A 72,089-nucleotide genomic window follows, 5' to 3' on the forward strand; every position below is an offset into this window, starting at 1 on the left:
GTCAAATCAAATTTCTTTGTTTTTCAGAAATGTTCGAAATTTGTTGCTAAAAACGCCAGGGAACAGAGAAAATGTCTGGTCGCTCGCAATGAATATTTAACACACTAAAAGACGAGTAGTCTATATAGCGGGCGAGGGACTGTCTCAGCGCTCTGTGGCTAAGACCATAGTTAGTTACAGCGATCGGCCCAGAGCAGAGTGCCGAAAGATCGCGAGTTCGAATCTTGCCTAAACAGTGATTTTTTCAAATTTTCCTTTAATTAAAAAAAATTGTAATATCGCTTGCAGTCTGTGTGCTTAATACAAAATTCATTTACTTAGCTAATACAACACCTAAGTATGTCACACTCAAACACCTGCTAGGAAGCCCTGTTGAGGATTGTATAGGCCCCTGTACACAATGGGCCAGCGTGGACCAGTCTGGGGGACGCATTTATGCGTTAGAGGGAGCAAGAGATATTGCTATCTCATTCAACCGCATGGCTGCGTCCCTTGGACTGGCCGGCGCTGGCCCATTGTGTAAAGGGGCCTTATGATGTGGAGGCGACAGGTTTAATAAATACTAACGCTGACACATCACGGTACAGCGTTTGTTGCTGGTGAAGGGCTTAGATGGCCTGCTCTTTATCATTTGTCACCATGCCTATCACGTTCTAACAAGTATGTAAGTGCCAAAGTGACGCATGACATGACAGATGATAAAAACGTGACCATGATACCGCTGTAGGTTGTGCTTTATTTTGAAGTTAACAATTGCTGAAATTCGTTTTACTCACATTCAGTCCCTGTGAGCTAATAGCATGCGAGAACTTGCACAGACCGCAGCGAGATGTGTTCTAGTTAGTCTATTACGAAACCGCTTAGGTACATATAGGTAGTCCTAGTGCTTTGACAGTGGGGTGACGTAGATTTTTTACTAAAACAAGACTGTTTATCTAATGTAAATAACATCAAATAATATCAAGTATTGCGTCAAATGTCTTAAGTTATACAAATACAATAACTATCCAAAAGTCTTTACTTTGTAACAAAAATGAAGGTAAATTAAAATTAAGTCACACAGTGATTCTGTATATTAATGAATATTCTTCATTAATTTTTCTTTCTACTCGTATTAGAATCAATCGTTGGTAGAGCCCATGACACGACATACTGCTTCAAGTTTCATGAAATACTACCTTCATAACCGTGGTGTTTACTTGCCAAGACAAGAGCCTTAGGTACCTACTTTGTCAAGTAGAATCTATTTACGCCACATAATGTACGTAAGTACTACGTAAATTGAAGTTCTATTACAGTGGCAGGAGTAGGCACCGTTTTAATGTAACCTCTACTCACCGCTTATATCTTCTTTTCTCACCCATAACACTTACGTAAGTGAAGAATTTCTAAAATTTGGAAAATTTAACAAAATAGCAAGGGAAATTAAATTACATTTTTGAAATGGATAATTTCGTTACCCATACAAAATATTAAGGTGAAAAATTTTCACTTAGTAATTTTGAAATTTATTAAATAATCCCCAACAGCGTGGTCACCCATTAAAGTAGCACGCAGTATTAAGTTGGCGGCACGGTGCAGTTCTAGGACGAATTACTGCTAATGGCTCTTGGTTGCAAGCTCTTCATCTCAACTGTATCGAGTCTAAATAAATAATCGAGGGTTGAACACATTATACTGTGATTCATAAATAAATAAACAATCTGAAAATTAAAAGATCTATACAATATACACCGTGGGCTGGTAAAACCCAACAGATTTTAACCACGCGTTCCTGAGGTCATAAGGAGCAAAAAATGTTATATGAGTTTTAGTAAATTTTGCCAAAAAATTTTTTATGTAGTTATTTGTACATGCAAAAGTAAATGTTTCTGGCAAACTTGTTACTTTAAATGGATTTAAACTTCTTTTTTCGTAAGACCTAGTTTTTGCAAAGTGTTACTTGTCACTTTGACATTTATCAATAAGGATAGGTATTAGATTACGTGTCATCTTTCGACACTTACAAATGATTAACACTTCATATCAAATGGCGTTCTAAAATTTTTAATCATTTGTTGCGAAAGATGGCAGTAAATGGACTGACTACATAATTTCCTTTGACAATATTCCACTCTATTTCAAATTCTCTTTGATCGGGGCTCGTAAACACAGTTTTTTCATCTTGATTGCCCGACATAAGGACTAAAACTAAGTAAGTAAAGACTAGAAATAATCTGCATCAAACTATGTTCATTTACTTTAATGCGCGTCCTTTAACTAAAGTCCCTATGGATTCTGTTACGAACTATAACTTCAATATTGATTACTCTCATATAATGCTTGCTCAGGCGAAAGTCAATACCGTACCAGTCTCAAACGACACATTACACATATAATAATTGGCCAAGCACGAAGTCAAGACTACGGTGTTCAGAGCACCGTTCCCTTTCTCTATACGCCTTACTAACTCTATGTGCTCTATTGTGAAAAAAAAACACAACGACAGTGAAGAACGGAATTCTTAATTTGAATTTTTTCAGATAAACTGCAATAATAAATATGATTCTTACTGGGCACATTGAGATAGTCAATTGGTTGGAAAGCCCGTTCGAAATTTAGACTTATTTGCAATATAATAAGGTTGTATTTTGTAGATCTCTCTCATACTTATAGTCGGCTATTCAGAAAAAAAAATATCCCACAAAAATAAGCAAGCAGAATTAAACTTTGTATCAAAGACATAAGTCATAAATTTCAATGCCAAAGTTTTAACTAAGGATCTTTCTCGCTAAAACTACTTCCTAATATGAAATGACCAGTGTAAGCATCAGTTAGCTAGCCCTAAGCAACCAAAGATCAGGCTGCAGTTGAAAAACTAATAAAGATAAAGTTAAGCTGATAATTTTCCCGCCGTCTCCATGCTTCTTTAAGTTGGGTATTGACTGGTCAGCTGCCTGTTAGCTATAGTTTTCGCGAAAATCGCCAGGACAGAGGTGAAAATTTTTGTATGAAAACTTGCAACTTTAAATGCATTTTTTATCGAAACTATTGCACTCTAAAATGAAGTCAAAATCAGTCCATCGACTCAATTTTTTGCAAGCTTTCTAATGGTACCCCACACGATTCTTACAAATAAAAAAAAAAATCAAGCTACTCCTCTCAACCCCCTAAATTTCCCCCTAAAATCAGAAATAAGCAGTTTTGACTTATTCACAGTGTTAGTGATGGTACTTGCCATAACTATTCAAAATTTTAGGTACCTACATCAAACGGTCTTTGAGAAAAACGCATTTAACCGATTTGCAAGACCGAAGTGATCCCATAAGAGCACCGTGAACAAAGTTTTGTACGGTGCTCTAAAAATGACAGTAGGTAAACTACGCAGAACGGATACCCAGCGTTTGGTAGTAAATTCTGCTTATCAAAATATGATAGCTATTTCATGCAAGACAGCTCATAGTTTTATCTATATATTATTTTAATTACAATTAGTGGGTAGGTACTTTAGCATACAGCGGCTGGTGAGAATGGTGAGTAAAAGGTACGGTTGAAGGGTAAATTTATACTGTTTTGGTCCATATTAACTAAATACTTACATACAGTGGTGCCATTGTTAAGCTAAATGCTTAATATCTACGCTATAAATAACGTTATCTCAACTGGATCAGAGCGTGCGCTAACCTCTTCCAAGTTATCGTCACGCGCTGATAATACATTTTGCTCCGTTTTTTCGAATTACATTATTATTCTTATGAAATGATTGTTCCGGTTTTCAACAATGTGTTCACTGTTTTTAATGCGTTTACCTCGAACTGGCCCAATATTACAAAGTTCTACGTTACATTTTCAAGATAGTTGAAATTCGACTTAATGCCACTATGACAATGTTCTAATTTCAGTTCGATAAAAGTGAAACATAGAACCCTGTAATATTGAGCCAGCGAATTGTTTCATGCTGATTGTGACATTTCTTCTACCACATACGTCACTTTTGAGACTGACAGATCGATGTCAAATGGATGTGAGGATGTGATATGAGATGTAAGATCTAAGCATTGTTCAAATTGGACCGGTACCTAGTACTTTTACACGTTATTTATTATATATTAGAGTTATTAAAAAAAACTAGGAAATGCCAACCACGATTTTTTTATAGCCTATTCGTTACAAAACACATACATTATTCGTAGTATGTTTACTGTGTTTCCGCTACTAGTAACGATATTATGTAATAGTTTCACAGGATATTGAGCTTAAATTATTCAGTCATTCGCTCTCGCCAGCTAAAAGCTGGAGCAACTACCAAGCGTAACTTGTAAAAGGCAACTTTGCTGCGAAGTTTAGTAATAGACATAATAATATCGGAAATGTTGTTTAATACGGTTTCCAAAATTGTAACGACATTACACTGGAATATTCCCTCGGTATCTTTTCGCTTAGCTTACAATGAAAGGTTAGGTGCACTATTATTTGCAAAAAAATTAAGACAAACGGGATTCATGTAAATAAGCACAAAAAATAAGAATCAATCACAACCAACATGTACCAAGCAAGTGCCAAGTGCCAAGCAAGAGCAAGTGACCCCTGTTGTTTCTTAAAGATCGTTTGCGGAGTGAATTAGATAGCTATAAAATGGTGTGGGCCATACACATTGTATACAAAGCATACACTGAGAGAAAAATCATCACCAGGAATTAGAAAACAGTTCTGTACTGGGGAAAAAAATGAAGTTTAGTAATAATTATGGACGTTTCATTATTTCTGTAAAGTTTATTTATTTCTACAAACAGCTCAGTAATCTAATCTAATTTCAACAAACAGATAATAGAAATTGCAAGAACTAATAGAAATTGCAAAAGTCAATTTGTTCCTATTAGTTGACTCTCCTTGTCCCCGGATTAAGTTTATTTTTGTAATTCTAAGTGTGTTTTTGTTATCCTTTTCTCTCAGTGTACAATTGTACATGCTTAACTCGTGCGCGCCTTTCTTGTAGACAGCGTAAATTTAAGAAAATCAAAAGCTGATCATGAAAAGCTTTACAGGCAGGATATACCTCAGTTTTCAGCACTTGCGACTGTAACTGGCCATATGCCTATTACGTAATATTAAGCTCATTTATCAATATAAAACTTACATTTTAGCGGTGAAGGAAAGCTTCCGGGAGCTTCCGTGCCAGTCGTGTGTTTACGTTCTTGATTTTCATTAAATTTCTAAAAATGGTAACTCGAAGCACTTGATTTCATAGTCTAGTCTTTATCATATGTATCCACGATTAAATTAATTGCTAATTAACTTAGTAAAAACAAAATAATAACAAGATAAGGTTGTTTACATTGACTTTGACAGGTATAGGCGCGGTGACGTTCTGATATCGTTTTAAACCGCAAAATTCAAAAAGCGTGAGGTAGATAAAAGGATGAACAATGATTAAATAATTAACTTCTATTATATGTTTAATACATTATTATAAAAATAAACATGAGATACCTCAGTACGGACGCTATATTTGGAATCATAAAGGGAAAGATGTTAACTCAAACATACTTTTGGTTGCTTTAGTGTGCGTAGGTATCGTTGAAAAATAGCTTCATCAGCATTAATAGATTATGAACGTTAAAGTGTAGGACATAAGGCTTATGTAAACAAAATAGGATTTAAATATTTGAATTTCGAATACTGTCGCCAGTTTTATGATCGTATTGTTCGGGTATGGTTCCGTTGGGTTCGGCAGATTATGAGCCTTAATGAGTGGGACATATGACTTAGTAAACAAACAAGGATTTAAGATCTTTACTTCTAAGAGGATCATGTCGCTATTTTTATGACTGCATTACCATACCATTCTAATATTTTTAGCAATACCATTCATATTTTACCTTAGAACACGTTGAATATGCTGCGACAATAACTTAATAAAATATTCCTGAAAATTTTCTTTAATAACATAATAAAAAACATTCTCAGTAATAAAATCTCTATTTTAAGAACTAGGTAATAATAAAATAAAACAGAGTCCAAAATTTAGCTAGTACTCATTAAAGAATCTAGGTTTCCGCGGTTCACTTCGATGGGGTCCTAACTGCTAGCTAGACGATCACGACAAGGCCAAATTATAGGGGTTTATTATATGTATTTATAAAGTGGGGTTTATATATATAAGTGGGGAGGTTACACGACTCAAAGTAAGAAAAACGTGTACCCGGGTCGTTAACTTTTATTGTATTGCCTACAGAAGTGACCTTCTTCTGAAATGTGTTTGACCCGCGTGCAAAAACAATACAATGCTAGTATCAAGCATCCTTAAATTAAATCAGCATGCTCGATTGCCTAATGCCATTAAGCAAGGGGCCCACTGATTAACAGTCCACCGGACGCTATCGGCCTGTCAGTTAGAACAAAATTTTGACAGTTGAACAACTGACAGGCCGATACCGTCCGGCGGACTGTTAATCAGTGCGCCCCTTAACTTTACCTTTAGGTAAACCATATTAAAGAGAAGCACCCACGAGTCCAATAAATGCCGTACGTAGCCGGCAGCGAATTCTGTACCTACACATTGACACTGGGAATAATTGGGCGAACGTTAACTTGCATGTCGCGGTCGCACGGGTATTCCGTCGCGGCCAAAGCGGCTGTGACCAGCTTTTGAAACAATCACGGACATTTTGAAAACCATTTAACGTTTATCTTAGGTTTAATAACAATTATTGTTTTTTAAGCATTTTCACGTGATTTGCCTGTGAAGTAAATTCTTATTTTAAACGACCATAATAATCATGCTTAATACATATTAAAAATGATTACCTACTTAATGTATGTATGCATGTCACTTTATTGCACATAAATAGGTTTACATAAAACGGACAACGTATGGAGGTCCAAGGGGGAGGCCTATGTTCAGCAGTGGACGTCTTATGGCTGAGATGATAATGATAATGACGAAAACGGACAAAACAAAAATAAAAATGTTATGTACAAAGGCGAACTTATCCCTAAAAGGGATTACTTCCAGCTAACCTTTGAGAAAATGCGAAAGGATCAAACACTAACAGGTGAATGACAACTATATGATTCTTTAATCATATTTAGTCTTTAATGTGTATATATCAGGGTGCGTAGCCATAACTATCCAACGTGCAATCATTACCGCTCCGTAGCGAACGAAACGCAACTGTCACTGTTGTCGCATTAGTGTGGAAGAGTGAAAGAGAGTAATGACTACGATACGCTACTGAACGTTAACGATTGGCACGTTGGCTCCGCGCCCTGTACGACTACCACCAGTTTTGACATTGACATAACGCTCACGTTTACGTAACTTACTTTCTATGCATCTCGCTCGTACTGGCATATTAGTGCAAGCGAGATGTACAGAAAGTAAATTACGTAGACGTGAGCGTTACGTCAACGTCAAAACTGGTGGTAGCCGTACTGATCTTTACCAGTGACTCATATCTACCCCGAGCCCTGCTGCCCATGAGCCAACCTATTTGTCGCTTTTTGTGTGGTCTCATCTTGTAGGGGTGAATTACCGTTATCCGAAAATAAAATCAAATAAGTACCATTTTGTAAGCCAGGCGTCTGGATTTTCATCGCATAGCCCAATATTTAGTTCATCGCTTTCAACCAATACCTAAGCCTTTTACCTACATTGTAGATCGCATCAAGTAGGATCAATAGTCATTTCACCCTCGCAGAAGCATCCACTCGGCTCGCAAATGTAAGGGGTAGGTACTTAAACTCTGCATCCTTATTTCTATAGCACCTAACAAAGGTGTGCTACAATATATTTAGCTGCCTTGGCCGTCACTATTTATTTGCTGCTGACCTTACATTTCATTAATTTGTCGTAAGGGACCCCACGTGTTGGCTTCGGCTTGTAATACTTAGTAACAAAATAAATCTTGATCTCGAGATAAAATTGTAATGTGTACTGTCCCGAATTCCTAAAACATGGTTCACCTACTACTATCGGGATCACCTTAATTGGAGCTCAGCATCGGTAGGTAAATGGATATTACTACGAGATGTATGTGATCAAATTACCTGATTCCTGCGTTCGATAAGATACGATAGAACTCACTATAATATTGTACAAAATAATGTACCAATAAATGCATGATGATCGTGTGCCACTTACTTAATGTGTTAATTAAGGTAAGTAAGAAAACACAAATTTAAAAAGAGGTAGGTACCTACATAAGTACAGTCAGCTGCAGAGAAAAGGTACCCCCCATGCAAAAAAATAGTATTGCTGCCTTGCCTGTACCTAAATTAATATTTCAGGTTAGTTAAGAATACATCTGTTTTTTGAATGAATTAAGAATTAAAAAAATGTATTACGTATCACAGTCAGCTGCATAGAAAAGCAAAAGAAAGGGGCCCCCCCTGCATAAAAATTGTTGTATGCAAAGGTGCTAAGCCAATAGTATTTCATTTCTGACTATACCTACGTGAACTAAGGACATCTTTTTAGAATATACAGAACTTGTACAGAACTAACACTCCTTTTGCACGTCTTTGTGTCAGTTTTAAACACATTCCAAAGATGTCACTGTCAGCAGAAGAGCCTTACATTTACTGTTAGGAAAATTAATTTTTGTTGTGAGTAGTGAGAGCGATTCCTTTTTTAGAGCGAGTATTTTTTACTTACCTATATAAGTATGTACGTACTGACAAACTCAAAACTGCAATATGAATTTAAACATTCAAGTGACAGCGCCATCTATGATGACTTATGGAAAGTTTGACGTAGTAGAGCGTTCTAGGAGCGAGCTGCTTGTGTTGCGTGAGGAAGAGGTAGAGTACGCTCAACGAGTTCCGGAACGTTTCCCTAGAGGGCACTTTTCTTACAGTTAGGTATACATATTTATAAATAAATTTAAATTATAATGTTAGTTATAATTGATTATTAATCTCATAAGGCCGAGAATATAAAAAAAAACAACGGGTTGCACTCCGGGAGTGCCGACAGAAGTGAAAACTCAATAACTAGTCCAAAATGTTTGCAGCAATTGTATAATTGACCCATCCTCCTTTCTATTGAAAAACTTTAGTTCCGAAATTTCTGGCCAGTGAACTTAAATTTGTAGCGTTAATTGTTTTTAACCAATTCGAATAGAAATTGTAAAGTTACCTTGCAGACCTCGCATCTAAATATCATCATGATATTTTGAGTTTTATTCACCAGTACTAGAGTTCACTTTTATTAGCGATTTCATCAAGATGAGACTTTATTGAATTATTGAATTATATTGGAGTGATATAAAGTTAGAATGTAACTGTGAGATCCTCGGATTTCAGCCCGTACAAGATTAGAACATTGAGCTTTATTGCTTATAGTCCAGTTTTAAATAATTGACCTGATTATGATACATTATGACTAAAGTTCTTTGGTGAATAACATTGTCCGTCACACATGACATAAGTCACGCAAGCGCCCTGCGCCGCCTACATGAAACAGCAGGCTCAGGCATACATTTTCGCAGTGCGGTAGAAAGAGAGGAGAGACGCCTTACGCGTTACGCGTTACGCTGTCTCGAGTTCCCCACCCACTGTTCCCCACCTCAAAAAGTGCTTAGCGCTGCTAAGGAAGTTTTCACTTAAAAAACCTATTTTTAATTTGAACCTTGTTATATAAGTAAATTGGGGTGAATTTAGTTTGTTTAAAAAAGGAATGAAATAAAAGAAAGACTACTTCATTTTGATCCATGAAAGGCTCTAATTAGATTGCAACGAATATGTACATTGAGCCTTACGAGGTTAAAATGATATTATGATTTATTGTTATCTAAATGAATGATCATCATTAATAAGTGGGTAATAAGGTGCTTACTAATGACAGTAACGTAGGAACAGATTTTTTTTTTTAAAAGATAACAATTTTTGGCTCACTGAGCGAAAATGTAAATACTAAACTTAGGTTTATATTTAAATATTATACCTAATCGTGATATAGAATGGGTAGGTATTATAGGTACCGGAATGAAGCCGTGTGAAGCCAAAACGCAGTATTATTTTTATTCGACTTGTTTAGCTAAAATAAATGTGACATAGGTTAGACGTTTATGAAAAGGGGAAATATTCTGTTCGTACTTACAGAGTTAGATAAAAATGTTATCGTAATATTAGTTTCGAACTTCTTCCTTCCTGACTTTGAGCGAAGGTAGCGAAAAAAAATGTTAGGAAATTACGATATACGACCCGATTCGAACTTTAACTACGTCAAATATTACGTTTAGATACAATATGGATTAGATATGTCAGTGTCAAAAGTGACGTTTCTTTAAACAAAAACGTCACTTTTATCTAATCCATATCGTATCTAGACGTAATATTTGACGTACCTTAAAATTTGAATCGGGCCGTTAGTTACCTATACAGCATTCAATTTTAAAGAGAATATAGAAATAATAAAATTAGATAAATATTACGTTAAGTTGTTACTAAAAATTATTACTAAAATTTTATAGAAACCAACCATTCCCTGACGTTTCCTGCTTGCGGCATTTACCTATGCGCTGGATTATGGACTATGGCCAGCACAAAATGTAGGTACTTAACTAAATGATTATAATATAAAAAAAAAATCTCATTGTGTAAAAGTACTACATGGTGGTTACTGTATGTGTATTGTTTCGTTATTCATTATAAAATAATATATAATAACGTTTTTATAATAAACAACAAAACAACAGTCCAGTAAAAAAGCCAGCCTAATTTGATACCGCAACATACATTGACGTATATCTCAGGACGGGCCTTACGGTCACAAAAAATGGTACTAGTTCAGCGGTGTCACTCACGAATTCGGCCAACTGTGCAGTCTAACGCAATTAGTTGCGACCAATCGCGCGCGTGATACCTACTAACTCATCATAACCAATCGCCTTGAAGCGGTGTCACACCGCTGTATGGCCCCATTCATGCCCCATTCTTATTGTCCGTAAGGCCAGTCCTGAGATATACGTCAATGGCAACATATTATTTTTCATCGTCTTCTTATTTGAAAGCATTTATAGGAAGTCGAATTCGGTAGACATAAATAAAATAAAAGTATTACTACACAGACACTACGGATTAAGTTGAGTAAGAATCTTTCCGCTCCACTTCCTTCCAACGTGCATACGTAAACTACGTACCTACTGTACAGTCACCTGTACGGTTACCATCAGTTTGTCACTGACATAAACCCCGTCGAGAACGTAATTTACTTTCTATACATCTCGCTCGCACTCGCATATTAGTGCAAACGGGATGTATAGAAAGTAAATTACGTTCTCGACGGCGTTTATGTCAGTGACAAACTGATGGTAACCGTACTGCAATAATATGTTACACTTCGAAGGCCCCAAAAATATGTGACACGCTCCTATGGCTCTACAAATAAGGTCATGTCAGATATTTTTGCGACCTTCGTTATGTAATAATTATTGTAGGTGACTGTACGCTCAAATTATAGTCCAACTAACATCATAACATGTGCCCGAGACTTTGTCAGCTTAGAACAATGATGATGATGAGTAATATTAAACTATCCTGGAGCTATGAGGTGGATCTCAAATTATCTCCATAGTAAATTTCGTCTAAATCAGTACATTTATAGGTATAATATTCAATAGGTACAAGCTTCTGCCCGCGATTTGGTCTGCGTGAAATGATGATTTTGATTGATAAATCTACCCTTGATACTTTCACAGGATGATAACTCGCACTATCTCCATGCCTTCAATTTAAATTAGCGGTCAAAATGCGAAGAGGTAACAGATAGACAGACAGACTTTTGCTGTCTTATATTACTTTCGCAGTTATAATATTATAAGTAGGGATAACTCAAAGTATAAAACAAGTTTTGACGTTTATTATAATCTAAGGTATTGAGCAAAACTAATTACAAAAGTATTAAATTTCTTGCTTAGGTAAACTATTATTTTCTAGAATAACTATTTAGTAAAATAATGCTATGTAAGAGAAACGTGGGTAGCTTATTTTGCTCGGAGTAGGGCCCGTACATATTGTCATGCCGTTGACGGAAAAATGACGTCACGCTGCATAGATTATGATTCCAATTAGTCTTTTAATAACTGGAGTCGCCTTTAAGAGCTTAACCCTCTGCCGAAAACCTTGCATAATTGTGCAAACTGTTGTATGGACTGATGTTTATCTGACATGGCTATTTTGTACCTATGTTACGTACAAAATAGCCATACATTTGACGTGCCCCTCCCCCGCAAAAATCGGCAGACTGTTTTGTACAGAAAATGACAGACATTTGTCAACCTCTTTAGTTAACCGATATTGATAGTCGAAATAATCGGTAAAGAATGTCACTCTGAGTGTATTTTACGTAACGAGTAGGTACACAATCTACTCACAAAGCCCTTTCATTTGGTACCCCATATGGTATGTTTAAAAGACTTTGTACTGCCAACTTTATGACGTCACAGTAACTACCCCCACCATTTTCGCGCTGGTGATCTCATATATTTGTGTTCAAGATATTAAGCTGAATGCATTAATACCATATTCACCTATATATACCACCTATAGAATGGAAAGTAACCTAAAACCTGATTTGCCAGCCCACTATACGACGGTACCCTTTTTATGCGATACGTAGGTAGTCAAGCGTCAGACTTGATTTGATATTGGCTATAGGTACAAGGTGAAATCGGACATCAGAAGCCAACTTTTCAAGTTATATAACGGATAGATAACTATAATGTAAAACGATAAGTCCATCTCAATGCTACATACATGGTAATTACTTACACATGAGCATAGAGAAAAAATACATAGATTGCTCACTCCATACATCAGTTTTGGTACCAAAAAGACTATTATTTTCATAGTCGACATCTAACATCGAGTAGCGGAATTATCAGTACTGCTACTGTAAAATAACAACACCCTTGAATATATTTATCCATTTATTTTCTTGTCTTATTCCAATTCACAATAATCTCATCTTATGACAACCGTTTGCTAGCACAACTCAACAACCAACTGAGGGCCGTCGGCCGAGTGTAGTTGTTTTTATACCCAACCAATAACAGTCTTCAATTTCAAACTACCCTTAACTTTAAAAACGAATTAAGTAGGTATGCTAAATACCAAAAACCCTACACTCGTCCATCCTGACTCCGTGTATGTCCTCATACACGTGCCAGGTGGAAACCCTACACTTGGCCAACAGACTACGTATACTTAACAATCGATACACTAATCGCAAACCGATCAATTTCTTGCGATCAGAGTTAATGTGTAGGATACGAACCAGTTCTATTCTCGCACCTACTACTTAATTGTGTCAGCACACGAACCGATCATTTCTCGTGACTTAAAACAGTTTCAATCAGTCATCAGCACGTCAAAATCTCAAAAACATCGTGTAAATAACCTTTCGTATGCCTGGTCCCGTATACGTACCACACAATTTGGACTATAATTTACAGTTTCAAGGTTATTCATTCAGTAGTAAATTTTAACTAAGGCATACGAAGGGTTAAAATTGTTACTCTTCTGCCGGAGACATCCACTCGACATCGACCAGAGGCCGACACCGATGTCATCAGAATGGACGACCGTCAAGCGGTGAGAAGGGCCCTGGCTCTGGAGGTCAGCGCGTGCGGGCTGCGGCGCGGCCGGGGCACGGGAGCGCGGAGGCGGGCTGCGGCGCGGCCGGGGCACGGGAGCGCGGAGCGGCGGTCGCCGTGCTCTAGACGCGCACCAGACTCTGGCGGCGCGAGGCGGGCTCCTGCTGGAGACGGCTCGCACAGGACTCTGGCGGCGCGAGGCGGACTCCTGCTGGAGACGGCTCGTACCGGACTCTGGCGGCGCGAGACGGGCTCCTGCTGGAGACGGCTCGCACCGGACTCTGGCGGCGCGTGGCGGACTCCTGCTGGAGACGGCTCGCACCGGACTCTGGCGGCGCGAGGCGGACTCCTGCTGGAGACGGCTCGTACCGGACTCTGGCGGCGCGAGGCGGGCTCCTGCTGGAGACGGCTCGCACCGGACTCTGGCGGCGCGAGGCGGGCTCCTGCTGGAGGCAGCTCAGTCATCGCCTCGCCTGTTGACTGTACTTGCTTCTGGCTCCTGGTGTCACAAAATATCTTGCTAAAAATATCCAACATTGACTAAGTAATTCAGGGTAACAGATCAATAATTGCCATTTATTATTCGATTTTCATAAGTATTGATCATCTCTATCTGCAGGTAGACAGTACACGAACCAATTCAATTCTCGTGACTGAAACATTTCTAAACAGTACACGAACCAATTCAATTCTCGTGACTGAAACATCTCTTCAAATATCATGTCAAGAAATCAACAATTATAAACCTCACTCTTGAGACAGGATTCATTTTTCCTGAGAACCTTTCAATAACTTTAACCCTGACTATAATTTATAAAATATTACTATGATGAATAACAGCGATAATTAACTTCACATATTCATATGCAAAACATGTGTAAAACTGGGACCTTATTGTGTTCAACTTGACCTATTATGTTTCCATTATCAATGCATCAATTCAATCATCAAATTGGTAACTAAAAACCTGTAATCCCAATGTTTTCAGAGAAGGTCGTATATTCTAGATTGTTAGGATTTATCCAAGCTGACAAAGTACTTAGTTCATCAATTGCAAGACGTGTTGGGATTTCAAGACCATTAATTTTATTTTTATAATATGCATATTGTTTTATGAAAGACTTGAACAGTATATTAATAATACACTAAACGTTGTTGTTAAATAGCTGAAGTCTATAAACCTAAATTTCAACATTACAGAATACCAAATCGCACAGTTCGGGAATAAACATAGCACCTAGGTCTGTTTCCGTAGAAAAAGGATCAGTAATATATTTTTTTTACACGTCGGTAATGTTTCTTTTCAGGAATTAAAATAGATTATACGTTTTAAATATTACATGGCATGGCAGACATAAACGATAGAACTGCAAAAACCTGTTATGCTTTACCTATCCGTACCATCTGACTTGTTCTAAAAATGCCCTCATTGGTAATCTACTATTATTTGATAACGTACAAAGTTATACAAAAAATAATTATAAACTAACCTATTTTATTCAAGTTTGAGTGAAAACATTACTATAATCAATAAGAGGCTATCAATCCTCCTTGATCTCGGTTTAATTGTGGTGTTCTGTTCTAGTAGCTTACGAACCAAATCAAGTTCTCGTAAGTACAAACAGGTTCAGCCAACTTTAACTGCAGTTACCTATTAATTCAATAATTCAGTGATTCAATAATTCAGTGATTCAACAATTCAATAACTCAGTGATTCAACAATTCAATAATTCAGTGATTCAACAATTCAATAACTCAGTGATTCAACAATTCAATAATTCAGTGATTCAACAATTCAATAATTCAGTGATTCAACAATTCAATAAATCAACAATTCAATAACTCAATAATTCAATAACTCAATAATTCAATAACTCAATAATTCAATAACTCAATAATTCAATAATTCAATAACTCAATAATTCAATAACTCAATAATTCAATAACTCAATAATTCAATAACTCAATAATTCAATAAATCAATAATTCAATAAATCAATAATTCAATAACTCAATAATTCAATAACTCAATAATTCAATAACTCAATAATTCAATAACTCAATAATTCAATAACTCAATAATTCAATAACTCAATAATTCCATAACTCAATAATTCAATAACTCCATAATTCAATAACTCAATAATTCATTAACTCAATAATTCAATAACTCAATAATTCAATAACTCAATAATTCAATGACTCAATAATGCAATAACTCAATAATTCAATAACTCAATAACTCAATAACTCAATAACTCAATAACTCAATAACTCAATAACTCAATAACTCAATAACTCAATAACTCAATAACTCAATAACTCAATAACTCAATAACTCAATAACTCAATAACTCAATAACTCAATAACTCAATAACTCAATAACTCAATAACTCAATAACTCAATAACTCAATAACTCAATAACTCAATAACTCAATAACTCAATAACTCAATAACTCAATAACTCAATAACTCAATAACTCAATAACTCAATAACTCAATAACTCAATAACTCAATAACTCAATAACTCAATAACTCAATAACTCAATAACTCAATAACTCAATAATTCAATAATTCAATAATTTAATAACTCAATAATTCAATAACTTAATAATTCAATAAGTCAATAATTCAGTAACTCAATAATGCAATAACTCAATAAATCAATAATTCAATAACTCAACAATTCAATAACTCAACAATTCAATAACTCAACAATTCAATAACTCAACAATTCAATAACTCAACAATTCAATAACTCAATAATTCAATGACTCAATAATTCAATGACTCAAAAATTCAATAACTCAATAATGCAATAACTCAATAATGCAATAACTCAATAATTCAATAACTCAATAATGCAATAACTCAATAATTCAATGGCTCAATAATTCAATGACTCAATAATTCAATGACTCAATAATTCAATGACTCAATAATTCAATGACTCAATAATTCAATGACTCAATAATTCAATGACTCAATGATTAAATTACTCAATAATTCAATGACTCAATAATTCAATGACTCAATAATTCAATGACTCAATAATTCAATGACTCAATAATTCAATGACTCAATAATTCAATGACTCAATAATTCAATGACTCAATAATTAAATGACTCAATAATTCAATAACTCAATAATTCAAAACCTCAATAATTCAAAACCTCAATAATTCAATAACTCAATAATTCAAAACCTCAATAATTCTTCAATGACTAAATAATTCAATAACTCAATGATTCAGTAAATCAACAACTCAATATGAATTATAACCCAATAATTCAGTAACTCGATAATTCAGTAACTCGATAATTCATTAAGTCATTAATTCGTAAATTCAAGTCTTCATTAAGTCATTAATTCGTTAATTCAATAATCCGTTAATTCAATAATTCGTTAATTCAATAATTCGTTAATTCAATAATTCAATAATTCGTTGATTCAATAATTCGTTGATTCAATAATTCGTTAATTCAATAATTCGTTAATTCAATAATTCGTTAATTCAATAATTCGTTAATTAAATAATTAGTTATTTCAATAATTCGTTAATTCAATAATCCGTTAAATCAAATAATCCGTTAAATCAAATAATCCGTTAATTCAAATATCCGTTAATTCAAATATCCGTTAATTCAAATATCCGTTAATTTAAATAATCCGTTAATTTAAATAATCCGTAACTCATTGATCCGTAACTCATTAATCCGTAACTCATTAATCCGTAACTCATTAATCCGTAACTCATTAATCCGTAACTCATTAATCCGTAACTCATTAATCCGTAACTCATTAATCCGTAACTAATTAATCCGCAACTCATTAATCCGCAACTCATTAATCCGCAACTCATTAATCCGCAACTCATTAATCCGCAACTCATTAATCCGCAACTCATTAATCCGCAACTCATTAATCCGCAACTCATTAATCCGCAACTCATTAATCCGCAACTCATTAATCCGCAACTCATTAATCCGCAACTCATCAATCCGCAACTCATCAATCCGCAACTCATCAATCCGCAACTCATCAATCCGCAACTCATCAATCCGCAACTCATCAATCCGCAACTCATCAATCCGCAACTCATCAATCCGCAACTCATCAATCCGCAACTCATCAATCCGCAACTCATCAATCCGCAACTCATCAATCCGCAACTCATCAATCCGCAACTCATCAATCCGCAACTCATCAATCCGCAACTCATCAATCCGCAACTCATTAATCCGCAACTCATTAATCCGCAACTCATTAATCCGCAACTCATTAATCCGCAACTCATTAATCCGCAACTCATTAATCCGCAACTCATTAATCCGCAACTCATTAATCCGCAACTCATTAATCCGCAACTCATTAATCCGCAACTCATTAATCCGCAACTCATTAATCCGCAACTCATTAATCCGCAACTCATTAATCCGCAACTCATTAATCCGCAACTCATTAATCCGCAACTCATTAATCCGCAACTCATTAATCCGCAACTCATTAATCCGCAACTCATTAATCCGTAACTCATGAATCCGTAACTCATGAATCCGTAACTCATTAAGCCGTAACTCATTAATCCGTAACGCATTAATCCGTAACTCATTAATCCGTAACTCATTAATCCGTAACTCATTAATCCGTAACTCATTAATCCGTAACTCATTAATCCGTAACTCATTAATCCGTTACTCATTAACACGTAACTCATTAAACGTAACTCATTAACACGTAACTCATTAACACGTAGCTCATTAACACGTAGCTCATTAACACGTAGCTCATTAACACGTAGCTCATTAACACGTAGCTCATTAACACGTAACTCATTAACACGTAACTCATTAACACGTAACTCATGAATACGTAACTCATTAAAACTCAATCCAATAACTCAATCCATTAATAACTCAACCCAATAACTCATTAATCCAATAACTCAATAATTAAAATAATCCAGCAATTTTATAATTCGATAATTCAATTACTCAATTCAATAATCAACTCGATAATTCTAAGGGTCGAATAATTCCACAGTTCTAAAATTCAATAGCTCGATAATTCAATAATTCCATCTCTTTGATTGATAACTTCGATACACGATACGCGATACACGATACACGATACACGATACACGATACACGATACACGATACACGATACACGATACACGATACTCGATACTCGATACTCGATACTCGATACTCGATACTCGATACTCGATACTCGATACTCGATACTCGATACTCGATACTCGATACTCGATACTCGATACTCGATACTCGATACTCGATACTCGATACTCGATACTCGATACTCGATACTCGATACTCGATACTCGATACTCGATACTCGATACTCGATACTCGATACTCGATACTCGATACTCGATACTCGATACTCGATACTCGATACTCGATACTCGATACTCGATACTCGATACTCGATACTCGATACTCGATACTCGATACTCGATACTCGATACTCGATACTCGATACTCGATACTCGATACTCGATACTCGATACTCGATACTCGATACTCGATACTCGATACTCGATACTCGATACTCGATACTCGATACTCGATACTCGATACTCGATACTCGATACTCGATACTCGATACTCGATACTCGATACTCGATACTCGATACTCGATACTCGATACTCGATATTTGATCAATAAATAATTCAGATGGCATTATAAATGTGGAGGTTCCTTGCAGTTTAAATAGAAATCACAAAAGTCGGTCAAAAGGTTAGGATGAGAACCACTCATCGATCGTATCTATTATTTCGTAAGATAAGATAATATACATATTAAATTGATATATTTAGGCAAAATTTTCTCATAATTGGTACACAAGTAATAGGTCGGTCAGTAATAATCGGTTCATCAAAATTATTTTTCTCTCAACTTATCTTTTGGCAAAATATTCTTATACTTATGTTATATGTGCTAGATTCGATGAATGAGATGAAGTCTCAGCTTTTAAATCAATTGACAGTATCCAACACATATTACAATATCAATCATTCATAATATAGTAGTAGGTGTACATGACCTGATGTCCGGTGGCGCGTGCCCCTCACTAAGGCTGTCGAAGCGGGTTACTCCCGACTTTCACAACAGGACTCTGCTTCGCTCTGGATTCCTTTTTCACTGCCGCTGTAATTCCAGCTACATACGTTTGCAAGCGCCGTTGATCATCATGAGTCATCGTCAGCCATATTCTCCAACAACTCGGCATGAAACGTAAAAGTATCCGGTGTTACATAGGTACCTATATACTACATCATAATACCTTATAAACTTTAAAGGAATTACAGTACATAAAATTATGTTTAATGGTAGTTCAAATTATAAACATTAATTTTATCTCAAAAACGGTGCGTCGTAGCAAAAAAGGATTGAAAATTCAAGCCCCCTTTAATGCCCCGTTTGCATAGTAGCCATCTATTTATATTACCACAAATTTTAACATTAAGGATCAAAATCAAAACTCAATTGACTTTGACCTACTTACTCGTATAGTTCGACATAAAATAGTAGAAAATAATTTTCAAGAAAAAAAAACCGACTTCTATCCATGGGGGCCGGTGAAAGATTGATGGTGCGCTATGTAGAAAAGGAGGTAAAACCACCCACTTTTCTAGTAGGTAGCATTTCGTTTCTGTAAGGGTCGCAGGTTTAGCCTCACGAACCCACTTCTTTGATACCAGTTCGGTTCTGTGAGGATTGCAGTTCGAACCTAACCAAAACCACTTTTCTAGTAGCATTTCGTTTATGAAAGGCTCGCAATTCTAACCTAACCTAACCCACTTTTTTCGGTTCTGTGAGGATCGCAGTTCAAACCTAACCTAACCCACTTAACGGCGTGTGCGGTGCGGTGTAAGGGGGTTTGAGCGGGAGGGGCTAGTAAGTTTGGCATCATTATACTTTATACCTACATTTTATCGTAGTGGTTTCTTCATAGTGGTTTATTTAGCTTAGGTATCAGTGGTTTTCCGGGTCAAGGTCAGGTCCAGGTCGAGGTCCAGGTCTAGGTCTTGGTCCACGTCCAAGTCCAGGTCCAAATCCGGGTCCAGGTCCGGGTTCAGGACCAGATAAGAGCCCGGATCCGGGTCAGGTCTGGCCAGCTCCGTCAAAATCGAAATTCGAAATCGCCAAACGTGTAGTCATTGAAGAGTTCTGTTCTGATCATCATCAGCAGTTCCACTTCATCAAATGCGACAGTTTTTAAAGTAAATTCTTGATTTTCTGATGAAAATACACAAATCTTTATACGCATGCCTTTAAGATTTGAGGAGTTCCCTCGATTCCTCATGGATACCATCATCAGACCTCGAGCTTGAGAAAAATGTGGCTTAAAAACTTAACTTACTTAACAAACATAACGAAGAGGACAAATCGCCAAACGTGAAATATGCGTCGTTGAAGAGTTCCGTTCTGATCATCATCAGCAGTTCCATTTCATCAAATGCGACAGTTTTTAATGAAAATGCCTGATTTTCTGATGAATATACAAAAATCTCTATACGCATGCCTTTAAGATTTGAGGAGTTCCCTCGATTCCTCGTGGATTCCATCATCAGGACTCGAGCTTGATAAAAATGTGGCTTAAAAACTTAACTTGCTTAACAAACATAATGAAGAGGACAAATCGCCAAACGTGAACTATGCTTCGTTGAAGAGTTCCGTTCTGATCATCATCAGCAGTTCCACTTCATCAAATGTCACTTTTTTGAATTTATATGCTTGATTTGTTGATAAAACACATAAATCACTATATGAATGCCTTTAAGATTTGAGGAGTTCCTTCGATTCCTCATGGATCCCATCATCAGAACTGGGTTTTGACAAAAACGGGACCAATCTGTATGTATATACATACAATCAAAAAAATAATTTTCAAAATCGGTCCAGTAATACACTGATTTAAACTTTCACGATTATTAAACATTATCAAACTGCACAACGGGACTTAATCGCGTATTTAAGTTTTAAGATTTACCTCCGACGTTTCGAGGACGGCGTTGTCCCCGTGGTCTCGGAGAAGACTGGCTCAAGTTGACATCAACATCTTCTAGCCGCGCGAGTTTTTCGAACTACCCGCACTTGGTCTTGTTTATCAGTTTGAACGTTTTGCGCACTAGGGATGTCACTCTGTCGACACACAACACTAACGATATTCGATTTATCGACTGTCGATATTCGTTTCCGCTTACATTTACTAATGACTGGATTCCATGTGGATGAGATCTTAAAACCCTCGTCCCGATTAAAATTGCAATGTTTTTTGATTTCAATGGCTTCCCGCACTTTTCTACTGTAGAAATGGCGATCCGTGGAGAGGATTTTAGGGTTATGCAGCTCAATCCAGTGGTTTGGTCCTGACTCCAGCAAATGCTCAGCCACCGCAGACTTGTTGTCTCCGAGACCACGGGGACAACGCCGTCCTCGAAACGTCGGAGGTAAATCTTAAAACTTAAATACGCGATTAAGTCCCGTTGTGCAGTTTGATAACGGTCCAGTCATGACGGAGATATGGAGACTATGGAGTAACAAACAAAAAAAAATCACAATCGAATCTCCTCCTTTTGAGATTTGGAAGTCGGTTAATAACTGAGGGCACCACTTTCTACGTAGCTGTCACATTTTTGACGTAAAATGCTTACACATGGCAACAATTTATAGTCTGTAAAGCTATTACCGTCAGTAGAAAAAAGCAGCTAAAAATGTAGGCGCGAAGGGTTATCGTCCCATAGAAAATTTGAATATTGCGCCTTATTATTATATTATTATTACTGACAAACTTGTTTGACCGACTATAGTATGGAAATTTTAGAGTTCCATTTTATTTAATTTCTACTATTTTATGTCCCACTATAGGCGGCAATGGATCAAAAATCGCGTGGATATATTACAAGGTCTGTGGAGTCCTTAACTGATACTGTATCTGTGGTAAGCCGAAATATTTCCTGGCAAATACCTATATTATGTTTATTTTTATCTTGCTAATTATTTCAAAATGGTAAATTTAAAAACGATATTATAAAAGTGCAAGCCGAGCACTTTCATTTGATACCAAACTTGACCATACTTTCTTGCAAAAAAGTGACCAGAATAGCAAGACCCCTCACAAATAGCTTTTTAGCCTTTTAAGCTCTTCTAGCTCAATAACCCCTTGATCGAGCCTGCTCATAATTTAATGACTGAAAAATAAAGCCCTCAACTACACGTTTACCCAATTTCATTTAAATTAGAACAAATTTACTTAAGTTCTTGAGTATCAAACTATCCTCTGATAGTTCAGCTTAAATACATCGAAATGCCGGGACGTGCCCCTAGCCAGCCGCGTGTCCCAAGTTGAATGTAAGAACTTCGTTCGCTTCGCTCGCTCGTTCGATTATTTGATCATGTAATGTTTTCATCTCCCCTTAACTGGCTTAAGGAACCATTTGAGGATAGATTTTGTTTACTTTAATTTAAACACCTAAAGATACAGAGTATAAGATCACGACTATGAAAATAATAGTCTTTTTGGTACCAAAACTGATGTATGGAGTGAGCACTCTTGTCTTACTATATTTCTCTATGACATGAGTGTATGTAGTTATTATTAGTAGTGTCTAATGCCTGGCCAAATAGATATATTATAATATTGTAAATTAAAATTAATGAGGTCGGTATCGATTTTAGTCGCAAAAATGTAAAATTGATAGATTTAGTCGATGAAATCGTACACCTTTTGTTACGTAATTGAAATAACAAGTACTGGTTTCTATTAGCACGTCTTCTTATCTTGCACTTTTACAGATTATTTTTTGAAAACAGACTCATTCAATTAGGAATTATTTTTTTTCTGATGGACGTTTAGGTAAACGCGCGTAAAGCATTGATTTTGTCGATCTTATTTGTAAATTTCGTAAAGTTTAGACTGCTACTTAAACATGGTAATTTTGTATTACACATATCAGGTACTCCATCTTTAATAGACTACATTTTTGTTATTATGACTTTGAAGTAGTGTAAATGAAAGTTAGACGAAATCAATTTTCTCCAGAAATTACTTCAAAACAAGTGACAATGTCTCTGAAAATCGACTTAATTTCAACGTAATTTTGATACTTAAACAATCTACAAGATTTCCTGAAACTGTTCTTAGACATCATTTTGTATAATTTACCACCATAATTTTTTGATGAATTTTTAAAAACTGCCCCTTCTCGTCATACCGGGTGTGGCCTGTAACACGAGCAAATAATTAAAACATAGATTGTACTCCTCAAACGGTGACACTTTTGTTCAACAACTTTTAAAAATTATGAAGTATTTTTCATACAAAATAAATATTATCTTCAATGGACGCCATCGCCACGCCATATCATTGTGATTGACGTTGCTTGTCACGCCTTAAACATAACAAAATTCGCAATACATTGCGTCTTATAATAAACTTTAAAGTGTATTAAAAATCAAACTACAAGTTATTTTTAAAAGTCGCTGAACAAATGTTGATCAGTATGAGGAGTACAGCCTACAGTTAAATTTTTTGCTCATGTTACAGGCCACACCCGGTATATTACCGGTGACGCACGCTCGCGACCTCATTATTAAAAAGCAAGATGAGAAGATGTCCTAATAGAAACCAATACTTGTTATTTAGATATTACGTAACAAAAGGTGTACAATTTCAACGACTAAATCTATCAATTTTACATTTCTGCTCTAAAATCGTTACCGGCCTCTTAATTAGCATTAAATACTTATAGTGCGATATAAAATAGGTAGTCGAAATTAAATAAAATGGAACTAAAATATTTCCATACAAAATTGTTGCCACGTTTAAGCATTTTACGTCAAAAATGTGACAGTTATGTAGGAAGTGGAGCTCCCAATAATTTTCTACAATTTCTTGTCGGACTACACATGTATGGACCATTATGAAGAAGTCTGAAATAAATGGTTTTTTTTAACAAGCTTTTATTAGGTCGACCTGTATGTAACTAACAATGTAATGGGATCTAAGGTAACTAATTTCATTTCATTATCATTTAACCATCTTCCAAGGATCGTAGCGTCATGAAAATTGGCAGCTGTATGTAGTTCTGATGACAATACAATAATATTGTATTGTCGAACTGATCTGATGATGGAGACAGGAGGTGGCCATAGGAACTCTCGACCTGTATGTAACTAACTATGTAATGGAATCTAAGGCAACTAATTTAACCATCTTCCAAGGATCGTAGCGTCATGAAAATTGGCAGCTGTATGTAGTTCTGATGACAATACAATAATATGGTACTGTCGAACTGATCTGATGATGGAGACAGGAGGTGGCCATAGGAACTCTGTGATGAAACAACGCAACCTAATTGTGTTAGGGGTTTTTAGAATTGTCTCGATGAGTATTAGTTGTCTGTCGTAAGAAAAGTACAGTCAGCGATAAAAGCTTGTACCAAAAATGAAATTTTTGCCAAAAACTTATTTAATGCTGTAGCCAGTATCAAATGCATGAATACTATGTATTATTATTTCAGCTTTTAATAGAGATGGACCCAGCTAATTCTACATGGGATTTGCGTTGTCAAATTTCTATGCAAATATCATATTTATGAAATTTATAATGACACCCCCTCACATGGTTCTAATCAAATCGGTGCAACGTTAGCCTAGAAGTACTCTATAAACAAACACTTGCTTTGTCATTCAAGACATATACAGTCATGTGCAAACATATGGGTACATAATAAGTTACTCAAGAATATGTCCCATAGTTCTTAAGACAAAAGGGGACGACCGCCTCGAAACCGGTTTCCATACAAACGTATTCCCCATTTTCCTCTCTGAATATTAACATTATTGAAAATATTTTTACACAATTTAATGCATTTCAATCATAGCTTTGCTGACCGTTTGATTTTTTAATTATTATATGAGTTTGGTGCGAAAACAGGTTTCATACAAATTTTTAAAAGATCCTAAGTCTTATAATAAAGTAAAAATAGAAAAAAAAAAACAAACGGTCGGGCATAGCTATGGTTAAAATACATCAAATTGCGTAAAATATTTTCCATGATGTCAATATCCAGGAAGGAAAATGAGGACTACGTTTGTATGGAGATCGTCCCCTATACTCTTAATTCGCTGACATAACAGATGTGTTACATATTTTTGAGTATGATATGTGCACCCATATTTTTACACTTGACTGTACTAGCGTACGAAAATATTATAGTACAAGCATTATACTTACTTTAGAAATGTTTATTTAAGGAAATAAATTATTGTTCTTTGACGTAAAAATAACGACAAGCAAATACTTTTATAGCATTTATTTTTTATGTTGCTCTGCCCTGTTACCTACATCACGACATGGTTTACTTGAATCAGTATGTGTATTATGTATTTATCATTTATTATTTTATTGATATAGTTAAATATTAATAAAGTGATAGTGATAGTAGTATATATACCGGGTGTGGCCTGTAACATGAGCAAAAAATTTAACTGTAGGCTGTACTCCTCATACTGACCAACATTTGTACAGCGACTTTAAAAATAACTTGGGGTTTGATTTTTAATACACTTTAAAGTTTATTCTAAGACGCAATGTATTGCGAATTTTGTTATGTTTAAGGCGTGACAAGCAACGTCAATCACAATGATATGGCGTGGCGATGGCGTCCATTGAAAATAATATTTATTTTGTATGAAAAATAGGGAGTCTAAATACTTCATATTTTTTTAAAGTTGTAGAACAAAAGTGTCACCGTTTGAGGAGTACAATCTATGTTTTAATTATTTGCTCGTGTTACAGGCCACACCGTGTATATAGTATATATATATATATATAATCCTATAATTTATTATGCAGCTTTTATGTCTTGCTTTCATTAGGGCTTACCTATTAAAATATACTTACTTACTCATCAAGACGTGAACTGTAATGTATTCAAATGAACCGAAATGTAAATGACTTGACCGCGGAATTATCAAGGGCTTCGGTTTTGACAGAGATCTTATTTATATTCATTACTTTGTACATTTAGGAATTTATGTGGCTTCGGTGGATTTTCGCCTGCCTTTTTAAGACCAAGTGCTACTTAGAGACACTAAAAGGTAAAATCTAAATTTTCCTTAACGCTCTCACTGGCGAGTTTTTGCAAATTACATTTTGTTATTTCAATGTGTTTATCAGTTATTAAATAAGGAAAAAAAATAATAGTTAGAGTTAGACCAAGAAAAGTTTCTAGCGATTTTGATAGCCCACGCAGTGAGTCATTTTAAACGTCAAACTTCTATGAAATTATGACGTATAAATAACCCTTGCACTTTTTTTTCTTAATTTAATAACTGATAAATACATTGAAATAACTCAGTCCCAATCCCACACCAGAGTACTATGGACAGTTCGATAACAATAACAAAATGTAATTGTCTGAAAAGTAAAAAATAAAAACTCAAGTCCTCCACATTGTTTTCGATGACGGCGACCCTAAATAAACATTATGGACGTTGTCTAGCGTGAGATGTGGCTGGCCAGGCCGAACTTGCTCTTAAATAGGTATTCTATTGCACGCGTCACAATAAATAAGTTTTAGTAGGTACGTAATCAAAACGCAAGTCCGACCGAGTCTTACCGACTGCATTTAAGTGCAGCTCTGAATCATTATGTAATTAGGTTAATTAACCTAACCTAACTATTTTAATTAAATGGAAATACTAATTAAATTTATAAAAAGTATCGATTGTCGGTTTTATTTATTTCCTTATAATTGTTTTTACTGCATCTGACATTTTCGACAGAACTTTGATTAAATACTGATGACTTGTCAAGCAATTCAGAATTTTGAAATGACATTTTGTTCGAGAACCGATTGTCTCTAATTAAGTAGGTATTTTGTTCGAGAGAAATTCAATTTCCTTCGCCAATTAGGGTTTCGCTATTAATTGTGAATCCTTAATTGTAAAAATTATCTGCACTGGTGGGGTTTCTCAAAACTCGAGTGTACGTGTTTTAAAGGATTCGAAACGCGGGTGTGATATCCTTGGAATTGCAAGGGTTCATAGGCTACGCACGGTAGTAAACCTACCTTCTAATCATTAGTAGGGTGTATGCTTGTTGGCCCCGAGCGTGGTATTAATTAAAATGTCGCAGACTGGCTGGTTATATCATACCTAATTAGCGTCGTCTGTTAAAGTTCTCTTTTCACATTATTTTCTTGTCGTTCGTTTACTTTGTAATTATTTTTTACGGACATAATATACATACCAAGCATTTTGTCATAAAATGAAAATGTATTAAAAAAAATTGAACACAAATCAAAGCTATAAACGTAAGGTAATAATTGTACGTGTCCACTATTTGACCACTCACCCACTATGTTCTGTGGTCAACGAATGAAGTCATCAATGTACTCACTCATTTACTGATATAGGTACACATTCAAGCGCACCAAAATTACTGTTTAATAATATTAAGCAGCAATGAAGCCAGTTAAAAGCTTAGTGTAAGTCCGTCCTCGTAGATTAGCAAGCTGTGCTGGAGGGAAATCGTAAAGTCATAATATATGTGTTTTCATTTCTCATGCTCTGAAAGTGGGTCATTGTTGTTCTATGTTAGTAGGATAACATTTTTTATAAACAGATTTTAAAATATAAGTTGCCACTCCTATAGCGAATGAAGCGATATCGATAGCTTAGACACTAAGAAAGTCACTTACCCACACACAGTACGGATATGATGGTCGTTCTTGTCTACGTGACAGCGCGATAAAACGGTGTCCGTCACTTTCTATCCCACGGTGTTAAAAATGACAGTTATTTTATCACGTGGATAAAGATGGATAAAGCTATCCATAATACGCCGGCTGGACACCCTTTTAATTGTTTAATCATTGTCGAAGCAAATTGATATTAAACATTCCAAATTGCATCAACACTATACAAACAATGCAAATACATATTGGAACAATTTAATTTAAGTATCTTGCTTTATTATTTAGATAATTGAACTTTTAATGTATACGCTAGATTGGTACAAGAACAACAACGAGTCGATACAACATGGGAAGTGAGAAAAAGTTATTAAAATCAAATTACATTTTTTTATTAACTCTTACATTGTATCGTTACCAAATAGATATCCTAAATTGATATTCTAACCAGCTGAATACATACAAAAGAACAACTTGATAGAACAGTACGACGTTGTAGCCGCTCCGTAATATTCCTAAAGCCTTTCTCGCGCGAGACTGTCTCCCATCACTTCCGTCCTCTATAAAATGTTAGTGCATCTGTCCACAGCATCATTGCACGAGAACCGGAGTAAACGACGGACATGAACATTTTCGTGAGTATTATACTTTAATTTTATAAGTTTTTATAATAGCTTTTAATTATAATTGAATAAGGACACGCTTTGACACCAAAACAGCATTAAAAAAAAAAACATATCAAGAGCAAAACTATAAGAAGGCAAAGTTGACCTTTTTAATGAAAACTCTTGAAATGACATAAATTTTTGCGATTAATGCGAAAATTAGGGGTGTCACCGAGATAGAGAAAGACTGTGCTACATTTAATTCCCTTTGCAGAGAGTAAAAATGTAGTATTTTAACAAGTAATTATTAAATAATTGTAATTGTAGTCGCAAAAGCTCTGAGCAACTTTTTAAGAATAATTTATTCAAGTAATACCTTTCTTCAACTACCTACACGTATCTGGATCGTAATATAGGCAATAAATGTGCAGTACAGTAGGTACAAAAAAATAAACACAATAGAAAGTGTGGGACCCTCGGAATACCTGGTGCAGGCCGGGATGCAGACAGACTGAAAAGGAGATGGCGGGACGACTTGGACTAAGTAATTCCATCCGAATTGGCAGGAAAGTATAAAATACGGGACTATTATAATTTATATACTTAATCTGTGATACGGGGTAGAGTGAATGAATAAGCCAAATGAAGTAGTGTACCACATGGCCTATGGAGATATTTTTGGCGAGCAGTATAAATGTGATAATTGAAATGTGAGCGAGTTCATTCAAAAGATACAAGTAGTTCATTTAAATCATAACTAGGTACATACACATGTCTAATGAAATACCTATTTAGTTTATTTAGTATGATAGTTTTTTCGTTTAATAATTAGGTACTTTATAATTTCAAAATGCACAAAATTATTTTTCCTATTTATTTGTTATATGTATTGACAAATCTTATAATATTTGGTATTAACTTATTCTTTGCAAATAAATACTTACTTACTTAATAATATGTACTTGCAAATATTTAAACGAATATTTAAGTTTACTTAAACATTACCAGTATAGTTGCGAAGTTCAACGTTTTACGCTGAATAACTAAGATCCTAATTAAGTGCAAATCAATGTTAACATATTTCAGGATATGCTCCTTACACGTGTTACAAGTGTTTAAACTTTAACCACTTTTAAACATTGATAACAAGCTATAAACATTTAGATCTTGCTTAGTGATGTTACTGTTTCTTACAGTATTATTATTTTCTGATTCACGAAATATGGCGACAGACAGACAACAAAAATAACCGCAATTTCTCAACGTTTATGTTATGTAAAATTACGTTGGCCACCACAGATCATAATTATACAAGACCACTGGTCAAGAAATGCGGAGTAGTGTCAATTGTCATTGAAACTATGAAAAAATTGTGCTTTTTTCGCTTTTAAAAACCTTAAATTTTAAGCCACACATTCATTAAACACCGTTCTCTGTTCATATTCTTGATTAAGGTTATTGAATTAGCAGTATGTCTCTTTCGATTTCATAAAAGGTCTATCAGCCTCCTCTTTAGCTTCCATAGATTGTCTTTCAGGGTAAACAAACTGCTTCCCTGTGTGGGTCCATTAATATTTAATCAATCTAATTAATGTTATTGGTGTTTTTTTTTGTATAAATGTCATAGTTTAACATAGGTAGGTTTATTTCGCATCGATACGCTCTGATTTCTTTCTTTTCGTAATGTCACAATGGAGCTAATGCACACAAGCTCAAAAATGGGTTAAATTACGTGATTTTATAAAATAGACGCAACTCATCTAATGTTATTTGGCTTACCTTCTATCTTCAGCGTAAAACCAACTTTTAAAAGATACAACTAGAGTTCATATTTGAAGGACAAAAATAGCGAGTTCATTGCGCCAGGCGAGTTTTTGTGAGTAGCTACTATAATAGTCGATATTTCATTTTATTTGAATGACACGGTTGAACGAGGAGAATACGTCACGATACTGACGTTCAATTAGGTCAAGTTTTGTCCATGTAATATGTATTTAGCTTCTCGTTTCGAGTTTTCGTTTTGTACTTATTATCCTCCTAAGAAACAAGGGCCTATTTGGACAGTAAGCTTATTATTTCGGCCCAGCCTTTTATTTTTATGGAATGAATTGCCATGCTTGTATTTTGAAATGATTTTTACCTACTTGTAAGGTTGGCACACAAGCGGAAACGTTATAAATATATTTCTGTTGTATTTTGTGTTTTGTGCAATAAATACTTTAAACATACATACATAAATATAGCCTATGTAATAGTAATTGACTCAGGTTTAAAAATATATACCTACTTACGAAAAATGTTCGTTAAAAAACTGGCTTGGTTTGTTCACATCAAAGACCAATAATTGCAAAAACTTAAGTACCTTTGAATTATAGTTAACCGCAAAAAGCGAAAGCGCATACCTAATTTAATTTAAGTGCAAAAAATAGTTTGATGAAGGCGACACCGACAAAAACGACAAAAAAAGCTTAATAGAACTTATGAATTCAACCGATGGGTAACGATTAGAGAAAGATTTGAGGCACGGGTTTTAGAAGTTAGACATTTTGTTTAATGGTTTCGTTTATGTTAATGTGTGTTAACAATTTAAATATATTATAAGGAGCGACTACAAAACCGAAGCGTACGTAGGCTCTCAACGAGGTGGATTGCCAATTTTATAGTCAATGTTGTGTAGATTGATTGTAATAGGCCCATCTCTTAATAACTAGAAATCTATATCCTTTGCCACATGCAGATGTGCCGGTAAACCTGGTTATTCATTTCGTATGCCTTTCTCTTGTTTTGCTAAATACTCTTCAACGAAGCCTTTTATTATTTTTTCTTTAACTTCATTCCACTATACATGAATACAAAAGGCGAGCTTAATGCCTTTACTCATTAAGTCACATTAACCTTTTAACCGCCATATAATTTTTCAACGAGCGTGCACGTGTCGCCGGCGGTACGAAGTTTTGTCTTATTTATCAGGCTGCGGCGAAATGAGTCCGATTTTGTTTATATTATATATCAGTCTACGGCGGTTAAAATGTTAAAAATAGATTTTGAATGTTGTTTTAGGTATTTAATTGTATAAATTTATTAAAACTTGCTTCTAAATGATAGTTCCGTAGCTAATTTCGCTCAATAGGTATTGACCGAGTCAACCCCTTCAATGAGTTAAATAGGATTAAACACATAACTAAGTTTGACAAAGTTAACCGCAAGATTGTAAACTGACCCACAGAAGTTTACGGAACTCTGACTTTAACTAGCTAGACAGTTTTTTTTGGAAATTTAACTTAGCTTTCTACTGACCGTAATTTTGATTTTTAAAACTATTTTTGTAACGCTCAGCGAAAGTAGTTTGAAACAGACATAATATTAATCAAAACTAAATACATGTTGCAATTAGTTTATTTGTGCTCAGTGAAAGTGGTTCTGAAAATTCTAAATCGACTATTTATCGATATTGGAGATAAAATTGTAGGATTTTTTTTGAGTTGGTATGTATATATATTACAAAACAATAAAACAAAGTCCCCCGTCACGTTTGACTGTCTGTATTATGATCGCGATAAACTCAAAAACTACTGAACGAATTTACAAGCGGTTTTCACCTATCAATATAGAGATTCTTGAGGAAGGTTTAGGTATATAATTTGTTAAGGTTTTATGTAACCCGTGAGAAACCGGTGTGGATTACTAGTTAAAAACATGTGCGCTACTAATTATTAGATTAAGGTTAAATTATCTAGTTTAAGGTTTTTTAGGTACCCAGTCAAATACATGAAAACATAAATCAGGAGAAAAAAGGTAACATTAAAAACCTCAATTTCTTTTGCAGGTGCAGATATTGGGCTTGGTAGCAGCATGCGCAGCTGGTGGTGTAGAATCCAGTGGATCACATGATAATGGGGACAGCGGTGGATGGCACGCTCTTGACTATTCAAATCTTGCGGGTAATGGTCACTTCCTAGCAGGACTTAGTCAAGATTATCAAGCTTTAAGCCACGGACAAGAAGGTGGACACACATTTGAACATGATGGTTCTCAGCCTACGCACGCATTCGGACATAATGCTGGTCATGGATATGATTTGGGCAATCAGGGACAGCCAAAGAGTTTTGATGTAGGAAGCCACAATGCTTTTCCATCTTTCGCAGCATCTGGGCATGACTTCACCGGCGATACTTATCTTCAAGCTGCTCATGAATTTGGAAATCATGACCAAGGTGTCTATAATGCACATGCTGGAGATTTGAACAGTCAGGGTGGTAATGATCACGGGGATTCGAATGTTCAAAGTGACGGTGAGGAATCAAATGGACATAGTGATGAATCTCATGGTCAGGCAGAGAGTGCCGGTGATGCTCCATCGCATGGTGAAACGCAAGCGTATATTCTCCACGACGGTGGCAACGAATATGGACATGGAGGACAAGGTGCGATCGTCCATGATTTAGGTGTTCAAGGATTGCAAGGACACAATTTCGAAGGACAGTATAATCACGGATTTGCAGGAGGATTAGACCATGCTGAACCGTTTACTGTTGGTGAGCATACTGATGAGCAAAAGCCTGTTGAAGTACCGTTGTATAAACATGTAACTGTGCCTGTGCAAAAACTCGTCCATGTAAATGTACCAAAGCCAATTTTGGTTGGCATCCCCCAACCGTACCCTGTAAAGGTACCTGTCAACAAGCCTGTGGCCGTTCCTGTTGAAACCGAAATTACCATCCCGATTGAAAAGGTGGTTCCTTATCCTGTTGTAAAGCATGTTCCCTACCCGGTTGAAAAACATGTTCCATTTAAAGTAGAAAAAACCGTACATGTCCATGTACCCCAACCTTACCCCGTGAAAGTTCCCATTTACAAAACGATTCATCATCATAAAGACCACTAAATCTATTTAGCTACTTATTAAAAACGTGTAATTGAATGTGAATGGTTGTTGACTTGAATTCTATAGTATGGTATGTTGCGTGTGTTGTTTACCAAGCCATGTAAATAATAATGTTGTTAACTAATTTTAAGTCATTTTCAACTTGATGGTTGTAGTTGATTTATTTATTGTGTATATGTTGTTTATATACATTTGTTGTTGTTGTTTTACTGTTGACTTTTATTTATTTATGTATTTACATACCTTAACTATCGTTTACCATTATAAAAAACTTATGAAATGTGGTAAGTATATGTTGTAGCGGTATTTCATTTCAAAAGCCCGATTCAAACGTACATTTTGGTATGTAAATGATACCAATGAGCATTTAGTTATCGAGCGCCCGAGCGAGACGAACGGGCAAATGATGATAAAATAATGTCATTTTGATATCAAGCAATAACTTGTTCCCACTAGAATATAAATTCTAGTGGGAACAAGTCTGTTTAGACACTTTTCGACTGAACTACACCTTCCATTTGCCACCGGTCCTACTTGTGGATAGCGCTCTAGATTACTATTTCACCCTTCTACTAACAGATACATATATTATAATTATGTATGACGCATTAGCGAACATAAGTTTATGTGTTCGGTATAGTTACTAGTATCCGAGGCAGAATATTCAACCCCAAGCAAAATAAGTAACAGTTTGGGCACCAAGGAACAAAATTAATAGCATCGCCGTACAAAAAGTGACATTTATTACATGTTTCTCGCTATGGAAGTTACTAAACAAGTTCCTTCGTAATATTAGTAGGTTGTTGTCAAAAACAAGGCCGCTAATAAAGTGTCGCGATACCATATTTCATGTTTATTAGTTGGTAAAACTACTACAATTGTAGATAAAATCAATGAAAAAAGGTTATTTTTGCACATTAGGTACGGGTCGTAGAAATCTCTTTATTCTTCAAAAACTGATGGGAAAGTTGCATTTTATCTACAAGAGTGGCAAAGTAATTTCACGCAAATTTGTAGTTGTTTTCTCATTTTGGGTGGTAAACGTGCCTTTTAAATGACGATTTTAAATTTGATTTGTAATATTTTTTATAGTTAGTATTTTTCTCGCGTTGGCGTGGTGAACCTTTTTGTGTTTCACTCGGTGGCAAAGTTGGTTTAACCCTCGTGCTAATAGCATATTATGTAAAACAATTTTTACCCCATGTGTCCATAGTAAATTAGGTAGATCACAAAGAGTTTTAAACAGGAATTAAAGCAAATATCTATGTACTTTTGTGGCAAAGGGACGGTAGGTGTTAGGTTTATTTGTAAAATTATTTACCAAAAGTCTGAAGAAAAACATACTAATTGTTGTCATCTTATAAGATAGAAATAACATACGCATTTACGTGTAAAATTTTAATAATCCAGCTGCAAAACTGAACGTGAAATAGAAAGTCTCTACTAATAAATTATACTTTGTTGCCGTGTCACGACTTTGCAAGCAACAACTATTTCCATTTATACAGATAAAATTTGTTTGTCAGTTATCTGCATAAGTGCATATGCTACACACATTCAAATAGGTAGGATAGGTACCTACCTAGGTAGGGGGGGTAGGTAGGTATTTACGACAGCTAAAAGTTTAAAAATTGAATCGATTATGTAGAAATAAATTATTTTATTTAATATTTTGATTTGTGTTTTTCAATTAGGTACCACCTTAGTTACACTACTATATATAAATTTATTACTTAAATAGATGTCATACACTCAAAAAAAAGTGATTGAGCCCGGCGGAGGCCGGATTCGAGCCTGGGTCTTCAGCTAGGTACGACGGCGGCGGCTAGTCTTTCAAAATATTACATACATATATACTCGAGAAGTTTGGACATCTGTTACAGTTTATATATCTGTTAGTACCCCCAATGGTAGGTATTTATGATAACCAAGCGTGACATACACTTAATATACCTATCCGTTATCCTGGTCCATGAATCCCGTATCGATATTATTATATGTTTACCTATAAACAAATTTATTATTGATCGAACCGTGATAAAATATAATTTAGTCCCTGTGTTCAAAACATAAAAGTTTTAAATGCCATTATCTATGCTAAAAACGCTTAAGTTTCAAAATTAAACCTTGTGTACAGATTTATTGCAAATTCAAAAGCCCTGGTAATCCAATATTCTTAATTTCCGGGAACAATGGGGCAGTTACGAATAATCCGTCCCTATGACCCCTAATAAATTGACATTGTACTCGTTATTAACCACAAGACATAGAAGTTAAACAGTAAAATGTTGTTTACCACTGCAGTGTTCCGCGCAAATGTGATTTCGTGGTCGGACATTACAGCTAACTTCGCTGGCGCACTCATTTCGGCTAATGAATTTTATGATTCTTCTGTGTTATTAGCTTAATTATACTAACTCATAAAATATAGTTGGTAGCCGAGAGTTTCAAATGCTTATAATCTGAAAGTCATATGTTCACTATTATCGCGAGATCCACAACGTTTTTCGGAATTTATAAACAAAAGCTTTTTGGTGAAGGAAAACAGAGTGAAGTATCTAATATTACATAGCAAGGCTTTACCCAAAGGTTAAAGGTTAGGTAACAGGAAAAGATCACTTTCTAGCTATAAGACTGCCTTTGTCGTTCTTATTTGTATTTCGGTGAACAAATAAAATAATATTTTACTGTATACATAATAAATAATATACCTAGACCATGCCTTGTGGCACGCAGTGAAATACGTAAGTGTAGGATAAAAATAAATGAAAAATCCCTAGTTTGTTGCAATTTTTTTACCTCGAAAAAAAGCGAATAGTTCAACTACCAGCAATAGTTAGTATAGTTCGTAGTTTTGTAACTGAGCCCGAGCTAATCCTATTGTCTATTGTTAAGTAAAACCGCTCGTGCCACGTGCCACAACCACCTGCATAAAAACCTGCGTAATTCGGTTACTGAGTGCCGGCGAGTCGAACACTAAGAACCAGTCTAAAATGTGTCATCGAGATGCGAAACAACGGCGCGTTACGGAGAGCGCACCTACACTGGTTTTTTGAGCGTTGGACTAGCCCGCGCTCAGGTGCCAAATAGAATGAGTATGACCCTTTTTTGCAGGTAAGTAGCACGTGCGGTTTTACTTAACAATAGACAATAGGATTAGCCGCCGGGCTCTGTTACAAAACTACGTTATAGTAGGTAACTAGGCGGAAGTAGAATTCCGCTATTAGTTGGACTCAAAACAAATTACCTAACCGACACAGAAAACTAGACCGGTAAGCGTGATCTGACCCAGATGCAATAATAAACTAATATAATTATTCATAAACACGCTACAAGCCTCAATTAGCTACCAATTAATCGTTTACCGTAGGTTGACCGTAGGTAATCTGTCATTGTACTTACGTATACTTAATTACTTATACCAAAGACATATGTAACTTCGTATAAGATGAACAAAGTCTAAGGAAAAACGTGCCTCGGAAATCAAGAAAAAGTCATTCTCGGATAGATGGCGCACACACCTTTGGCCTATGCTCGGCTAGATGGCGTGACGACACCGTTTCATATTTAACAATTTTAACACATAGATATCAGTGAATGAACATGGGTCAAAATGATATAAAGATAATAAAATCATTTATCCATATACAGGGTGATTTCTGGGTCGTGATCCAGAACCACTTTTTCTGACTCTGTAAATGATCCACGTTATCATATTTGATTTTTATTTGATTAAAAGATAATTACTTTAATATTCTTATTTTTCAAGTAAAATTAATGTTATAAGTACTAAGTAATTATGGTCACCCTATGACTTTTGACATACGCTGTATGGAAAGCGACAAGACGTCACATTGAGTAGGGTCACCAAATTGTATGCAAAAATGTTTTTTCCTAGTTGTCATCTGGAAAATAATCATCATTATTGGTGATAACCAATAATTAACAACATCATTAGGCTCATCTTCGGATTCTGTATGATGTCCGGCTCTCTTGCTCCACGACCCCGAAATCACCCTGTATATACATTTATTTGATAATTGTATACGTTTTCATTTTGTGTTTTTGTCGTGTGTCGATAGATGGCGGTAAATTTACTGTGACTACAAAATTTTATAAAATACTATGACAGGACCCCTCTATACATAAAAAAAAACCGGCCAAGTGCGTCCGGACTCGAGCACCAAGGGTTCAGTACCATTACGCAAAAAGGTAAAAAAATCACGTTTGTTGTATGGGAGCCCCACTTAAATACGAGTATTTATTTTAAACTGTTTTTAGCATAAATAATTGTTGTTATAGCGGCAACAGCAATGAGATACATCCTGGTGACAGACAGACAGACAGACAGACAGACGGACAGACGGACAGACGGACAGACGGACAGACGGACAGACGGACAGACGGACAGACGGACAGACGGACAGACGGACAGACGGACAGACGGACAGACGGACAGACGGACAGACGGACAGACGGACAGACAGACAGACAGACGGACAGACGACGGACAGCGGATTCTTAGTAATAGGGTCCCGTTTTTACCTTTTGGGTACGGAACCCTAATTAACTAATTGAGGCTTATAAAGTTTTATTTATATTTAAGAAGCTGTGTGTTTTAGATTGACATAACAGATCGAACTTAACATAAATCAATCTTAAAATCTACTTAATAATCTACATATATCCTAAAATAAATGACCTAACTTAAAATCTAAACACATTACTAAAAGATCGCCGATACTAAATCGACCAACCTGTTGGCTACTTTAGTAGGTATCCAATCTTCTGATTTTTAGGGTTCCGTAATCAACTACGTACCCTCGTAGTTTCCTTACCCGCTGCTATTATTTGAATAAGACTGTCAAAAATGCTACCAAAATTGACTTATGGCCTCATGATACCTATTTTAGAACTTGGTAATGGACCAGGAAATTAATAGACTAAAATTATTATTTACTTATTTAAATTGTAACATTATGCCTCATTTAGACGGATCAAAAACTTGCATGCGTTTTTTATTAAATTGCGGTATTTGGATGATCGACTGACTTCATTGTACTCTGTAGTTAGAAATGTATCAAATATTGCATTCCGTCTAAATGTGGCTTTAGGTTAAAAGCTCCTTACACGGTTAGGTATTTTAGGATGCTGTTGCTTATATACAAAGATAACACTGGAAATTCTGTCCAAAGTTCAACCCATAACAAAGCAGCAAGGTTAAACTAAAGATCTCTATCTAGTGGTTAAAACTTTATCACTTACCTACAGCCAAGCCAACTCAAAAGTAAGTTCTGTTAATTAAGGAAGAGAGGTCATTTAAGAAAACGCCGGAAAAAAGTTACAAACTTCGAGAGTTCCTTGTTGTTTAACAGTTCTTAAGCACTCGAGCCCTTTTTATATACCTACACCATGTTAAAATTAATTGTTGGTTTTTGATGCTTTTCATTTATGAAACTTCTTTGCTCAAGTACATTGATTTTTTTCACGAATTGATATTTCTAATCCTGCAAAGCATTTGCAATGACAAAGTTTCGTAATGGCAACGTCAAATTTCTATGAAAATATGACGTTGATAATGACAATGTTTCACTTTATTCTGTTCAAACGGTGTAAAGGGCAGCCTGTGCCGTGCACTTGATTTTTTTTATCGTGGCAGAAAACAAAAATATCCAACAGTAAAATTTATTCATTAAATTCAATCCAAACACGCGTATTAATTTCCAATTTTCATCTCAAAGGTTTTTATTGATTATCCAGAAACTATCCGCATGAATTTACATTTAATTGGAAGGTTTCCCATTTCGCAATTTTCAGATTTCCGTTAGAATTTTCCTGCAAGTTCAACTTGGACGGATACCTAGGTAGTAGCAGCGTGGGACAAACGTAATATTCTAAATTTGAATAAAACCCGCGTTCAGAGTCGTGCGAAACAGTGCAGTACCTACGGACGAAATTTATATTTCGTCGAAAATCATCGATAAAATGTCAATTGAACTTAAATCATTAATTAAGAGTTCACACTCTTCTATTGACGTTTATTCTTAAAGGAGCAGGTTTTAGGCAATATAAAGGTCATTGGGCGTTTTTGACCCGCTTTATGAACTTTCCCGTACAGAGACCAAACTAGTTTTAAAATAGAGAATTTAATCTCACTTTTCTAAATATGTATTTTTTTTTATGTATCAACCGGCAGAACAAAGTTATTCAACAGTATGTGTACGAGATAGTGACGATGGTGTTATTATTTTTTTTACTTTCAGCATTGTGCAAAAGTGTGGTTCATGCAGCCTGATAAACGTTTTATAGCACAATGGCAAATGAAACGTTGTCAATTGTGGGTAGGTACCAAAATGCGCATACAACAAATGAAATGTTGTCAATTGTGGGTAGGTACCAAAATGCGCATACGACAAATTAATGAAATGTTGTCAATTCTGGGTAGGTACCAAAATGCGTATACACAATGGGCCAGCGTGGGCCAGTCTGGGGACGCATTTATGCGTTAGAGGGAGCAAGTGATATTGCTATCTCATTCTACCACATGGCTGCGTCCCTTGGATTGGCCGGCGCTGGCCCATTATGTACAGGGGCCTTTGGACCGCCTCGCAGTCGTACGTCATCTAACGTTTCGATCTGTGCGTTTTTAGAACTGGATTTTTTTTTGTACCTCTTGATATTAAACAATATAACAACAGCAACGCAATATAACAGCAGCTATTCAAAGGGGTTTTGGAATAATTCCAATAGTTCTGACTTAATTCATTGCAAAAATGCTACAATGATAAGAAATGATTTTTATTTTTTTCTCAATTCTCCCATGGCTTGCAAGAATGCGACTAGCAGATACATTTACCTACATACCTATCCCTATTTCGTTTGTGTACGCTGTGGGTCATATGTCTGAACAAAACGCCCAATGACCTTTCAGATGGTCTCCGAATATTCACTATTTAAAAAAAAAATCGTCAAAGTGTCAGAGTTTAAACACGAGTATGGTACTCGTTGCTGTAAATTATTCCCAGGCGTCGGTTAAAATCCCATACAAACTATATTAATCCTCGTGTCGAATTTCGAGCATTCAGAAAAGAATGCAATTTCACGCTCTTTGGCCGTTGATATAAAAAGGAAGCGCAATCAATTACCTCTAGGTACGCTTGCTCCTTTCTATCAAAGAGGAAGCGCGTTGTTAGTTCACAAAATAAAGGCACCCAAATCAATTTGTTTTTTAACACCGAACTGGTTTTATTATTTAATTGCATCAACCGTAAAAAGTCAGGTCCCATAGGTCCGTGAATTAAATTAAAAGCCGTGTCACAAAAATCTAATTGTCTAATTTAGTTTAGTAGATTGAATAAATAAATATTTAGGTAATGTTTCTTGCTTTTAAATATTACATTATGAAGGAAAATAAATGAAGTTATATTTAATTTTTACATACTAAATTACATTACATTCAATCAATATCCATTGTTGTAATAAACGAATGTATAATAAAGCCTCATTGAATCGCGATGACATAATGAAGTTAACCACTTTAACGTATGACCGTAACTTCGTTCCACAAAAACTAGCATTAATTAACTCGAAAGGAGAGGGACTAAATTGCCTTTCACTGCCGTATATCGTCCAAATATATTGCACAACAAGCTACTTATTTTCAAGCAGTTACACAGAGAATGGTTACCTTTAATTTGCCATTGTGAGGCAGCTCGTTCCAATCTAATAATTGGCACTTGAGATATAATCTTTTGAGATTGCTTCGATCAATACAATAGCCTCTTTGTTGTTTATTGAAATAAACAAAATATGCCAACTGTTTGTTAACAAATTTGAAGTAATAAATGTTATAATAGCTGCTCATTTACAATTAGTTAAGATTGGTAAGTGGATTGGCTAATATTATTTCGAGTAGGTAGGTACTAATGCCCAATAAACACTTACATAATGGAGTAGAATAAGAATATTTTATTGATAAGTTATTCTTATCATATTATAAAGACCAATAAAGACTTATAAATGTAAAACATTCCGTGTTTGAATATTTGCTAATTTATACATTAAATTTTAACTTAAATAAATGTTATTGGTATACTAAAGATAAAAAACTGGCCAAGTGCGAGTCGGACTCGTACACGAAGGGTTCCGTATCAATACGCAAAAAACGACAAAAAAATCACGTTTGCTGTATGAGAGCCCCACTTAAATATTTATTTTATTTTGTTTTTAGTATTTATTTTAAACTTTATTGCACATACAAAAAGTACAACATGCGGACTTAATGCCGTTACAGGCAGTCTCTACCAGTCAACCATAGGGCGAAACAGAAAAGCGTATTTAAGCGTAAGCGTAGTATTTGTTGTTATAGCGGCATCAGAAATACATCAACTGTCTAGCTATCAAGGTTCTTGAGTTACAGCCTGGTGACAGACAGACGGACGGACGGGCGGACAGCCGAGTCTTAGTAATGGGGTCCCTTTTTTACCCTTTGGGTACGGAACCCTAAAAAAGTGACCGGCATCTTCAGTTTACGCCGCTAGCAACTGGTAAAGTCTTGCGTAACGGTTGCTACCTACTCTTATATGTAGCACACAAATTTACATTCGCATAAGATAAATTATATTATTACCTTATTATAAATCATCTCCTACGCAGTGAAAGATATAGTTTATATAGAAGCTGCACCGAGTTGCACGCTAACGAAGTCGCGAGAAATTGCTAGTTGAGAATAAAATGTTATTTAGTATTTGTAATGCCTATGCTTAATTTAGGGAGTTAAAGTGTATTTTTGCAAAAACACTAATTTGAAATATATCGATATCGGCATTCTATCACTGCCATCACTACCCTGCCATCTGTCGACACTATCCTGTGATGTTTCTCTGAATATTTGATTCTTTATTATGCTGTTGTTAAAGTCTGTCTGCTTATTCGACGAAACTTTATTGGTCATCAAAATTTATTTGATGGGTGCTGACGTGATAATCGGCATTTTAAGTAATATTTTTGTATATAAAGAAGTGTTATTCCAGAGTTCTTTTGCTTTAAATAGAAATGCGACTTCAAAGTTGGTTTTCGTTCGACGGTGCTATGAGAACTCCGAACACTGCTTACACTCCAGGTGCGCAATGCTGTCTTTACAACAAATTCAATTAACTCCAAAAACCTAACGTAGGTAATAAAGCATATAGGTATAGTTGAATTATCGAGAAGATGGAATTGCATTTGTAGTGGTTGTATGCTGATGATAGTACAAGAAAATAGAAAATTCAAATATAGAATGCCTGTAAACACACAATACTACTACATATGCAATTCCACGTTCTCGATGATACGACTTATACTGAGACTATTGACGTTCCAAACTTGCAACATTACTAAATACTTGTTCGCTTGATATAAAGTTGAATATGAAATACATACATACCACAAATAGCAATTGAAGATTTTTTTCTTGTCGGACCCGGCTTCGCATCGTCAAAATCGAATCTCATCTACGAATTTTCATTGCTCAGCCTCTGAAATAATGTACTTTTAAAACTCAACATATGCTGACGTCCCTAATCTATTCAATTTAAGATTTCATTTCAGGCATGAAGCCCATACTATGTTAGTAATACGAGTACCTACAGCGTTCTTATGAAACTCAGTGTTAGTAGATTACAATATACATGTTGATGACACGAGTTTATGAACTGGGCCCAAAATGTAGCAAACTATTTAATCCGAGTAAATCTTTTTAGCTATTAGAAACTCCATCCAAGACGCTGACCTTAATAAATGCAAATGCACTCCTTATGCAACTGTGGCACCAAAATTACTGCGGAATAATTAGCGGATAGGGCTGCGGGTAATAGCTTTATGATTAAATGAGCTTGAAGAATGAAGAATCTTATTATATGACGATCTTGGCCCCGTTTAAACGAATTACCACTAGCTCTTAGGGTGAGGCTGGCGCCGTGAACAGCTTGCCGCCAATGGCAGTAAATTCTAAGGAACTGAAAATTGGTTCTGGATTGTCAAGACACTCGTTCAAAATCCACGCTAGCTTTCGTGTGCTGGAAACGACTGGTGCTGCCCTCCTTTTGTGGGCTTTTTACGTTAAATCTTATGGAGTAAAATTTGTTGAAACGGCTGCCGCATGTGACATTCCATAAGATTACGAGAACGTTTGTTTGTGACAATCAGCGCCACTTCTCCCTCCACCGACATCGCACCTTGCCAATAATGGTTGGAAAGGCAACATGGCTGCTTACTTCCATTTGCTGTTTGGCTACCCATACAACCATTTCCAGTCGCCGTTACGACGCGGTGTTGACACATCTTGTGTCGACACCATCTGTTTCGGTCACAATTCCAGTCGCAGAGTCGTCGCCGTGTCGACACAGTTACCAGAAATGGGGAAGGGTCGACACATGACACAAAGTGACATAAAGTGTGGTCGCCGTGTGCACACATTGTTTCGGGTTTGCGACTACTTTATGCCAAAATCATTCGTTCATTCGTTCATTTTGTTCCTGTCAAATGGAAACTGTCAGATGGAAAAATACTTAAATAAAATAAGTGACATTAATACGCCATCTCTTAAACGGATTACAAGACGTAATTATATATTGTTTGCATTTATATTACAATATGACTTAAATTATTATGGGGAATTAAACTGCTCGAGTGATTTGATAAACTAAGTGTAATATAATCAACGCGCCACCACATTGTTTTAGTTTAGCCGGAAATGAAATTGTTTACTTCTCAGTGCCTGTGTTCATAACTATATTATTTGAAGCATTTTTAGTACTTCGATGCGTATACTATACTTAAATAACAGAAATAACGCATTACATACTACGAAACTTGTTAATTATGATGTATAAATATGGTTCAAGGCTAAGAAATATTGCAGTCACAAATGTTTCGACTTTGTGTCGACTCTGTGTTGACACATGACACGCGCTGTCAAAAGTAATAACAAAGTTACTGGTATGTTACTGGATTTGCAAAATGGCTCCTTGTGTTGATTTGTTTTCAGATATTCTCAAAGTGTAAAAATGCCGTGGTCAGAGATGGGCATTAATCGATTAACTGTTTATTCGACTAATTAATGGAATAAAAAAAGTTAATTCTCAAATTTTAATCGCGATTAGTTTAGTCGACCTAACATAGATTGAAATTGAATTAATCTGAATATTAATCGAATAAATTATCGATTAAATCTCGATTGAAAGTTGACAGGGGGCCATTTTTGTACGTAAAAATAATAGAAATGTCTTGCATGCAGATGGTAGCAAAACACTTTGTCATAAAAGTCGAGATGGGTGTCGATATATAGGTTTTAGGGAGTGCCGATTTCGAAAATAATGACCATTTTGGAATCCGAAATGGCGGCCATGCACTGTGTCATTAAAGTCGTCATGGATGTCGTTTTATACGTTTTAGGGGGCCTCAATTTTGAAAATGATGACCATTTTGGAATCCAAAATGGCGGCCATGCACTATGCCATAAAAGTCGTCATGGGTGTCGTTTTATAGGTTTTAGGGGGCGCAGATTTCGAAAATGATAACCATTTTGGATTCCAAGATGGCGGCCATGCACTATGTCATAAAAGTCGTCATGGATGTCGTTTTATAGGTTTTAGGGGGCCCCGATTTAGAAAATGATGACCATTTTGAAATCCAAAATGGCGGCCATGCACTATGTCATAAAAGTCGTCATGGGTGTCGTTTTATAGGTTTTGGGGGGCGCAGATTTAGAAAATGATAACCATTTTGTATTCCAAAATGGCGGCCATGCACTATGTCATAAAAGTCGTCATGGGTGTCGTTTTATAGGTTTTAGGGGGCGCAGATTTCGAAAATGATGACCATTTTGGATTCCAAGATGGCGGCCATGCACTATGTCATAAAAGTCGTCATGTATGTCGTTTTATAGGTTTTAGGGGGCCCCGCTTTCGAAAATGATGACCATTTTGGAATCCAAAATGGCGGCCATGCACTGTCATAAAAGTCGTCATGGGTGTCGTTTTATAGGTTTTGGGGGGCGCAGATTTCGAAAATGATGACTATTTTGGATTCCACTTTTATGACAAAATACGTAGCTGCCATCTTGGATTATAAAATGATCATCGTTTTCGAATTCTGCACTCCCTAAAACCTATAAATCGACATCCGTGACGACGCAAGTTATCTTTATTTTCAGATCTAACAAATTGCTACAGAATACAAAGGACAAAAAAGAAGCGAGGAGGTAATGAAACATGCAAAAATACAGATGATTCCTCGACGCAATTGGGTGATTCTTAAATTGTGTCCAGATTTTTTTTGTCATAAAAGTTTATATTTTTCACATATTACTAAATCTATGGCAAAAGTTATAATATTGCAATGGATTCCATCGCATGTAGGTATAAGTGGCAATGAGACAGCTGATGCATTAGCAAAACAGGCATGCAGCGATGGCATTGAATTTCACTTGAAACATTATATGGGGGCAATAATGACTGTTTACATTTAGTCAAATTAAAGTGTCGCGAATTGTGGAAGGAATATTTCGACGAGAGATCTAGGGACAAAGGTATTTGGTATAAGACAATACAGCCACAACCTTTAATTCTCCTTGGATTGATAATAGTGTGTTGTGTAGGCAGGATCTAGTTTTATTATTGAGATTGCGCTCTGGACACATTCCATTGAATAAGTTCGCCTACCTCATGCGTAAAGTGAATTCGGAATTATGCACCTTATGTAATCGCGTCGAGGATGTGTATCATATTTTAATGGAGTGTGTCCGAAATGAGCGACTTAGAAGACAGATATTTCATGACAATGACAGTTCCATTGGGTTATGTAATACCTACCTTTCGAACCCCATGTCTGAGGTTGTTGAAAAGGTACTAAATATTGTTAAGTGCGGTCTGAGGGACAGAAATGTGTGATGTAATTAAACTAGATGTAGCTATTTACTTTCTTTTAACTTTGTTAATTAAGTCTGTTTTTATGGGGTGACATATTCGTTCAATCGAAAAAGCCCCTTAACAAAGGAAAAAAAAAAAAGTTCCGTGACATTTCGACCTTGTAATTTTTTAAGTAAATGTTTTTGTTTATCTATGAGGATCTCACTAGAATAGTATAATCAAGGTATGTTTATATTTGATGAATGAAATAGTAACGCAAAAAAAATATATATTTGTGTCTTATATTCCTGCCGAAGACTTTTATTTTACCTTTTCCTTCTACACAAGTTTGGCCAAGTAATAAGAATTTAGGGCACTCAATTTTATTTTCACTTCTACAACAGTAAAGCTACGAGGCCATGTTTTGGTATCGTTTTCGTATAAATTCGCAGTACCAAATTTAGTTAAGGTATCACATTGACACCATTCCGAAGTAAAAACATATAAACTTATTAAAATACTTTCTTTTAAACTCCTCTTCACGCTTAAACTGCTGAACAGTTTTAATTTAAATTTGGTACACATATATTTTGAGTCCCGAGACAGGATATAATAAGTTATCTCAAAAATCACCCTTTAAAGGTGTGAAATGAGGTGTAGGGGGGAATTCAGAATTGACTTCTTGAAGTTAATACTGTTTAAGTTTAGGTTTGAAGTCATGTTTTTTCATCATTTTTAACTAAATCAAAGATGTAGACCATCCCAAATTTCATATAAATCGGTTCAGCGGTTATTGATTTCCCGTACAAATTTCCACTGCACTTTTCACACCTTCAAAAGATGATTTTGGTTATAAGATCTATCCTATGTCCTGTTCCGGGACGCAAACTATTTCTATACCAAATTTCAACGAAATCGGTTCAGCGGTTAAGCGTCAAGAAGAGTTTCAAAAAAACCGGCCAAGTGCGAGTCGGACTCGCGTATTAAGGGTTCCGTACATTAAGTCCGACTCGCGCTTGACTGCACATTTCTAATAGGTTTTCCTGTCATCTATAGGTAAAGAACTATTTTGTGTATTCAGACGGACATACATACAGACGCACGAGTGATCCTATAAGGGTTCCGTTTTTTCCTTTTGAGGTACGGAACCCTAAAAAGATTTATTTTTATTTTGTTGAATGGTGTCAATGTGATATCTTAAATGGATTCAGCACCCCAGATTTATACGAAAACGATACCAAACACGGCCTAGCACCTTCACTGATATAGATATATCAAGATAAAATTGAGAGCCCTAAATAAACTTTCAAGAGCGGATATCTCAAAAACTATTCAACATATCGAAAAAATTGACGGAATAAACTTGTAACAAATTAAATTACCTTTCATTTTGTATAAGTGGCCATGTCGCTGAGATGCATAGTTTCCGAGATATAATCGAAAAACGGGAAAATGGGACCTTCAAAGCCCCCTCTCTCCCCCCCGCTCAAGGGCCGGGGACTTTTGATATGTTCACCTCCTAACTTGTCAAACCAAGTTACGGAGTCAAAAATTGTGTTCCGAGCATTTCCCTCTACAACTTTTGGAGCATTCGTTGCCTGACCTAAGTAGCTTATTGAATTTCTTTAAAAACTTTTCTGTAAAAGGTTGACGGGTGTTGGGTGTTTATATGGTTTCGGTCGATTATTATCATTTGCATTGCCCATGATAACTTACTAGAATTACGAGCACACGAGACACTAATAGTAGTTTGACAAACCTTGGTTTTCAAGAGGTATTTTATATTGACATTTGCTGTCACAAATTTGCTGTCAGATTTAGTCGCAAACCGCACGCAAAGTGCACACAAATGTGTCGACACCTTGTTACGGAAAAGTGTAGACACGGCGACGACACTTTGTTTCGAAACAATTCTAGACACATTGTGTGGACTCTGTTACGACACATCTGACATTTAGTTACCACTTTGTGATTCTGCGACTGGAATGGTTATATGGGTAGTTTCCTAAGGCAGAACAAAAAAAGAACAAAGACGCATGGGATGCGCTTAAAACTGCGTTGACTGCAATTTAATAAACTACAAAATTTTCGTCTCGTCACAATTAGTCCTTATAATTTGTACAGAAATCTACCTATGTACGCGTATATCATATTCTTGCTTGAATAACAAAAAAGGCACCCAACTTTATTCATGTTTCAGATTTGTCAATTATTCCAACCACACAGCTTCGTTTTACCTAAACATAAAACCCTTTCTAAAATTTTGGGTAAGCCGAAAAGTTTTCGAAATTTTTTGTACTGAGACTCAAGAAAGTTTCATGGTTGTTCTACGTAGTTAGACGCAGCGGATAACAGTGGCGTGTCAAGTTAAAAGCATACTCTTTAGGTATTTAAATCAAAAATTTTAAAAACCAAACTACTCTGAGACCACACTGAACCAGCAGGGTGGCATCAGTTTATACATTACGATACATTCAGAATCTTATTTAAAAAGTCGATAAATCGAATATCGTTAGGTATTGTTGTGTGTCGACAGAGTAACATCCCTAGTGCGCAAAACGTTCAAACTGATAAACAAGACCAAGTGCGGGTAGTTCGAAAAACTCGCGCGGCTAGAAGATGTTGATGTCAACTTGAGCCAGTCTTCTCCGAGACCACGGGGACAACGCCGTCCTCGAAACGTCGGAGGTAAATCTTAAAACTTAAATACGCAATTAAGTCCCGTTGTGTAGTTTTGATAATACACCTATATTATTATAATTTTGCCCAACCTGGACAGTAATTTGGAATAAAAAGTTTGTCACATTTGAGTTACGATTATATCTTTGAATTAATCCGCTTTAAATGTCAATAGCGATAGGTCTAGGTATAAAATTAACTGTATCTATGGAGTGTTTGAACAATTTACTAGAGCTACTAACAACTAGCTTGTACTTAAGACAAAGAAATCGCTATTCGTTCCCGGCTTACGCCGGAAAAAGAGTTTGGCACTTAAAAAAAGATTTTGCCAGTCCCCTCATAAGTTATAAGAGGTTAGGAAGCGCCTTGCCGATAAGCCCGACGCGTGCTCGTTCCCAGTGAAATATAGCTGCTGAAATAAATTCGCCGAATTGGCCCTACTTAATTTTTCGTTTCGATTGTTCTTGGGTTAGTCATATTCGGGTTTGGGGTTCAATTGGCAAAGATAATGCATGGTTAACAAATGGCGGTCGGAAATATGGAAAGAGGGTTGAATAAGGATATTTTAGGGGTTGGACAATGGTTCGCTTTCATGAACTACTGCCGATTTTACTTCGATAGTCACAATAATTATAATAAACAAAATAGCAAAATTACATATTATGTAAAATTTGTTCCTGTTAGTTAGGAATCGTTCCTGTACCAAGATAGTAATATATTATGACTCTGTTTGACCCAATGGTCGACTGGTAGAGAATGCCTTTTGGCATTAAGTCCGCCATTTGTACATTTTTCTTAGTACTTAGGTTACTTATCACAAGTATATTTGTGATGTTCACTTAACATTAATTAATCTAGTTTACTTTTAGAGGAATTATATTGATTATAGGTAAATAAAACAATTTATTATTCGGTCCTTACAGAGCGCCCGTAACACAGCGGCCGCCATCATGCGCACCAGTGTTGCCAGCCATCTGCTTATTTATTGATGAACACCACATCTCTTCCTTTTTAACAAATTTGAAATTGTAGGAGAATACATAAAATGAATCATTGTACAGTACTGTACAACCAAAATTAACTTGCAACACAACACATTTCTAATCAGCATTTAGCTTTAACCAATTGAGTGATAACAATTTGAACAATGCATTTACAGACACTGGCATAACTATTAAACTCTTAAATCACGACACACTTTTATAACTCAGTGTTTATATAATGATAAATATGAAGAAGTCGATACTCCAATTACAAATAAGTAAACTTACAGCTTTCCACATAGTCTTAGAAACCTTATTCCTTGTAAATATACCCTTTAGTATACAAAGATAGATAAATAGAGATATTTATTTGCATACCAGGTATTTTACATACATATACATGGACCCTGAAAAGGGTGTAGTAAAATAGGAAGTTTACAATATCACAAGTCCATACATATGACTAAACTACTAATAGTTAATTAATTTTCTAATTGCTGTTATAAGTAATCAAGTAACATATAAATTTTTAAAATAACAACTACAATACAGATAGCCTCTTTAATATGTTTACAGTCTGATTACAACTATATATTATCTAGCCAGCCATCATATGTTAATAACAATGAGTGATGTTAGACCACAATATTAACCACTAGTTAGTAGTACAATATATATTTTTACTAGAGTCTAATATAGTCCTTAACATGGTTTAGGTAGACTGCTCACTGACACATCAATAACATGTAACATCTGTAACAATAACTGTTTCTTACTTATTAGTATTTACATACATGACATTTATTATTATTATCTATTTCCTCTCTCTTTCTTTAAAATTAAATTGTATTACAATGTATACTAGCAATTATCCCAATAAGCCTAGTTTCCCCTCTGGTTTGGAAGGTCAGATGGCAGTCGCTTCCGTAAAAACTAGTGCCTACGTAAATTCTTGGGATTAGCTGTCAAGCGGACCCCAGGCTCCCATGAGCCGTGGCAAAATGCCGGGATAACGCGAGGAAGAGAGAGTAGGTATACTAGCAATTATCACATACATATAAAATCAGTTGTATATTAACCCTCTACAGTTAAATACATGTAGAATATATTATTTTCATAAAAATTCCATGCAATAATTTAGTAGTTTAAAATATTTATATAGGAGCCAGTTACCTTATCAAATTCCTAACATTCTATTCCATAATTTAATCAGTAATCAGTCATTAGTTGCTTTCATAGGTACATACATAAGGTGGTACATTTGAATAAGAAACAGTTATGAACCCTGTATGGGCACTGCAAATAACAACTTTTAGTAACTAAAACTCTTAGCTTGCTACATTCTATAAAATAACATTTTATATTATTTAGTTTAGGTAAAAATATTAGTTTAAATGCCACTTTTATTACCACTATAAGTATTATTAACAACTTGTACCTAAAAGTGTTTAATGCGACCAGATTGTCAAAAGCATCAACAAATAGTGAAATTGTAACGTAGTATAGCTTTCTTGGACAAGCCGGAGCTTTAGAATTTTCCTTTGCACCATAAAAATAGCATATTTCAAAATAAATAATAAATAGTGAAAAACATCTCAACAAGTTTCACATAGTTTTAAATTCCTGTATCATACACAGTTCTACAAGTAAATATAAAGATAAATATGCAAACTTAACGCAAATGCGCTATAATCGTTAAACATATCTTTAGGCTACAGACTTCTGTCACTTATCTAGTGAGAACCACTATAAATAAAATAAAACCACCAATAAAATAAAATAGAACCACTATAATCTGTGCATAAATTTTACATCATTGTTCATAAATAATTATGTATAACAGTATAGTTACTTACTGAAAATTTAAATATACATAGTTAAATATATCTTACTATGACTTTGCTGTTATCATATTAACAATGACTGCACTTTACAGATGTGTAACACTGAAAAGCTTATGTAGTAAGGAATTAATATGCTGAATATCTGGTCCAAATCCTGTGTTGGTATATCTATTAACAAAACTTGTTTATTTACTACTTGCCTTTGTTGCCTAATAGGTACTCGTGTATGAATATGATCTGAACTTGTAAATTTTAATCAGTTGTCTGGTCATATAAATATATACAATGTCGTGTCGTATCGTTATTTACTTAATAAAGAATCCAATACCAATCTTTGGAAACACCAAACAGGACTCCACAGACCTTTCGCCAGAAATCTGAACAAGCGATATACTGTAACGCACATGGTTTTGCATCACATCCCAAATGGACTGTTTAGCACGTAGCCAGTTGTCAGCCGCATATTCCAACATATCTTTGGCATTGTCACACTTACCCTATTTCCAGACATTTAGGGTTGTACAATATACTTTCCAAACATGGCTCGTAACATACCATATGTGATGAGATCCTTATACTTCACGCTGCTAAGCCAGTCTCCATTTCTGGTCACTGATATTTCTTCGAAAATGTCGTACAACACCTATATAGACATCTTGCAAATATAATTATATAGTTAACAACATTGTACTTATTTTAGTTGCTAGTCTGAATGTGTTAAACTATACTTTTTTATATTATATTTAGGACATATTGTGACATATCCATGATTTTAACACTTGCAACAACATCCAATATCTACATTTTGCTCCGTAAGTTTGGAAAATCTGGTGATGGTCAAGAAACCTGAAAACTTCACAACCTGTTAGTCCATGTTTGCCACAAAACTGTAACGAGCACAGTTACACATTCCTGGAGTACATATAAGAATCTAGTAGATTCTATATTGTCTTGAATCTAATCTGGAACATTACTTTTATTTATTAACATTTAACTAAACACACAACATTGTTCTGAAACAATCTCTATCTGTCAAGTGTCATAAGTGACACATCTGTGACATCTGACAGTAGCAATGGACTCTATAGTACTATAGATAGTTTAGCCAGGGACTGTCTCATTTCAACCATAGAGAGACAAAATCATACTGTCTTTGTCTTACGCTAGAACTAGCATCCAAAGAAAGGTTGAGTAGTTTTTCTATTCCATGTTACTAACAAATTTGTGTTTGCCAGCTTCACATTACAGGATTTGTTAAGAACTAATAATGTACAATACAACTCACATTCACTTCTTTACGTTCCATTTACTCATGGTATTAAGTATATTATTTATTACATCATTAAATGTTGCTATTACTTTGCAAACTCAACCGTATGAGTTCCTTAACATCATAATATATGTAGGTATGGAAATTTCCCATTAACCATCTTGTTGATTCATGATCAACCATTAGTTCCCATCATTTTATGGGGTTGATGATGTTATTCTTTACGACTTGGCGCACAAATCGTTAACATCATCATTTCGGCAACAGCCAGTAGTCATTTTGACATTTTTCGTTTCAAACGATTTTTTCCCATCATTTTATGGGGTTTATGATGTTGTATTACAACTTGGCGTACAAGTTGTTAACATCATACTTTCGGCATCAGCCTAAGCCAATAACTTGTTGGCATTTTATGTACATATATATGTACACACAATCACTGCAATCGCTCATAGATCTTGAATTGAATAGCCTAGATGACAAACATTGTAATTAATTATATCATTTGTGCCAGTATATTTTGAGAATCATTAATGTTTACATGAGATCCGTTAAAGGTCAACAAATGTTCTTAGTTTGACCATCATACTCCAAGCACAAAACAGACTTTACTATGCAGTACCTACAGCAGGTACTTAGACCTTTTGGAAATATGGAAACAAGTAAATTTATATTTTGCTGGTGAATATGTACATCGTTTATAGTTTGCAAGGCAACTACATAGGTACATGTATTCTTGCATAAAATGTAAAGAAGTATTTGAAACAGAAACTGCTACAAAATACAAGTTATTATTTTATAGAACATCTTGTATTTTACCATATGAAATAGATAAGGAATCTAATATTTGATACAATTATCCATTCTTCCCTTTTAAAAAGAAAAATAACTTTTAGTTATAACTTAATCTTGTATTGTATTTCCATATACTTAGGTATTTCTATATTATCAAATTAATTTTGACGAATTGCTCTATTATTTCAACAGACTGTATTATAAAATTCAACATTTGTCATCTACCAATGTACTTTATTTGGTTGAATGTCCAAAAGAACCATACACCATTTCCTAATCCTCAGACGCCTCCGAGTTACACCCATTACAGGCATCTGAAAGTCACTCATATCTTGATTTCTCACGATTTCATTGTTTTGTACTTTATTTTGTTCTGATATACATGCGTTCGTTTTGCAAATCGTCGGCCCTGTTTACAAACCAATATGGCGCCAATATTTCATCAATTTGCAATTTGCGAATTTCATAGGTACTCACGGTTTTACCTCGTCGCCACTTGTGATGTTCACTTAACATCATTAATCTAGTTTACTTTTAGAGGAATTATATTGATTATAGGTAAATAAAACAATTTATTATTCGGTCCTTACAGAGCGCCCGTAACACAGCGGCCGCCATCATGCGCACCAGTGTTGCCAGCCATCTGCTTATTTATTGATGAACACCACAATATTCATTACAATTTTGTATACGCCCACCACCATGTCATGGCAATCGTGATTACCGTGGTAGCCACGATTGCCCAATTAGTAACTCAATATCCGTGGGACTTATTTGACTGGGACTGAAAGAATGAAATGTATTTATTTGTCAGAATATGGTACATTGATGTGATCTTAAATTAGAATGAATGCACTCGAATGAATGACTTTTTGAGTCATTTACCTCTAGAATTAATTTAAGATTATATACAGTAGGTAGTAGGTGATTCAGGAGACGTGAGCAGGACTAACACTGCACATTTTGTAAATTATAAGCAACTGTTTCGTATCAGTATTAGTGAGGTTAATGTTAATTTTTTAGTCGTGTTGAAAAAAAAAGTTATTAATTTATTTACGACATGCATGGTCACCCTAAAATTAGAATACTAAACTACCGATATTCTGTGTCAAATTGAATGTCATCGCTGTCTGGTTACTTTTGAAAACTCGTATCTCACTCAAGTTTGACAGTTTATTTTCTTCGTAATCAAAATGCTGTCATTACGGTTAAAGAGGTTTTATGTTTATTGATTAGGTCTTGTAGGATGACCATGATTGTAGAGAATTAAATTTGCCCTCACCAAAAAGTTAAAAAATAGGAAAAAGTGTTTGTTTCACCTAAATACGACGGTGATCGATCAATTATCAGTTACTGAGTGTGCAGGATTAGTCCTGCTCACGTCTCATGAATCATCCTGTATAGTGTATAATATAGCTGTACATGTAATATACTATGACTGATAAAAACCTGAACCGATTATTTGGCTAACCACGGAACCAATGTCAGCAGTTTGGTGGTGAAATAAAAGGTGAGGCATGAGCTTAATATGCAATAACCATCAGCGTAACGTCGCGCCGCCACGTTTAATGTAGTTTATAACACGATTTCAATTTGACGCAAACGACGCGTGTTTATGGCGATGTGTACGGTCAGGAATATAATTGTTTTGAAACGTACGTCTTAAATTTAATATTTAACATTATTGATAATTTTAAACACAAGGGCTATGTGCGAGTTGGACTTATCGCTTTCGGCGGCGGTATCATGGTCGCATTTTTATCACTTTTGTCATGTCATGCGTCACTTTCGCACTTACGTACTTGTTAGAAATTAAAATAGGCCCTTGAGGCATTGGACCAAGGATGCAGGCGGCATTTCCTCGCTGTATCGCAATGCTGATACGTTGTGCGAGGTAGCCGCCAGCTGTTCGGTCACCAGTTACGTCAACCAGACGCTTCGCGATTTCTGCGAACAACTTATGCGCGCTGGGACCCCATAGACCTAGCGTTTCAACTCCAAATGATACAAATGGTACTCTCTACCGAGGCTCTTATATTTGTTACGTTTTAAAATTTCGGCGCTATCCGCCGCTCCGCCCGCTTTTACATTAGTCCGTTGGAGGTGGGACGTGCCAGTGTGTCTACGCAGGTAGCATCCCACACTAACATCCGCCCCAAGCTCCAAGGAACCAAGGACACCCCATCGGGCCTCTTGCCATCATCTCTGATAATGCCAGCCGGCTCAAGAAAAGCAGGCACATTGATGGTGGCAAGAGACCGACGGATTATGTCGAGTCGAAAGTGTCTTTGTGTGACGTCCGTGTCTTTGAACGGACCAATCACGGCACGGCACTCGCTCACCTCGTCCCCCGCACCCCCGTATTTTTGGCAGCATCGGTTTCATGAAATAATTGCTCTAAACTCCGTCTAGAGGATTCCTAGTCTATGGAATAAGGCTTCTACTAATAGTAATACCTACTCGTATTTGTATAGGTAATAAATAGTAATAATACTTAGAAACTATAGAAGAGGACTTGTGATTATCTTTGGGTATTAATAAAACATGATGTTTACAAATTAACAAAAACAACCACAACAATAGCAACAAAAATGACTGGACGTAAATTAATTTATCACGAGTTGACAAGCTGACAGGATTGGACAGCTTAAAATGTTTATGGCTTTTTCCGAATAAACGCGCTATCATATAACAGTGATTTAGCTTCAGGGCATACTAGGGGGCGTGGGAACTATAGTCCGTTTTAAAAAGAAGAGGTGGAAATATATCAGTATACATATAATAATCACATTATGAAGAGTAAAATTATCATCATCATATTATATCAGCCGAAAGACGTCCACTGCTGGACATAGGCCTCCCCCAGGGAGTTACGCAACGACCAGTCTTGCGCCGCTCTCATCCATCGGTTCCCTGCGAACTTTAACCAGATCCTCGGACCATCTAAGAGTAAAATAAACTAGACTTATATCAACCGGGATATGAACCGTGATTACTTTTTGTATTGTTTTCGAGCATATCCCGGTCGATGTAAGTCTAGTGAAACTAACCTTGAATCATTCAAAACTGTTATAATAAAGTTACTTAAAAAGTTAAATAAACAAATCACTATTTTGTTGTATACGAGTATTTGTACCGCTCATTCATATCAAGCAGTTTTCGGCCAAAAAGCACTATCTGTTTCTGCTTAAGCTACGGATGTGATAACGGTATGTCCTTGTCATGTTCGCCGATGATGAAGTATGGAGCAACATGACGGAAGATTGTGACTTGAGGAAGTCGAAAACTGAAGCTTGTTGGCTGATATTACATACATATAAGAAAAATATATGTACTTATAGATTTTGGTCTCTTTGGTTTTATTTCTATAGCTAAACTAATAAATGCTATGCCCGATATTACTTTTATCCCTTTATTACAGAAATATAGCTAGGCTTGGTCAGAGTGAGACCAAAGTGCTCGTAAGAAAAATCTAGGAGTATTTTTCTGTGAACCCAAAAAACAATTTTTCCAAGGAATAAAATCTAGGCAAATTATAAGTTCGTCTTTTCTGCTTTACCTATATGTAGTTACATACACTTAAAATCGGGCGGACGGTAAGCTTATTTTCCGCCAACGTTAATACGTAAAAAATAAATAAAAAATAAATTTATTTACAAATACTGTTATTTACTGTTTAGTTAACGTTCATATAATGGTTGACAGGTATTTTATACCAAGAATCACGGTTTATTTCCGGACAAGACTTACATGGTAGACAATCATTTTGATGTCAAAATGTATGTACCTAAGTAAGTTGAATTGGCCTCAAACTTACATTGTAACATCGAACTGATATCTACCTACTTAAATTATAAACTTTATTTTCCAATATTTATTACAACACTATTAAATAAATATAAAACATTAAATTAGCTTAAAAATAATAATACAAACTATCTCTAAACTCAATAAACTTAAAATAAAACGCCTATAAATAAAAAACGTCCCCCAAGTCACTGCCGATGGGCAGTGTGCTCAGAAGGCTGGCCGCATTGCCACGTTGTATGGCAATACTAACGCGTTGAGCAAAATACAGGCCAGCCCTCTGGTCCCCTGCGGCATCTATAAGGCGCTCCGCTAAGGCCCTGTATATACGGCGCGCGCTTGGCCCCCACGGCCCCAGCGTTTCGACCCCAAACGCCTCAAAAATATAACTACTGCCAAGGGTGGCATATTTGCGGCGTTTGAGGTCTTCTGCCATGGACGCGGCATGACCAGCATCTCTGCTGGTGCCCGGAAGGTGGGACGGCGCGAGGGTGTCAACACATGTGGCATCCCAGACTAGAGGCCGTCCCATCTTCCAAGGCATCAACGTCATACCGTCGGGCCTCTTGCCATCGTCCCTAGCCAAACCGACGGGCTCGAGTATGGCCGGGACTTTGACGCTGACAAAGGCCCTTCGGATGACGTCGTTGATGCTGGCGTGTCTGGGTATGCGTCCGGCGCTTCTGCCGCAGGAAAGCCCATGATGTCCAAATTTGTCCACCATGGCACCACAACGGCAGTGATGGGGGACGTTTGTTACAGTCCCTATGCGCAAACAAGTCGCCAGTCTGAAGGTGGTGTTGTCCAATAGGGTCCCTATGGATGGAGAGGGTAGGGCTTGTAGCCACAGACCCGACTCCCACTCCGCAGTGGCAAGAAGACGAGCTCGGTCTGCCGTACTAGTTGACGTATCAACGAGATTATTCCGTACTAGACGGCAGAGCGGCTCGTCCCATTGCCTCTGCGAGCATGGATTGGCAGGCGGGTCCGTGTTGCTGCAGGTTAGTGACCAAACATTCTTGGCCTCGGTGCAATGTGCTGCCTCTATGGCCCCGAGAGAGCGAGATAAAATGCCTCCAATAAGGTTTTGAGCACTATGCACCGAGGACAAGAAGGCAGGCAGCGACACACTGGAAATTTTGCGGATACCCAGGCCACCGTGCCGAATAGGCAGAGAGGCCTGGGTCCAGGACCTTTCTTCAAAACGTATGTTGAGAACAGATGACAGAGTATCCTGAATTAAGGAGTCAAGTTTTAAAAGTAGGGTGGGATGCTTCCAAAGGTGACTACAGCGGAGAACATAAGTAAATTTGGGTACGAACAGGCAATATCGAATGATGGAAAAGGCGGTATGCATATTAATTTTTAGTAGGCGTTCCGAAACAGAATTAAAATTTTGGATTTTGGCATTGACATATTCGTCGAAAGATTGATCTAAAATAGGGCAACCAAGAAGGTGAAGCTGACTGTCACTAATAATTTTGATTCCGGGGGCTATCATAGCAAAGCTGTCCTCTATAATTTTGCAATCGGAGGAAGGGTTCAAAATAAAAAGTTCGCATTTCGAAAAATTCAGAGTTAGGCCGATTGATTTTAACTCTGATGTTAGTTTTTTTAAATCGTCTAAAACAGTATCGGCTTCACCTCCAAGGGTTCCGTCGTCCAGGTACCAGATATTTAATTTAGAATTTAGATTTTTTATGATAGAATGGATGGCGAGACTGAAAATGGCTGGGCCTAAAGGATCACCCTGCTGACAACCAACGGAGGAGGCCAAAAGGTTTGATTTATATAAAAGTTTCGTAGGTGAGCTGTAACATTGCCATAGGAAATTGTAGGTTTCCGGGATTTTTTCTTTGATTTGGGTCAGCAGGGCGCCTCGGTCCACGGAGTTGAAAGCGTTAGTTACATCCACCTTCAACAGCACCTCGCCGGCCCGACGTTCTACGTAAGTACGCACGGCGTGGACGGCGGCTTCACAACCGCTTTTGGATCCAAAACCGAGTTGAAAAGGGCTAAATTCTCGGCCTAATTTTTCGAGAATGCCACGGCAGGCTATTTTCGCAGTGAGGCGGCGAAAAGTGCATCCAACAGCGATTGGTCGGATACCGCCGTCTTTTTTTTGAAGGGCGCATAGGTTTGCGCCGTACAGGATGTCGATAACGTCCTCGGGTACTTTTCCTGTAAGCATAAGGTTAACGAGTGACGTTAACTGTACAAGGAGCTCGTCACGCGTTCCATTGCATTCACTCTTAAAACATCCTTTAGGTGTTGCGGTGTGAGACCATCTAGGCCGCCAGCCGATCCATTCGGGTTCGACATGACGGCTCCTAGGACGTCTTCTGCTGTAGCCTTAAGCGGAATGTCACTTAATTGGGGAGCGTCGGGCAGGACGGAGCTGGCTGCTGGAGATGGATGCTTATTAGATAGTGCTGAAAGCGTGTCTGTACTGTTAGGTGCTATTACGTCGTTGGAGAATATGATGCGAGCGGCTCCCCTAATGTCACCATCGGCTACCTTGCTCTCTATTATTTTAGACATGTTTTGACTGTTAGTATATTGTTGATGTATGTTGTTAATGTGATGCATAGGAGAATCATGACGGCAGTTTTGCTTTAATTTTTGTGGTAAGGGACATATGCGCCTGATTATTGGCATTAACGTGAAGAACTTTGAATGAAAACGTCAAAAGTTCTTCCCAGGCATGTTTTGAATTTTCGCTCACTGTATTTTTTACCGTTTCAGCGAGGCGTTTCGAAACTGCGACGCGAGCGCCTCTGGGTATGCGTTTAACAATAGGGAGGGTATTTTTGAGGTTACTAAGAGTTTGCCAAAAAGGTGGGTCGGAAGGTGGGGATCGTGGCTGTAAAACTGGTGTTGATGGGGGAACCGATATTACGGGAGCCGAACATGAGACCTGGGGTTTATGTTTTTTGGTGATGTGGATATTCAAGCCTTTTGAGCCTTTGAAATAACGGGGTTGGGGACATTGTGGGCACCGTACATCTATATCCAACGACGTAGTAGGGACGACAACATTGGATGCGGATAGGGACATTCAATAATTACTCTAAAACTACTTAATTAATACAAATAAAGTAAAAAAGATATAAAATAACTATAAGAGCACACGCGTGCATTTTGTTCATACTTTGTCCGTACATGTATTTGCACGGGCGACTGACATCATTTAAGATATAATTTTGATGTCACAATGTATATTTTTAATTGGAATCGATTTAACGGTATCTCCCTATTTTCTTAAATTGCACTACAAATATTTATTAAACCAACATAATTCACTAGAAAAACGCCATGTTTCTATTCCGTATTTTCGCTGGATACGTAGCAAATAGCCGGTTTTGTGTCCCGTGAAAACGTTAACGCGCGTTAGTGTTTATGGGCCGTTGCGAGTGGGCTCTCAGTTAAACAGAACTGGAGAACTATTCGAAATTTAAACGTTTAAACTTGATTTGACAGTACCTACTCGCAGTGCATCACACGCGCACCCATTAGAATTAAAATCTTGTATATTGACTGATCTTATATCTGACGGCTGCTGATATTATAACCGGATTAACTGGAAGTCTATATTCAACCCCTTCTGCTTATAATATTAGTTGTAAATTGTCTTAGTAGTATATTTTTCGTCAGTAGCTATACTTGTGACATCTGGTGTCAAGTAAGGGTACTGATAGTGTCACTATTTGACGTTAAGTGACGGTAATAAAACTGATGTATGGAGTTACCAGTCTTTCTTTACTTATATTACTCTATGGTCAAAAGCAAAAACCTTTAAAAAAGTACAATAATTGCCGTGGCAATGCTGCGACTGCATTCGATCTTTAAAACTACCGTTTGGCTTCAGGAGTGCACATTGCTGCCAACAGCATTGCAGCCGTAAATGTTACAAATCTGGGCAGCAACAACAGCCGGCAGTAATTTCGCGCCGCAATACTGCGGCAGTATCTACTGCTGCCGTTTGCATTGCTACAGGAAACGTCAAAAAAGTGACTTAGTTTTATCAAGCCGTTTTTATCAATTTTGATGTTTCCTATCGTAATGAATTACTCGAGATGCACAACAAGAATAATCAAACCAGAATCAAATCAGGTTGGGATTTTTAAACTTCAGATACACCTTCGGAGGATTTGTTGCTAGTGTTGGTAAAGACTCGAGCTTTTAGAGTCCCCATCTTTAGGACTCGACTCTATTTTTATTACATTCTAAGCATTAAACTTATCAGTGATCTAGGGCTTCTTTAGAATCTTGAGTTCTTTCGACATAACAAATTTGCAATGAATTTCATTTCCATGAACTTAATATTCACAATATATATTTCATTTTAATTTCGTTTTCCATGAACTGTTTGTGAATGCATTTTAATTACGCCAATTATCATTACGTACCCTTGCTAAACGAACCTTTAAATTCATGAAGGAGTATAAAGGAGTGAGTTTATTACTTAAGTATCGTGCCTTTTCATAACGAAAACAATTCATAAAGGAGCTAAACTCAGACTCAATGACGAATGATGTTTTTCAAGCGGATTTTCGTAAAACTGAGTCAGGATGTTCTATGTACTAGACTTATAAGACTCAAATTTTTCCCCTACTCTACTTGTTGCATTACTTGCTTAAAGCTAAATTTTGAGTCGGAACCGTAAAAAGAGTACAGTAGGTGCACTAGCGTTTATGGAGTTAATAAATCAAGAATACGAACATGTAGCCTGAGATAATGTGATAATAGAATGAGTTGAATGAAATAATACTTTCAAATTAAATATACTTACTTATACAGCTAGAACAAAAATAGGATATACTTTTAAAGAAACACTAGCCGTTAACTGATTTCCAATGAAAATGAGAAAGCTTTTCCAAAATCTGTACAGTTGAGTGGAAATATGATAGACAGGTTACAGCTGAAATCCACCTTTTTTATTGTTTTTATGCACCTATTACTCGCAAACGGTGCTCCATCCAATATTTTTAATCCGGTTTTGTTAAAAATCGCAGAGTTTTTACAAGCTTTTATTTAACTTGCCCTGTTAATACCTATGTATGTTACTTTGTTAGTGTGAGTGAAATCTGGGAAACTAAATTTGACCCACTTTCCGATTTCCGATTGAGCTGCAATTTTGCAAAGGTTAATATGTAAATTGGAAGACAATGCAATATTATGATGACATGGAGCTAATCTGGTGAGGGAGACAGGAGGTGGCCATGGGAACTTTGTGATAAAACAACGCCAACGAATTGTATTTGGGGTTGTTAGTATTTTCTCGATGAGTATTAGCTGCCTGTGGAAAGAAAAGTACAGTCAGTGATAATAAAAGCTAGTACCTACCAAAAATGAAATTTTTGCCAAAAACTTATTTATCTGCAAATTCGTGAACAAGTTGGACAATATTATAAGAACAAATGTACCTATCTACTCTGGTAGTCTGGTACTGATTTCTCCCCACTGCCCCATAAATACGTCCCGGTATGCACCGTGGATATACAAGCATTAGTGTTTATACCCCGTTGCGAGTGTTCTTCGCTCAACAGAAAGGGGTATTTGTTGCCTTAATTTTACTGGTTAAAGTTGAATTTTGTGTTGGAATTTCGACACCAATCGGCATGTAAATCACACCAATTCACACCAATCTATTGTATCATTTGTACCAAAGGCCACATGTTTAGCCTAGTTGATCGTGACTCTGCCTACACGGAGAAAAAAATATTTTACAATATTACCAGATTGTATAGTAGTTATGATTCTACTGTAGGAAAACAGATTTCAGCCATGTTTAATAGACTCGTATTTTGGACAATATTAGAATATTCTAGTTAAAATATTCTAGTACTTACACTAAAACTCTGATATCGTTTTGGTAACAATCTAATAGTAACAGAGTAAAATATGCATTTAGCATACAACACTTTACAATAATTACGATGTTTACAATATTTATTAATTCTGTTCACCATCATCTAGTTTAACACACCAATAATAAAAGTGTGTATTACAAAATCTTTGTTTAGGGTCCACCTTATGTAATTCATTTATAGGTACTAGATTTTCTCGTACCTGTTAGCGGATTTTTAATACCTATTACTTACTCGAAATTTCTTGATTACTATGAATATTTTTACACATAACTAGATACGTTCTCTGTTGTCTAACATACTCTTTTTAATGATAACAATAAAGAGTGGTTCCAGCAACAATAAAAATTGTTGGCATTACAATATTATTGCACACTAAACAAAATATTATTTGCCTGTAACGAAAAACTGTTCAGTCCACGATATGAGCTAACTGCGGCCCCCCGCACCCCTGCGCCGCCGCCCGCAGCGCCCAGAACATTCTGTCATTTTCACCGAAGTCCGGACAGAGTTCATTTCAAGTGTCGCCAATAATAAATGAATCAGGTTGCATTCCTGTTTAGATCACCGGTTTTAGCAAATACAAGTGTCTGTGTGTAGTGAACAAAGGCGGACGAAGCGGATAGCGGTTTAATTGAAAATTTATACATATGTTGCTAATAGTGATAAGGTTATATTGGAGTGTTCTGTTTGTGTGTTGTGTTGGCTACCAAAATTATCTCTGTGTTATATTTGCCATACGCTCACTAAAATTGCGGCCGATAATTTATGTTATGTACTACTAAAATTAAAACGAATTTAAAAAAAAAAATTGTTTTTACTTTACTCATCAGTAGCGGCGGCTTCATACAACCCGATTCCCACCGGCTTGCCTAAAATATATTGCTACATATATATCCATAATGAAAACACTACGTATTACCTTGGCATCGATAACACGATTTACTAAAGCTTCACTATTGATTAAATTTCAACTAATCGTAGCGGGCGCGCGGGCAACTAAGTTTAAGCTTGAATATTCATTCATAAGCCACCACACACATACGAAAACTCACGCACACGCTCATAAAGTTCGCTAAAGAAAGTCCGCGTATTTACGCTTCAAAATAACACGGTTTTGTATCGAGTTACTATTCATTTAAATAAAAACCTTAAACGCAACAAGGTTTATATTGGAAAAATGCACGCACACAGTCAAAGTCCGCGAGTGGCGCAAGTGCTGTACACCACAACAACCGTGTATTCACTTGCTGCTTCATTTGAATTTAAACCTTAAATACAAAGAGGTAAGATTTATATTGGAGTGTAATGTTTCACAATTTTGAATCGAGTCGCGTTTGCCGCTCGTGTGGTATTTTGCTATCATTAATACCAAATTTTCAAAAAACCTTTAAAAAAAGAAATTTTATTACAAAATCCAAGAATATTATGGAGTCGCAAGTTTAGCTGCACTGGTCGTTCATAACTGTAGGTTTATTTAAGGTTCTGACGGAAGATCAGCGCTGTGGTCTCCGCAGTATTTTATGCTGAGTCAGCGCCTATTTCTTTACCACAACACATGACCCTCTACTTATGTAAAATATGTCAAATATGTAAATTGCTATTATTGCTATTAGTGTAAAATTGTATGTTGCCTTTTAATTTTTTTTGTCTCTTGTTAACTTTCCTTTTGTCTCTTGTTATTATTTATTGTGTCACAAAGCATGTAAGTTGTGGTTGATTAAAGATTTTATCTATCTATCTATCTATCTATCTATCTAGTTAAGGTAATTTGATAACGGGGGTTTCTTCAAAGAAAGTACTGTTTATAAATTTGTAGTAATAGGTTTTGGAAGTCGTGGGTGAAAATGGAATAATATTATGACAACACTTCCGTTCCGGTTGTTGCCAAGATTTGTTGTTAATGTTGTTTTTATTAGAGTTTTATAGGTTTTAATGAGATTTTACTTAGTTTTGTGCATATATTTATATATAAAGACTAAAGCAGTGAATTTTTGAGTGTTATAAGTGTTGTGTATTGTTCGTGCAGGTGTTTCAAGGTCAGTCCTTGTTTTTAACAAGCTTTTATTAGGTCGACCTGTATGTAACTATGTAATGGAATCTAAGGTAACTAATTTAACCATCTTCCAAGGATCGTAGCGTCATGAAAATTGGCAGCTGTATGTAGTTCTGGCGGCTTAGCACGGTCGCGTTTTTATCCCTTGTCACCATGCCTGTCACGTTCTAACAAGTATGTAAGTGCGAAAGGGACGCGCATAGTGATAGTCGATAAAAATGGAACCGTGCTGAGCCCGCTGATGACAATACAATAATATGATACTGTCGAACTGATCTGATGATGGAGACAGGAGGTCGCCATAAGAACTCTGTGATGAAACAACGCAACCTAATTGTGTTAGGGGTTTTTAAAATGAAATTTTTGCAAAAAACTTATTAGTTAGGATTGTTAGGAATTTAGGAGTTTTTGTCATACTCGACATACACTGTTTATGTGACGTCAGTGATGACAAGTATGGCAAAGGTGGTTATACACTAACTGCAAAAGAACGCACCCAAGGACACACCTAGCGCTTTACTTTACCTTCGCTTATCATGAAAAAATAAGTACATAATGTAGGTGTTTAATGTAGGTGTTTTTTTTTTGCTCCGAGTTGTCTAGCGAAAAATTCACTGTTACTCATAGTAATTATTTAGGATTGAGATTTTTCTGTTTATGTTTCAGGCCACCACACCTATACCACAAACATCATTATTGTGGACTAAGCCAATGTAGGTACTTACTGCCGAGTTAAACAGAATAATGTTAAACACCTTAGGTAAGTCTTCGTCGCAACAAAAGCATGTTAAAGCGAAGACTCACCTAAGATATTTAACCTAACTCTGTTTCACTCGACAGTATATTACAATTTCAGTCCGCAATAATGATTTACTGAACACAAATATAAAACCCGTTAAACTCTACAATATATATAGTAAACAGAACATACTGTTTATTTCATGCCACAACAATTATATTTAACACAAACATAAATCTGGTATTCTCCACACTGAGAGAAAAATCACCACCAGGAATTAATAAACAGTTCTGTACTGGGGGAAAAAATGAAGTTTTAGTAGTAATCATGGAAGTTTCACTATTTCTGTAAAATTTATTTATTTCTACAAACAGCTCAGTAATACTAAATCTAATTTCAGCAAACAGACTTTAGTAAATGGAGCATTAAACAAAGTTCAGTATTTGTTACAATCCATTTTTATTACTACTAAAATTCTCCGATTTTTACTAGTAAAGTTTGTGATTTTTGGAAAAAAGCTTCTGTGATTTCAAGTTATGATTTTAGTAAATGTCTCACTTACATAGTTTTGTAATATCTAAAAAACGAGTTCGCGGGAATAACATTACCCCATTTAAAATAACAATTGAGTTGTTACTATAGCGACATTACAAAGTTTACTGGTATTTAGTAGATAGACTTGTTGTGTTTATGTTCATTGTTGTACCAATCACTAAACGAGTTTTGTAATACCAACACAGCTACTTGCTACGTTCATTTGGTTAGAGTTAGTATTGTGTCGGATGTCGGGCGGGCGTGTCTCGTGTCTTCTTTGTTTAAAACATACTTAAGTTAAATAATAAATTTAGGATATATTGTGGGCCATGGACATATTAACCCGCGACCTACTGTGTAGTTGGGGTCTACAGGAATATATTGTTCTGCAACTTCGAGCTAGCTGTTGTTATTCTAGTGATAATGACATCAAAGGTAAATCTAAACTGTTTGCAATTCCAACCTCCCTAGCACAGGTGCGCCGCGAGAGCATGTTGCGCGCGTAATAACTACTAGTCTCTTTCTGACTGTATGAATAAGAAAGGAATGGGTAGAATATCTCGACAGGCTTTTATAGTGCCTCTTTAGTACAGAGATATACTACCAAATGCTTTTTTATTCATACAGACAGAAATAGAGACGGGTAGCTACCACGCGCGCGACATGCTCTCGCGGCGCCCGTTTGCTAGGGGCGGAGGAATTGCAAACAGTTTAGTTTTTGCCTGTGACGTCATTATCTCTAGAATAACAACAGCTAGCTTGGAATCGCAGTACAGTTTAGTAAAACCTATGACGTCATCGTCTCCGATATTGCTAAAGCACGCTTAGAATTACAAAACGGTTAGTTTTCACCCATGACGTCATCACCTCCGATATTGCTAAAGCACCTCTCGGAATAACAAAACCAAATTTCTGAAATTACTCTAGCATACTTCAAATTACAAATATAGAAGTTGTATTTCCTACTAAATGGAAATTGCAAAAGTCAATTTGTTCCTATTAGTTGACTCTCCTTGTCCCCGGATTAAGTTTTATTTTTGTAATTCTAAGTGTGTTTTTGTTAGTTTTTTCTCTCAGTGCAATACTGCATATAGTAAACAGAAATTGTTGATTATTTCAGTCAGCTAAATTTATACTTAAAACTAATAAAAAATCTGGTGAACACTAATGAAATATCTGATAAACTCTACCCTGTCCTATAATGATGGCTACAGATAGGTTTTGTATACTACACAAAATTTATTTTCGACGATACTAGGTAAGTATGTGGGTAATAGGAACTAGAAATGATATTGTAAAGAACTATAATTTTCTATTAATGTGTAAAAAAAGTCTAGTTGTCACATATAATACAATAAAATCAAGTTAAATTTACAATATTCTGGTAAAGAACACTAGATTTTTTTCTCCGTGTACGACGCTGAGGATCTAGGTTTGAATCCTGGTAAGGGCATTTATTTGTGTGTAAAATATATCACAAATATTTGATCCTGAGTTATGGCTGTTTTATATAAGTATGTCCCTATCTCGTCCCCTGAACCCCATAGAACTGTATAAAATTGTCCTCAATTCAATTATTTAATATTTAATAAAATTTACTTATTCCAAAAACCGAGGTTATACTTGCGCTAATTTGCTAAGATTTTAGCTCAAATAACCTTTCAAGGAATGCTTCGAAATTGGGTGAATCGACTTTTAGGATAGGTACCCACTTATTTTCTTTTACGGTATCAAAACTTACCAGACGATTTTTGGTTCATAAAAATGACGAAGATCTTTTAATTAATTAAGAAATTAGACCTTCAAATGAACGAATCTCACTTATATTAAACACATCATATAGGCCTACATTCTCAAAAACCCGGTAACGCAGGAGAAAATCACATTTTTCTTGATATTGACATCATTGTTTATTAAGTAGGTTTATATTACTTATGTAAGGATTTAGCTTATACTGCAGGTAATTTCGTTACGGAAAATATAACTTAGACCACGATATCTACTCGCAGTTTGTTCCGTGAAACTCTATTAGTGTACAAATAACAAAGAAATGAAAAGTAATCAGAATCACAATCCCGGGAGCCCTACAATTCAACCTAATAAACACCTTATGATCTCAGTCATAAGGTACAATTTCTGACGTTTTAAGTTGTAATGTGAACATTGAAAATATTTTAACAAACCAGAATCACATCTGTAGATTGGAACAAGAATTTAAAAGATTTTGATGTCACTGGAAACAGTGAAAACACATTGGAGTGAAAATAAAATAAATGTGAATTTGCAAGTCATATTCAATGTTTTACTCCCAGTGGAAATAAATTGTGACAATATCTCTGATTTTCAAGGGGAATATTTTTTACTAGTTTTTATTTTTAATTTTACTGGTGGTTTTGTTGTCTGCTTGTAAATGAGAAGTTGATGAACGTACAAGAAAAAATACAATCATCAATATTGTAAAATGTTAGATGCAGCAAAAATGAAATTACATACTGACAAAAATAGTACATTACTACAGAGGCCGGGACGAAAGGGGTTGCCGGCCGATTCGCTCGGCCGGATAGGTCTGAGCGCGGGCAACCCCATTTCCCGCCGAGGTATGTATAGTGCTTTTCTCAAACATGCAATGAAACAAATAAAATAAAAAATCCACGAAACCCAAGTTTTATTTATAGAAAAAACTAAAAGTAAACTACACCCAAAATATAACCAACACGTACCTATATCATTATCACGCGTATGTTTTACACGAGTCGTGTATTTTTACTAACCGTATATTTTCATGTAAGTATCTTTGATTTTTTCGCCTTGTATCCGTCTGACTGTCGTTTTCGTCACAAAAGTTTACATAGTCTTTCATGTTGATATCATGTTTCACATACATCGTTGCTTTATGCATGGAGTAAATAAGTATAATTTCCACAGTGTTGACGAATTTGTAGTTACATTCATTTAAAATATGCCACAAAACTGTTTCTAATAAACTGTAAGCCATTTTTCTTAGTTTCTCAAATAATAAAATTGCCATAAGCAACCATATACATACTTCGTCTTTGACTTGGCGGCAGAGGCAGCAAGTTATTAAAATCAATTCTGCTTACGCTGCCAATTCCAACACCTACGATTACAATTAATATTAATTTCATTTTTTTTTTTCGGAACTCACATTAAAGTCAAAAAATCAACAACGCACCATAAATCCAATAAAACAGAATGAATATTTTTCAACTTTACCTCCATAACAATTTAAAAAACATAACTACGCGTGTTTGAGTAGACCTTTTTACCGCTAACGTTTATACTGGGTCAAGCAGATCTTGTCAGTAGAAAAAGGCGCGAAATTCAAATTTTCTTTGGGACGATATCGTTTCGCGCCTACATTTTTCAAATTTGCCGCCTTTTTCTACTGACAAGATCAGCTTGACCCAGTATAGATGAAATATTTTAAACGTTTTTATTTGTGTAGTTAAATTTATAATTTAAAATTATAAAATTATAGAATGTATTATTTATTAAGTTCATGTTGATTTTATACAAATAAAACTGCAAATTATAGCAAACATTGTTTTTTGTTTTTTTTTTTTTTTATAGGCGTAGTGGCAGAGTGTCATTACGAACCATAAAGCAAATACTGCCTCTAGTTTTTTTTATGGATGAATGCCACGATGCTGTGTCACAAATATCTGTGAAATGAAAATTAAAAAAGAGGACTTTGCCGGCCTAGGCCTGCAAGATGTGTGTGAAATTCCATTAACGACCTTTTGTCCTAGCCGCACCTGAAACGTCATACTTCGCAGCCTATTATAAGGAACATAACATCAATATTTCATTGCATGTTTGAGAAAATGTTATTAATGTAATGTATCCAGTCTCCTAGAGATATAAAGAGTCTCATAAGAAAAAAAAATAGAAAAGATTGACCACAGACACTGGAGCAACAAAATTAGATCACTCATCTCATTTTAGTACATAGTTAACCTAGCCAACCAATAATAGGAGTAAATACACTTTTTTATTGTTTTAGATATTTAATGAAATTACTAATCGTGAAAACAAAAACAAATATACATACCAACATTATAATGAATACTAATTGTAATAATTTACGAAGATAACCATAATTTAATGTTTTCTTTTATACCTACAGAAACGTGAAATTATACCAGAAATGTAATTTTGAGTAGTTCGACTACGTGAACATCACACTCAATTCCTTTTTACGACTCATAAAACGCACATAAAATATTAATTCGATTATATAATTAGTCAGAACACGGGGCAGTAATAAACATAGGAGTCTCTATTCTGCCAGGCCACGAAGCATCAAGTTACAGTACTGTCGTTACTAGCAATGCACTCACGAGAACTTTCCAAAGTTGCGGAACTTTCCACATGAGAATTTCTCGGTAACTTCTGAGAATGTTCTCGAGAACGAGAATTTATTTACGTAGTTTATACCATGAATATTCACGATAGTTTAGGTGTCGTCCTAGTCGTTACAGTGACGTTACTGAGTTATAAACTATGATAGCGGACGGGCTGAGACTAACCCCCTTATTCATAAACGTTTACTAAAGTTGACAAGCCGATAATAATCGTTTGTCCCTTTCCGACGTATTGGTATGATGGAAAGAAGATTTTTTTATATGATGGTATAAGTAGGTACCTACATATACATATCGAAGACCGATGGTCTCAAAGGCGGTGGGCGCGTGGGGGTAGTACGATAATGTATTAATTCACAGCTAAACCAGTATGCTACCATGCTACCAGTGCATGAAATAAACATTCGGACTCGTTAACCATACTAGTGCCTACC

General features: G+C 35.9%; 1 protein-coding gene and 1 long non-coding RNA gene across 2 annotated transcripts; one reads left to right on the forward strand and one right to left on the reverse strand.

Moving 5' to 3' along the window:
- Positions 1 to 23,614: 23,614 nt before the first annotated feature.
- LOC134799175 (uncharacterized) lies at positions 23,615 to 24,355 on the reverse strand. Its single transcript, XR_010145346.1, has 2 exons — positions 24,165 to 24,355; positions 23,615 to 23,815 (listed from the first exon to the last, which is right to left on the reverse strand). It is a non-coding gene; the product is annotated as an uncharacterized LOC134799175 (long non-coding RNA).
- Positions 24,356 to 28,860: 4,505 nt separating this feature from the next.
- On the forward strand, positions 28,861 to 34,028 carry LOC134799182 (uncharacterized). The gene is made up of 2 exons (XM_063771580.1): positions 28,861 to 28,948; positions 32,745 to 34,028. The coding sequence occupies exons 1-2, from the start codon at positions 28,937 to 28,939 to the stop codon at positions 33,801 to 33,803; spliced, it is 1,071 nt and encodes a 356-aa protein (XP_063627650.1). The 5' UTR covers positions 28,861 to 28,936; the 3' UTR covers positions 33,804 to 34,028.
- The last annotated feature ends 38,061 nt before the right edge of the window (positions 34,029 to 72,089 follow it).

Source organism: Cydia splendana, chromosome 2 (genome assembly GCF_910591565.1).
Source record: "Cydia splendana chromosome 2, ilCydSple1.2, whole genome shotgun sequence".
NCBI lineage: Eukaryota > Metazoa > Arthropoda > Insecta > Lepidoptera > Tortricidae > Cydia > Cydia splendana.